This window comes from Haliotis rubra, unplaced genomic scaffold, assembly GCF_003918875.1.
Source record: "Haliotis rubra isolate DU_JTF1 unplaced genomic scaffold, ASM391887v1 Scf213, whole genome shotgun sequence".
Lineage (NCBI taxonomy): Eukaryota > Metazoa > Mollusca > Gastropoda > Lepetellida > Haliotidae > Haliotis > Haliotis rubra.
In genome coordinates this window covers 820,876-886,520 of record NW_025766148.1, presented here as the reverse complement: position 1 = coordinate 886,520, position 65,645 = coordinate 820,876, and the positions used below count along the sequence as shown (strand labels likewise).

At 41.9% G+C, this 65,645-nt stretch overlaps 2 protein-coding genes across 4 annotated transcripts in view; both read right to left on the bottom strand.

The window, feature by feature from the left end:
- The window catches only part of LOC124276797 (solute carrier family 28 member 3-like), a 20,958-nt gene extending 19,955 nt beyond the window's left edge, over window positions 1–1,003 (bottom strand). For both annotated transcript variants that reach the window (XM_046712449.1, XM_046712450.1), the window contains exon 1: window positions 868–1,003. The gene's annotated coding sequence lies outside the window, so the exon portion shown is untranslated. The remainder of the gene's footprint in view (window positions 1–867) is intronic.
- Window positions 1,004–9,202: 8,199 nt separating this feature from the next.
- LOC124276796 (solute carrier family 28 member 3-like) lies at window positions 9,203–49,341 on the bottom strand. Of its 2 annotated transcripts, XM_046712448.1 has the most exons (14): window positions 49,296–49,319; window positions 40,887–40,975; window positions 39,267–39,445; window positions 25,023–25,196; window positions 23,109–23,253; window positions 22,792–22,983; window positions 20,375–20,536; window positions 18,511–18,636; window positions 17,879–18,009; window positions 17,312–17,480; window positions 16,015–16,278; window positions 14,891–15,071; window positions 11,568–11,629; window positions 9,203–10,569 (listed from the first exon to the last, which is right to left on the bottom strand). In XM_046712448.1, the coding sequence occupies exons 2-13, from the start codon at window positions 40,962–40,964 to the stop codon at window positions 11,604–11,606; spliced, it is 1,827 nt and encodes a 608-aa protein (XP_046568404.1). In that variant the 5' UTR covers window positions 40,965–40,975; window positions 49,296–49,319; the 3' UTR covers window positions 9,203–10,569; window positions 11,568–11,603. The 2 variants fall into 2 exon arrangements, with proteins under 2 accessions (XP_046568404.1, XP_046568403.1); XM_046712447.1 differs by lacking the exon at window positions 11,568–11,629 and having other exon boundaries at window positions 49,296–49,341.
- Between the last annotated feature and the right edge of the window lie 16,304 nt (window positions 49,342–65,645).

Sequence of the window (65,645 nt, the reverse complement as noted above, 5' to 3'; positions counted from 1 at the left end):
ACAATCTACATCATAAGCTTAATATCTAAATACTGTTACCAAGAAAACCCCAGTGAAGATAGAATTGGTCTTCAGTAACCCATGCTGGTCGTTAGAGGCGACTAACGGGATCGGGTTGTCAACTTTGTGTACTGGTGATTCGGTTTTTTTTTGTTATTGTGAGAGCGTCGGTTCGTGGCCCGCATGAGACTGAACCCATGAAACTACTAAAACTTGAACATCACTGAGGAAGGTGAATCACAAATATAACATTTGTTACTTAATTTATCTTGCATATGCTACAGTCACCGTAGAACCAGTCAGTCTGTAAAATTAGGAACAACAGAGAGAATGAACTCAGTCAATATGGATAACATGATAGCGTGACAACCTGAAACTTCTGTTTTCGTAATATTATCTTGAAAACTAACTTTAAATCTTTCAAACATTTATCTTCATATTTCAGTCAGTTGGCACAATCACGGTCTTCTTTAATAAATAAATTTAGAAATTGTGTAAATCAGTTATTTCAGAAATAGTCTTAATTAGTCATATTACAAAAGGACAGACGTTACACATTGTCTGTTACACATCAAGAGATTTGCGTCACACATCCATTATTTCATGACAAGGTTAAAGGGACACTACCTACTGGGGCCGGTTGACTATTTGGAGTCGAGGATTAGTTCGCTATGTTCAACTGAGAATAATCTTCCGTAGAATAATCATCATATGGTATATTCATCTGCGCCATGACATGTGATGTGGCGGTAGAAATGGTTCTGGAATAATATAAATTTAACATTCCGGACCGGCCAACTGACTCGAGCCATGCATCCCTTTCCTCATAGTTAACGTGGACATATTATTAGCAGGAAACACACTTACCGTTCTCAGCTGAATTCCGTGAATGGTATTAACTGTAAAACCACCCGAGATCGGCCTTGTGTTCAGGGTTGAACATGGCCGCCTGATAACATCCTTGAGGTCAGGGAGACTAAGTCGGTCAATGATAAGTATGTATGTCCTACCCCCAACACACCCCACGATCCTCTGTAGCCAGGGAGGGTATTGCCAGACAACACCAGTCGCAGTATAACCTGTCAACTCTATAATTCAGGGATGGTGGGTAGCTTAGTGGTTAACGTGTTGGTTAGACACGGCAAAGACCGGGTTCTATTCCCTAAAACTCCACTCAGCTAATAGCCCAGCGGATAAGTGATCAAATTGTGAAAAATATATAAAAATCTGGGAGGCCTCTCTATCTTTATTTAATAAGAAGGTTATAAGCTACAATCATGCCAAATTTCATGCTTGTAACACAAAGTGCACAATTCAGTGAAAAGAACTGGACTTATCCGCTGGGCTATAATTGGTATAGGCTCACTAACAAACTGTATTGCAATATATTGCGATTCAGGTATCCGTATTGTCATATATTGGGAACTTAAGTGTTAGACAGGGAGTGACCCTAATTGTGCATGTCAATCCTATTTCCTACACTATAAGTCCCTACACATATATATGTTATGGTTCTGATAACAGCAGTCTCAAAATCAGGTTGCATAATCATGGATTCTATTTTCTTTTCATACAATGTATAGTATTACAGCATGCCGTTTTGTCTTCGAATAACGAAGGAAGACACTTGTAGTGAATGGAAGTATGCGTAGATTTTAAATTAAACCATAAAGATAATCACGAAAACTTCATATATGTTCTTTACCTAATATACCGGTTCTCAGAAGAAAATATTGCAATACATATCGTTTGAAAGGCTTATTGCGATATACCGATATACCGGTAAAACCGTGCAGTCCTATAGCAAACAAACGTCAACACTTGAGGACCATTCGTTATTCGTGGATAAAGAGTCTTGAGATATCTTTTGATATCTTACTGCCAAAATATTTTAGCCTCAGATTTTTACACAACACATATATATTTGTTAGCTGGGCATGATAGATGTTTATGACATATCAAATGTTCCAGTTCGTGTTTCAGGGAAAACATGGTGTTTTGTTTTGTTCCCATAGCTGGAAATGTCCCTTCGGGTCGAATGGAAAAATGTCGCTATTGGGGATGGTCGGAAACACCCTTGAGTCGGCGGGGCGTTTTTGTTGGTGTTGTGCAACAGATAGCGATGGACACGTTAATGTCCAAGACCACATACTGCGTCATCGGTTACGTGTGACCTTAATCTCGAGGGTATACACTGACATATCTTAGGTCATAACATGTATCGTTGGTTATCGAATATATGAATTTGGTGGACAGATTACGATATCAGTTTTAAAGTTGTAAGGTTCTCTGATGTGTGTAACATGATGTGTTCACAGTACCGAGTTAGCCAATCCCCGTCAGGTCACTGTAATGGGTGTTGTCAGGTTGGCTGTTTAACGCCGAAATCAGCAATATTCCAGCTATATAGTGGCGGTCTGTAAATAATCGAATCTGGACCGGACAATCTTGTGATCAACAACATGTGCCTCGATCTAAGCTATTAGGATACGATGGCATGTGTCAACCAAGTCAGCGAGCCTGACCACCAGACCCCTTTAGTCGCCTCTTACGACAAGCATGGGTTTCTAAAGATCTATTCTAACCTCGATCATCACGCGTCACTTTAATGGAAGTTAACACTAAGGATTGATACTGCATGTAGCTTGAAACATTTATCAGCCAGATATTAGGACGATGAGATAACAAGAGATTGACACTAGGGGTATCATACTGAGGCTTGTACAAGGAAGTGAGCCGTGTTATTATATAACTTTAGTATATATCAGGTCGTATCAGTGAAACACAGTAGCAGGTGTACGGTGCTGGCAAACCTACAATCATAACTGAATCCTGGTACAGCTAAGGGACGTAACTATATATCATTGCTAATAAGGAGTTTCAAACAAATTATTGTGAAATCAAATAAAACTTTGCATAACACAATTTGAAACTGCAACAATTTGTAGATTGTTGAAATTTGAGTACATGTACATCTTTCTCAACTAGGTTACAATTGGTCTCACCTTCTGAAATGTAAGGGGCGGTGGGGTAGCCTAATGGTTAAAGCGTTGGCTCGTCACGCCAAAGACCCGGGTTCGAATCCCCACATGGGTACAATGCGTGAAGCCCATTTCCGGTGTCCCCCGCCGTGATGTTGCTGGAATATTGCTAAAAGCGGCGTAAAACCAAACTCAGTCAGTCAGTGTTAAATCTAAATGTGTAAGCATAGAAGCTTAAACTTAATGTGTTCAGTACTAAGATTGACTCTTCCTTCTGTATAATTTCGAAGCAAATAGAAATTTGACATATTGTATGTTGTTATTCTGAATATAAGTGGATATTGATAGTTTTTATACTTAACAGGTCAACTAGTATTTTATTACTAATTCATCAAAGTGTCCCTGTGTAATGAATTAGATCATTTATATATGCAATGTCATTTTGATTCCACTCTTTAAAGAAAATAGGCTTACCATCATTGCACCAGACTGATTTTGGTCATCACGCGGCCTAACTAATGGATTAACATTATTAAAACAATTTAAGCTTACTGACCACCATAATATCCTTTTAACAGTTATGAATTTTTGAATGTGTTTAGTGAAATATATGCAGCAGCATACATGTAAATTAGATTATTTTATATTCACTGAATTTTCGAAAAATATACAGATATGCACATGTTATACCATTTACACTCACCACCAGGTGAGGCGAGGTGAAATTGGGTTTAACGTCGTGCTTGAGAATATTTCGCTCATATGACGACGTGCATGCGTGTGTATGTGTATGTGCGGCTGCTTGTACTAGCCCAGACTTAAGCTGGTTTTATAGTTCTAGCCCACTGAGATACCATGCCGCACTGAAGCATGAATACCCCACTCAGATACATTATACTGACTTCGAGCCGACCAGTCCCTGTTGTACCCATTAATGCCGAGCGCCTGACAGGGACCAACAAGTACCATATTTTAACGTCTTTTGGTATGACGCGGTCGGGGATCGAACCCGCGACCTTCCGCTCTCCGGGCGGACGCTCTAACCACTAAACCACGGAGGCGGTCTCACCACCAGGAGACTAAACATATTTGGACGGAATGACAATTGATTCCTTGTGTTGTCAGGTTTAGATCTCCAGATGAAGGGTACAGATGTTGACATTTTCTTTTACAGTTTTCGATGGGCTTGGTATCCTACAAAGGGGTAGCCTAGTGGTTAAAGCGTTCGCTCGTCACGCCGAAAACCCGGGTTCGATTCTCCACATGGGTACAATGTGTAAAGCCCATTTCTGGTGTCCCTCGCCGTGATCTTGCTGGAATATTGCTAAACGCGGCGTAAAACCATACTCGCTCACCGATATACTACAATACAAAAGATTAAGCTTCCGTAGCAACAATGATTTTAGTTCATCATCACCACACAAACGTCGGGGGTCTCCTTGCCCAGATTTTCCCTATTTTCATCTTATCAAACTAGGTTTTTAAATCAACCATGTCAGTCATAATTGTAATCTTCCATTAACGTATGGTTTTTACGTCATCAATATCAACTTAGCTTTTTCAGTATCAACAACGCTGTACTTACAGACGTTATCTTCGGATCCTTTATGTAAAGGATCCTTTCTGTACATTACTGATGCAGATATTTTATCATATCCAACTTGCCACCCCACCCCCAACCCCTCCAACACACACACGCACACACACACACAAACACACACATGCACGTACACGCGGGGACCTCTTGCAACTTTGAAAAGCGCAGGCGCAACCTTGAAGACTTGATACTACTTAAAACAGAAAAAAGACGTTGCCACATTAACATTATACATTACATCACTGAATTAGTTCTTACACTGCTGGACGCTTGTTGACGTAGCTCTGTTTATATCACCTGAATCAGAGATAACATATGGTACGCACTTCAACTACGACACTGACGTATGATATAGGTTACACGAGTGCAGGAACACGCTACGGTCGCGATGAAGACGACGATGAAGATTGTATTAGCGCTTCAGGTTGATGACATTTCGCGCTATTTCGTAAAGGCGAATTGAATTTCACTGGGATGCCCATTGGAAACAGATCCAGATGCAGCCTTGTCATACAACCATGATATCAAGCCTTGTATGTATTTAACAACATTATGTGTTAATACACTCTTCAAAATAAGAAAAGCATAGGTGATTTTCAGAATATTTGACTCATGAAGCTGCGGCAAAAACAATACAAATATACTGTTTCTTTCAAAAACGTCATCTTTGTGTGATTGAAAACAGCTTCAGCGCCAAAAAACGCGGCAATTTTAGCTTTCCCCTTGTTTCAGAAACGTTTGAAGAAATATTGGCCAAAACGTCACCAAGAAAACATGCAAAGTTAAATGCACGTGCAAGTAAGACAAGCATGCGGTATAGATCACTGTGAAAAGGCAAACAATGTGTGTAATTTTGTCATTCTTTTTTTGCCTGGAAAAGAGGAAGTCATCATGCCACGATTGAGTGCCGTCAATCGAAACATTGCTATAGGTCGCCTTGAAGCTGGGGAGTCGCAGTCTGCAGTTGTCCGACATTTCATCAGAGCACCATATGTCGTTTCCTGCAGACCAATTCCGCCCAAGATCGCCCGTAAAAGCGGCGGTCCAAGAGTTACCACCCAAGTCCAGGACCGCTACACCCGGGTTGCTCACTTGCATCATCGTCCTGCCACAGCCGCGGAGACTGCACAACGCATACCTGGTTTGAGAAGAATGTCCGACCAAACTGTCAGGAATCGATTGCGTGATGTGAGCATTCGACCAAGAAGGCCAATTGTCGCCCCTGTTTTGAGAGACTTCCATCGGTGCAGTCGCTTTCGGTGGTGTCGTAGATTCCGGAACAGGGACCTTAGAAACTGGAGGCGAGTCTAGTTCAGTGATGAATCATGATTTCTTCTTCACCGGCGAGATGGAAGACATCGTGTTTATCGTCGGAGAAATGAACGTCTTGCCCCTACTTGCATTCGACAGGTCCGCAGATTCGGTGGAGACAGTGTCATGGTGTGGAATGGGATATCCAGCACACAAAGATCTGATTAATTGGTGGTTCAGGTGAAATCGACAGAAAATCGGTACATCAGGTCCTTGCACGTCACCTGCTTCCGATTATGGACCGACTGAGGGAGTTGTGCCAGCACGACAACGCTACTTCACCTACAGCACGCATCACAGTCCGCTACCTTGCCAATTCTTACGTCAATGTCTTGGCATGACCTTCCCGATCACCAAATCTAAACCGGATAGAACACCTATGGGATGAACTAGAACGACTTTACGGCAACGTCAAAACGTGCCTTAGACACTTCCATAACTGGCCATCTCATTGCAGGAGAAGCGGAGAAGCGTCTGTGCCAAGACGGCGCCGAGCACCACACTAGTCATTCTGAGATCGTTCGCGAGTTATTCGCAATTTATCTAAAAAATTATTGAAATTCCGATAACAATTTGTTTCGTTACATATTCACGTATGTCACTTACACAAACGTATTTTCATACATGTTCTGAACTTGGACATTGAAAACATCATATCTCACACCTCGGATTATCTGATAAACATGCGTCAACGACGGACAGCAACCAGTTTCAGTTATGATGAAGTAGAACTCGTTGGGCAAAACGAAGAAAAGACATAATAACAGTTAATACTAGGTAAGAGGACCTCAGAAAAACAGTGACACCAGGTGTCTGAGTCGTGCACTTACCATACCTTGACCATCGGTTTCTGTAAATGACGTCAAGTTAAAGGCAACAGTGCGAGAACAGAAGTGATTTCATTGGTCCAGTGATGTGCTGACCATGGTCACACGGTGACATTAAAAGAGGGACTAACATCACGAGGGTCAGATAACTCCTGATAACAAACCACAGATTCATGACTCCCTAACGTTCCACGATCTCTGGGAGTAAGGGGCTCCAAGTACACGTCCTTAATCATTATCAGCCAGCACCAAGTAGTGTTGTGAGTCGACCACACACATACTAAAGGGAGTAGGCAGTGCTATACCTACATTGGAATGTACTCGAGTCTCCCACACAGTGAGGATTCTGTGCTACAACAGGTTCATTGTGATCATCGTGCAATACGATTTAAAGGCACTGTATCACACCACACTTCTCTAAAAAGAAATAATGCATTTCTGTCAGTAATACTATCAGCCATCAGGCAAGCTACCATATAATCTCCCCAAAAAAAAAATATTTAGATTACAATAATAAAGTTACAAGTTCGAATGAATTAATGCAATGTTTTAATCTACTCTCGCAGCCCTCTACCGACCGAACATTATTTCAAGAGAACCCCATAGAGTTATGTCCCTTGGAGCGCTCTTCACGAATATCCTATGCACAAATAGTCATTGAAACCAGTTCGGCAAACACCGACAACACCGCAAGCGACAGTTTTCGATGTACGGAGCAATTGTTTACATTCCATATATGGCAAGTGTTCTCTGTTTGGAAGCTGTTCGCCTCGAAGTTTGAATTATCGATTTCAGGCAGGTCGTACGGGATAATGCGTTATTTCTTGTATGAATAGGAAGCTAAAGTTAGTGCATATGCCCCAATATATATGTCAAAAATGTGTGACATTGTGTCTTTAATGGATCGCACCAACAGGCAAGGTGACCTGGTAGATGTTTGTGTCATCGCAGGATGCTGATTGTGATTGGTGATCTAGGTTGTTGCTCATTATATCAGGAAGTGGTATATTTGGTCCAGACGTAATTTACATCCTGCTTTCATGTAGCTGAAAAAACAAGTGTGAAAACAAACACAAAACATCCACCAAGCGATCAATGTTATGAACAAAAACACAAAAGACAAGCTGGATTGCGAGATGATTATATCGGTACACCAATCAGATTGCAATCATGATTAGATCGCTACACCAAGCAGATTGCAATCACGAGCAGAGCATGAGTAGATCGCTACACCAATCAGATTGCAAGCATGAGTAGATCCCTACACCAATCAGATTGCGAGCATGAGCAGATCGCTACACCAATGAAATTGCGAGCATGAGTAGATCGCTACACCAATCAGATTGCAAGCATGAGTAGATCGCTACACCAATCAGATTGCCAGCATGAGTAGATCGCTACACCAATCAGATTGCGAGCATGAGTAGATCGCTACACCAAGCAGATTGCAAGCATGAGCAGATCGCTACACCAATCAGATTGCAAGCATGAGCAGATCGCTACACCAATCAGATTGCAAGCATGAGCAGATCGCTACACCAATCAGATTGCAATCATGAGCAGATTGCTACACCAAGCAGATTGCAAGCATGAGCAGATCGCTACACCAACGAGATTGCAAGCATAAGTAGATCGGTACACCGATCAGATTGCGAGCATAAGTAGATCGGTACACCAATCAGATTGCGAGCATGATTAGATCGGTACACCAATCAGATTGCGAGCATGGTGATAACATTGTATTCTAAACTCTCCTACGAATAGTTCTATGTAGCATTTCCTTTTGATATTATAGGTCCGTTTTGGGTGATTGTAAGTAACAGCAGATTGAGGCGCTCGTGACATCCCAAGTCTCCTTCTCCTACTGGCAATCAAGCATCGAAGTTTCAACATAGGAATTTTCCGCTATTTCTCATGGTGTGCCTGCGGCAATTCTTGCAGATTTAGAAGAAACCTTTGCTAGAACCTTTCGTCCAACGATTATCCAGAAAATCGTCAAAGGAGATCATGTCGTGTCTCCTTGTGACCCGTGGTAATGTTTTGACAGAGTTGTTTTGCTAATTGACGAAGGTGGGTGAGAAGAATGGATGAGGCCATCCATGAATATCGACCGACCGGCAAGGGGATGGTTATCAACATGTGGCACGACGGCGATAGAGAGTACTTAGTGTTTGCAAAGTTGACCATTAAGTGTTCCGGGGACTGGAGTAAAATCCAAAACGCCATCACTGAGCCCCCACCAAAGGGTTCAGCTGCATCCATAATCCCCTGGTGATATGCCTCTTTACGACGCTTCATACGCGACAACGGCTATTGGTAACGTGTAGAAGATAGCGACGTTCATCAGACCAATGAACCCTACGCCATGCGGTTTTCACGACAGTGGCAACGATTGTTATAATACAAGGTAGCCATTAGGTTTTCAAGTATAGTCTCAGGTGTTAATACAATTTACAAAATGATTTTCCTACAGTGATAAGACAAGATGCTATGTGTGGTCCTTGTGATCAGAACAACATTCTGGTTTGAAGGACATTTATACAACGTTTCGATATAAATATACATGGTGAAATCACACATTTCACAATGTTTTCAGATTTGTTTATTTATAAAATCATAGCATACAATACAGAAAGCTAATATCAGTGTATACATGATATGCATCAAGTTTTGTATAAGGATTAAGATCTGGATTTCATACACTTTCGGTTTAACCAGCGAAAGCTTTAACCACTAAGCTACACCGCCTTCAGGCAATTTCCCTGAGATATGTTAATACATCCAGATTACTAATATACAATTGGTGTTGTAATACAATCCCTCGCCATTATAGAGTCACACTATGATGTAATAGTGTTAAAAATATGTGATCCCTTGGGTTACATTCTATAACTTACTCACGAATCCCCACTGTAACTGAAATGGTGTTGATTTTGAAATTATCTAATAATTTATTTAACTAAGATTTTCGTCTGAATTCCTGCTCTAAAAGTCTTTAAAACTGATCTTCCTGCATCGGTCCAGTAATTGAACTAAATACGAAATACGTTTCCTCTAGAGCAGTTTCGGTTTTGGAATTTTCTGGACTGGTGACAATGTCAACATACAAAATATATTGCTTCACAAAAACACCTGATTCTGTCATCAACGTTTAAATGTGATCCTACTTCTGGAGGAGCTGTCGGGTTCTAATCTCGTAATTGTTTCTACTTTGTGGTGGTTTTGTAGTATAATATATATAATACCATTCTTTTAACCCACGAAGTAATGTGTCATACATCACCGGAATAAAGACGGTATTGCAGGTGCAGCAAGGTCTCGTTTTAAGCCCTGCTGGATCTTTACTGATTTTAATTCATAGAGTTCAAAGTTGAAGGAAACTTCATACAAGTGTCACGTTGGGTCGACCCATCAGCTTAAGGCGCCGAAATTCGCTGTGTGTGTGAAATTCGAGTTGCTTCCCCTAGACCTGCCAAACTTCTACGATCTGGAGTTCTAATCCCGATCTGCCTTTATCATGTTTCCAAATATTTCTTCATACGTCGTGATCTAACTGAAATACTCATCAATATACATAAAACATACAGCCTGTCCAGGACACTAACATGAAAATATCTGTTGAAATGTGTCATAAAGAGTATATACATGGATCACTGACCTGTGCTAACTTGAACATGACAGCAAGTGTTAAACATCTCCTCCTTTCTTATACCTCATTAACCTGTACAGTTCTTATCCGTTTATCCCTTTGCAAACTCTCTGGCTTCAATCAACTTATTGCCAAGTTAGTTGTGGTAGTTCTGCTGTTACTGTATTTTCTTTGTTGCACGCTGTAGACATACATCTGCCTCTCCTACAACGTAAATATTTTGTAAAGTGTTTTGACTGTGCCTTACAAGTCATAAACTTTGTGTACTTAATTGTAAAATAATAAAATAGAAAATAAACGAGGGAAATTTCATCTAACTCGTCTGCAAATCGAATCTGTAATGAATTTCCTTATTGTCGGTTTTCAAACCGTTTTCAACATTATCTCCATTATACAGATAAGGTGAGTGAGTGAGTTAAGACTTAACGTCACATCGACAATATTTCAGCCATATATACGGAAAGATCTAAATATGATCAGTTTATTTGTAACCACATTCTTTTCAGAAATCCAAATGACACTTCTTTCAATAGTTTCAGTGTAAAATCCTGCATCGCATTTTCAGATTAAGACATTTAATATGAATATATTTATAGTTTCTGAATAAATGTAGAAGAAGCTGCATCTCATATACTGATTGTCAACAAGGCGCTCACCATTGGTTTAAGACCAAGGCATAATGCACCTACAACTTGCAGGACTAACATGCACGTAAATATAGGGTTTAAAAAAGTAATTTAATACACCGAAATTCTTCTCCTTCATATTTCTTCATACAAAGTAATTCTTATTTATTGTGACAATATTCCACGTTAATTAATTGACAATATATCGAGACAGAGTTTACAAATATCGATCATCCTGCCAGGTAATATATTGCACACTACTAATGACTGATAGAATGAATAAATAAGGACGTGCAGCTGTATATACAAATATATATAATAGTCAAGATTTTCACGATAAAAAGATATGGTGAAGGAGCGGCACCTTGTATAACGGCCAAGACTTAGTGGCTTCAGAAATCTTGTTGTGACAGGAAACAATGCAGAGTAAACCTTTCGCAAAGATTCGTTATCGTTAGATCATTCGTTTTCAAATATATGTAACAGATATTGCAGTTACGGTTTCATACAAAGTGAAACTTTTGATTAACAAGTTAAGCTTTCAAAACTTCGTTCATATATCCCCATCCGCAATACCATGTTCTTAGCTTAAGTCATCACAGTATCGCTTGTTCACAGGTCTCCAGTGTAGAAAAGACCTGCAACAGACAGACACGATACGTCAAAGAATACCATTGGAATATACACTGGTAGGTTGTGAAGTACTACCAGGACGTACGGAAACATGATAAGACCACATCATTCAAAGAATGTTTCTCATTGCCAGGGTTTTAATCGTAGATTTTTTGCTGTTTTAGGTTTGGCTAAATTTGCTGATAATCGCCAGTTGCAAATAGAATGATGTAAATCCTGCTGGGCCCATGCAGATAGCACAGGCCCTGTAAGTCCCCATGTTATTATTAATGTTTTACAGATTAAAGATGAAAATGCAGCAGAGAGGGTTCGGGTGATCCTGGCACAGTCATCCTGGTAAGGCTCACCATCAGCTCAGGGCCCTTGCCCCCCTCTACACGCAGCCCAGACAGCGAATGGGACTTCTCCCAGGAAACACCCACCAAGAACTTTCCGGAGAATATGAAGGCTCCCCAACACTGCAGCCTTCTGCATTACCCAGCGTGTCAGAAGGGCTGTGCACCCGGTGGAGAACCCGGGCACTCTTGCGGCCCAAACCAAGGGCACCGAGAACAATGGGGAGCCTGACGACAGTGTATTATTATTATTATATGATATTTATATAGCGCACATATCCAGGCAACTAGTGCATGCTCAAGGCGCTGGTAGTTTTCCCTCAATCATTGGATGTCAATCTCAACGGCACATCGTATTATCAATCTCAACTCCCTGGGGAGTATACAACTCTTGCAGCCACTAGGCGCACCGAGTTCTTGAGGCTCTCTCATCCTTACGAGGTACCCATTCACAGCTGGGTGGACTGGGACGCATAGTCACAGTACTTTGTCCAAGTTCACTGCACGTTGCTGTACCCGCTTGTTCCTTAGCATGGTGATGTCCCTTTAGCTGTTGGCGATCTACTGCCTGTTTTTATATTGTACTGTTACATATAATGATATATACTGAGTCAAAAAAAAAACTTCACAAAATGTAATTTGAAAAATAATGAATAATCTTTCTCTGATGATACATCTATGTATCCGAAATGGGATCCCTATCTTTCGACTCTAGAAAAACGTTAGCAAAACCCACTCAAACCCATCCATTCGTCGTGCAAATGACGTTAGTGCCAAATCAGGTTTTGCACGTGCAGTCGATCACGTGATCTTCGCATCGAAGTTTTCTTCATATGCACGTGTTTGCATTGGCCTCAAGAATTGAAAAAACACTTTTAAACCACAGTTCTAACGGTACTTGAAATGCCACGATTGTCAAATGGGCAACGTGAACGTGCCGTTGGCATGTTGCAAGCGGGAAGATCAGTTATTGACGTCGCAAGAGCAATGGGATGCAACCGTCGTACTGTGTATGACTTGCGAGGTCGTCTACAACAAACTGGCACCACTTCTGATCGCCCAAGGTCGGGTCGTCAACGTGTGACGTCACGAGCAGAAGACCGTCAAATCGTCCTACGTCACCTACGTGACAGATTTCTGCCGGCTACACGAACCAGGGCTGAGATGTTTAGAGGTCGACTGTCCTCACAGACCATTCGAAATCGATTGCGGGCTGCCAATCTCCATTCTCGACGTCCATATCGTGGGCCAATATTGACGCCGTTTCATCAACGTCAACGTCTGCTGTGGGCCCAACGTCACCTCCGATGGACCCAGAGAGACTGGAATCGAGTCGTCTTTAGCGATGAATCCAGGTTTACCCTCAGATTCGCGGACGGCAGGCATAGAGTCTGGAGATGACGTCGTGAACGGTATGCCCAATGTTGTGTACAGGAAGTCGACAGATTCGGGGGCGGAAGTTGCATGGTGTGGGGTGCTTTCTGTGGAAACAACCGTTCCCGACTTCTGGTCATCCGTGGAAACCTCACAGCTGCTGCTTACCGCGACCAGGTGCTCACCCCTGAACACGTTCCATTCATGGCGGCTCATGGCCCAGGTCTACAGTTCCAGCATGATAATGGTCGGCCGCATACCGCGATGTTGACACGAATTTCCTTCAAAACGCCGGAATCAACGTCATGGACTGGCCATCGAGGTCCCCTGACCTTAATCCAATAGAGCACGTTTGAGATGCACTTGGGAGATGGTTTCGTGGTCTTAGGAACCAACCTCAGAATTTGCAAGAACTTGGCGCTGCCTTGCAAGAGCAATGGCGCAGAATCTCCAACCACGTGTTCACAAGCATCAGGCAGTCGATGAGGAGACGGTGATTGGCAGTGGTGAATGCGCGGGGCGGCCATACACGATACTGAACTGAGAAATTTCGCATTTTTATTCTTGTGACTTGACATTCTGTATACCCATGTTTTGGAACGGCGGCGTAGCCTAATGGAACTGATTATGGCACTGTCAGTGTATCGAGTACATCACACAGATCTCAGCAATGAAATAACAATTTAACCATCTTACCATCTCTTGTTCTTTTATAGTGCCCTGAAGAAAGAATGTGAAGTTTCATTTTTGACTCAGTATTATGGTTACATACTGGACTTAAAACAACCTCTCCGAGAGTCTTCTTATTTAATAGACCTTTGATGACCTTTTATAATACCAACATGCATTTACTGGGCATACAAAGCTTTTGTAGTCACAGTGTGGCTGAAATACTTCCAAAGTGACTCTAAATTTTACTCACTCACTCACTCACTCTTGGAACTTGAAAAAACGAGGAAAATAAGCTGTCAATGAATACAGACAAGAAAGGTAACAGAAAATAGCAATTAAGGCCAGTATATGTAGACAAAAAGGTCAACTAGAATCGAGGAAACGGTTACTGATGATAGAGAATATATATAGTAAAATTAGCCCAGAAGCACAAAGAAACAACGAAAGAGTACACGAGAACAAGTTTGTAGATTGTGTTTTAATGTAAACCGTATCTTCTGATAGCGTGGGGCGGTGGGGTAGCCTAGTGGTAAAAGCGTTTACTCGTCACGCCGAAGATCCGGGTTCGATTCCCCACATGGGTACAATATGTGAAGCCCATTTCTGGTGTTTCCCGCCGTGATATTGCTGGAATATTGTTAGAAGGAGCGTAAAACTAAATTCACTCACTCACTCAGATAGCGTAACTGCTTGATTTATAACTCCCCCGAAACCCAAACAATGTGTAAATTTATACTTATCCCAAATTGCTTGTTAGGGGTAATAGGCTTAGCAATGATACAGATTTTCGCGAATCCAGTGGTAACCATCACAAACACATGCAAAGACAAGTAAATTATCCACCTTAAAAAACACTGGATCATATAGTTACAGTGATGTACCCACCTGCAATGCACGCTGTCAAAAAGCAGGCCACGTTGCCTGCGATCATGGCTCTCAAAGCTAATTGCGTCAGGTCCCCGCTCCTAGATGGAGCCATGGCTCCTAATCCTCCAATCTGGATCCCCATGGAGCCGAGATTGCTAAACCCACACAAGGCATAAGTTGCGATAACCTGTGACCGTTTCTGTAAGAATGAAAATGTTTATCTTCTTTTAGTGTTTTCCTTAGACATATGATCTAAACCACCTGTATCGCTTCAGACTTCCTCTCACACTAAATAAGAGGCGGCGTGGTAGCCTAGTGGTTAAAGCGTTCGCTTATCACACCGAAGACTCGGGTTCGACTCCTCACATGGGTACAATGTGTCAAGCCCATTTCTGGTGTCCCCTGCCGTGCTATTGCTGAAATATTGCTAAAATCGGCGTAAAATTATACTCACTCACTCACACTAAACTAACACGTCTTGTTATAACTGGAACACTGTCCACAAGGGCGAAAAACAACATTCACGAGTTGTAACGGATCGAGCATGGACCAGACAAACCAGCTTCGCCGTAGGCCGTCAGTGTAGGCTGACACGAAATCAACAGTGTAACCGAGCCAGTGTGAGTGAGTGAAGTTTACACCGCTTGGTGTACTCCAGTTATATATCACAGCCAGACAGCCAGGAAAGTCTGAAATGATGGAGATCTCGGACGTTTACCGCTTTGTTGAAACCCACGTCTGTGGGTGTGGAAAAAACTGAAAAGAAAATCAGGGCACCCTGCAGGGATTTGCGCGATCATAGGTTCCTGGCGTGACAAAGGGAGACAAATTTGCACAGCGAACTACGACCGCTCGTTCTCCAACCGAGTCAGAGTGAGAGCAGACCACCGAGTGTGTGTGCGCGCGCGTGCATGCGTGCGTGCGTGCGTGCGTGCGTGCGTGCGTGCGTGTGTGCGTGTGTCTCAATGGGCTAAACTTGTGGTTAAAACTTTCCCTTGTCACGCCGAGGACACGGGGCTGGAATCCCACATTGGTACAATTTCTTGTGTCCTCTGCCGTGATATTGCTATACTATTGACAAAAGCTGCGCACACTCACTCACTCACTCACTCACTCTTGGACAAAAACAAATCGTTACTTACCAGCATAATTCCACCAACTAAGGTTTGGCCCCAGTCCGTCAAGAAGATGTCGTCATTAGGTTGAGTTACCCACGTGGCGTTAGGTAACGTTGTTGTATAGTTGTCAAATATGTGACCGTTATCTATCAGTTTCCCCATCTCAATGTACGCCACGAACTCATTTGTAAATGTCTTGAAGCCAATCAGCCTGGCCATTCGCCGACAGTCGACAGGATCAATACCCATCACATAACTGATTGGGTAGAACACATAGGAGCAGATCAACTGTGGATGAAGAAAACACACACAATCATTCTTTTATATCCAGGACATGAGGTCTCATGATTGCTCATGATTGCTACAGATGATAGAATATTTATCCACCCACAGGGTACAATAATAGTTTAAATACCTACAGGGCCCGTAAGTAGGTCACGGCACTTCGCGAGACTTTACGTTGATTATTACTTCCGGTGACAAACAACATTTCATACCTTTTCGAATGGTCTCATGGTTGTCAATTGACAGTAAGGAACCGATAATCCTTGCAGGAATAACAAATTGCCGATCTAACCATCCCCAAAATAGCCAACTATTACGACTGTCAACGGGTATGACAGGGAAGCATGGTTGTACACTTGGTCCGGTCTAGTAAAGTCATGTTATGCAGTCGCGCAGTTTGGAACCAGAACTGGTTCTTGAATATACGCTTGTCACCGGGAGTATCTTATACCGTCTCGCATGTCGCAAGTTGGCGCGCGCAAAGGAGCCGGGAACCTAAGAAAGAAAGTTAACTTCCAAATCAGTACTGCCTTAGTTTTATCATTTATTATTATTATTTAGTATTGGCCACAGTCGGTTTACACATGACTATCTGCTGAAAACGGATGGGGATGGACCCCCAATGTGTGTCTCTTGCGATGAGTTTTTCACCATCAAGCATATTCTGCCTGACTGTGTGGACTTATCGTCTGCAAGGGACTCACTCTATGATGCAACAAATCTGAAAGATTGTTCTCCCGCGTGAGCGCTCATCTGATAGTGAACTACCTGAGGGAAGTTGATCTGTATCATAAATTGTAACTGTGTAATGTGACTAACAAATTGCCTGCCTTTAAATTTAGTGCTATGCCTTTTTCTGTCTTTAAATGACAATGTAATGAATATATGTTTTTGAAATAAAACTCATTTTGACTCTGTACTTACAATGTTTATTAATGCAGACTTGTTCTCGTCACTATATTACGGAAATAATGGCGATGTGACGTAAAGCCCAACTCAACCCAACCCAACATTCAAGCATAAACATTTAACATACCGGGAAGGTCAGACCCACAATGCCGACCCTGTCTCCAAGAAACGTTAACGAGGCGTCGATGAGCTGCAGCAGCGCCAGGAACGCCATGACGTTGACAGCGACGTTGGCAACAAGACTTATGGCATCGGAAGCTCCTTTAGAAGCGGCCTCAATGACGTTGTTCTGTGAGCTGGAACAAAGTGTGACTACTGGGAAAAACGTCATAATTGCGGACGTTAACAAATCATACGCAGCAAAGTAGGTAGATGTAAACATAATGTCACAAAATCAATGTATATGAAATATAAACTTGACCAGGTTACTGTTATTCACATCTGTAGTGAAATGGGTTGGGGTGTCACGTGTTTGAGGGGAGGTCATTCAAAACACAGTTCTGTCCAACAAATATCTAACTACAAGTCCCTAATTAAAACACAATGATGAAACAAAAGTACATCACGAACAACGGAATGAGACAGACATGAGAAAAAACCCACTGACAGAAAAAACATGTGCTAAAGTTGAAAATAATGTGTTGAAAGAAAAGATTTATAGCGAAAAGAAATAAATGGCCTGTGAAGAACCTACTCCATCTTTAACTTGTAAACGTCTTTCTGATTATCTTTGGTGATCTCCGTCTCTGGATAGGTCAGTTTGGAGATGGCCAGAGCTGCTGGAGCGGACATCACGGACGCCGCTAGCAGATGGTTAGCCTTCACCTTTGTGAAAGATAATGTCCTTGATTCTCAATGTGAACTCATAGCCGTTATTCTGGAAAATTCTTTACAAAGGTCAATCCCCTGGCTATTAAGCATGTCGGACATGTTTGTTCGTGCTTTCGAATACTAGATGATCCTCAGATTGGCAGCACCTCATCTGTGCTAAACGTCTAAAGCATGCATCACTTCGGGCATCTGTGACGTAACTGGAATACTTTTGGAAATGGTGTTAATCTCAAATGATAGAAGTAAGCACTACGAGGTCTCGTTTTATTAATCAGCCCTTATTCTCGAAACGTTCGTAACCCTAAGAATTCTTAACTTTGATCGTAGCCAATGTGTTAAGAATGGGCTTAAGAAGTTCGTAGGGCTACGGACGTTTCGAGAATAGCTAGCCTGATCCAGAATTAATATAGACTTCTCCACAATCGCATCCGTCCTGAACGTGAAGGAGTCTGTTTATAAAACAACTGTGTACGTTACTTGTTTACGTCAGCTCACCCCGTACGTGACATACGCGCCGAGGACGCTGCCGGATACGGTGGCGAACCCCCCGGTCATGACGGCGTGCAACTCCGACTTCGTCATTGTCTTCATAAAGGGACGTATCATTAGAGGAGCCTCAGTCTGAAATACAACCACGAGAGATATCAGTAGAGCTGTACATAGGGGTTCCACACCAGCAGGGTGAACTATGCAATGCCTTTGACTTACAACCCTTTGCACGAAATATGCCCTCATTTCTTGTCTTCTCAAACGTACATTCAGTTAACTTATCACCATCTGTCCATCATACCTGGCCAGTGAAGACTTCAATCCGCATCTGGTTGCAGTCAGCTGACAGCTGACCACCATTTTGTCCGACAGCAGAAGTCTGGCTGACTTTTCAGAAACGTTTACATTCCATTTTCCAATCATGGTGAAAAGGAATGAAGCTGGGCTACAAGCCAAATCACGTTGTTTTTGACGTACAGTTGGTTCATAAGGCAAATAATTCGGGCCACTGTCATCGGAAATGTCCCGAAACAATATCATGACTGCCATTTTCACAGCTGGTTTTGACAGACGTTTTGAGAGTTACCTCCCTTACTTTGTTAATAACTCTCCACTGGCGAGCCGTTACTTCCCATTCTCTGTTCGCTCACATTTGTTCCTGGTACAGTTCTTCGGATTCTTTACGTTATGTTCACGTTAGATACAGTCACAGTTTGCTCTCGTAACGCAACGAAACGGCAGACCACCAGAGCAGATAATGTTGAAATGTATTTATGCATTAGTGTTTGTTTTAATCAGATTAAAGATTGTAATTCTGTCCAATGAAATTACATTAGACAGCCATTGTTCTGTACTTGTGTCCTAAAAAGCAGTAACATATGAAACACAAACTATCTTTCTTAACAAAGAATACATAAATAAGGTAGGTTATTTACCGTTGACATGGTGTCCAGGTAGATATGGTTTTCTTGTTGGTTTTATGGTGGGGTGGTTAAAGCGTTCGTCCGTCACACTGAAGACCTAAGTTCGATTCCCCACATGGGTATAATGTGTGATGCCCATTTCTGGTGTCCCCCGCCGTGATATTGCTAGAATATTGCTAAAAGCGGTTTAAAAGCATACTCACTTACTCTTATAGGAACACAAGGTCAAGTGCAGCGCATGGTGATCTGATTATTTGAGGGAATCAAAGGAAGTGGTGATTCTATGGTGTATTTAGTCCGATAGGACGTACGCAGAAAGCAGGATAGGGGTATAGGGCCCGTATGTAGGTCACGGCATTTCTGGTGACAAACAATGTTTTATACCTTTCCGAATGCTTTCATGGTTGTCAGTTGACAGTAAGCTACCGATAATACTTGCAGGAATAACAAATTTTCGATCTAACCATCACCAAATTAGCCAACTATTACGACTGTCAACAACTTTGTCAGCCAAGCATGATGGCACATTTGGTCTGGTGTAGTAAATCATATTTGGCAGTCGCGCAATTTGTAATCAGAACTGGGTCTTTAATGTACGCTTGTCACCGGAAATCTGCTACCGGAAGTAAGCTTGACCCCGTCTCGTATCCGCAGGCGCAACAGACCCAGGGAACCAGGCTGGTCTCGTATATTGCAAGCTGTCGCGCGCAAAGGCAGCCGGGAACCGTCTTAGTAACGGAAGTAGCGGAAACTGCCATTTTTCCGAACATCCCATATAGATAAAACAGAGACCATATAAAACTTGTGGACAGATTGATTTAGCCAAACATTTTTAGAACATTTTCATTCACATACCCTCCAATCAAGAACAAAGAATCTGATTGGTAATTTGGAGGAATGGAGCGAGTCCATATACACGTGAAAGTGATGAACTGTTTAATCGTCACCTGTCCAGCGAAGATGTTGCCGGCGGCGTTCAGTGACTCCGTTGCCGTCGTGTCCAGACAGAATGATAGGAACCTTCCAAGTACCCGGATGATGGCCTGCATAGCTCCGAGATAGTATAGCACAGAGATGAGGGAGCTGAAGTACACGATGACAGGCAATACCTGTGGAAGAAAAGAGACTGGAACGATTTTTTGCCTCTCGGGATGTCGACCTCCAAGAGTCAAAGAAAGAAATGTATATTATCTTAAAGCAGGTACCGAAAGTACATTCTGTTACTACCTAAAGCCATTATATGCAAATTTAAGTAAATTTATCATTTAAGTAAGAATGAGATTCTATTCGTTCACCGAAATAGTTTTCCTATTCCAAACTAGGATATTTATCTTAAAAGAATCGATGGTGTCTACTCGTAGTTACGGAACAACATATTATTTCTTGAGCGTTATTCTTTCAAAACATGGTATTTTCATTCGTCATTAGAATCCTTCACAGATTTTTGTAACAATACAAGTGTCGGAGAGAGGACAGCAAACTGTCACAAGAATGTCTTACATAGACATACAAACACATAGATATGGTGCTGACGTTACATCCACGATGCATTACGTGTTTGCCTGCTGTACTTTCCCTTCATAAACTTCACCCATTACATATAGTATGACCAGAAATTATTGAGAATTTTAGGAATATGTTTAATTGGATTTCTAGTATAAACAATCATGACCAGCTATCAAGTGCTTGGTTTCATTCAAGAGAGACAACTCCGTTAATCCTTTTTCATTAGTTTGTGAAGAGTTATCCCCCTTGTTTACTTGCTAGCAGACGACATTTTCAGTTATCCTCAGTAGGGATGATTTAGAGAAGAGAAAGTTGAATTTAGAGTATTAAACCAAGGACATCAGATCAGCTAAAGTGATTTCAAGTAGAACAGGCATCCCTTTTGTCCACTGTTTATCATGTTTTGAAAAATATTGCAAATGGATATGGCATTGAGCACCAGGGAGGCGCAGGTAGGCCCAAAAAATTGACTGTCGGTGACAGGAGGCGGCTTGGTATTCTTGTTTCTAAAAACAAACGAAGGAGTTCAGAAATCTTAAGGCTGGATATGATTGATAGAGGAACTGTGGCTGTCTGTAAGGAGACAATTAAAACTGAGCTGCATGCAATGGGTTGGCAGAAAAGTCGAGGAATTCCATCACCGATCATGAAACCTGACCAAAAGGAGCGAAAATTGAACTGGTGCTTACAGCATAGAAATTTTAACTGGGACAGTGTGATTTTCTCAGATGAAAGTTCTGTGTGGCTGCTTCCTAATACACTGAAATTCTGGACCAAACAAACTGAAAAACCTTTGTATCAGCGCCCAAAGTACAGTCCGAAATTTAACGTGTGGGGTAGCATATCTGTGTTTGGGGCAACGCCCCTCTGTGTATTTGAAGGGAATATGAACAGTGAGCGGTACACAGATATTCTCGAGGGACATTTACTTCCATCTGCTCACGTGTTCTATGGACATTTTTGGATTTTCCAGCAGGACAACGACCCAAAACATCGTTCAAAGCATTCACAGGCCTGGTTTCGGACCCAAAATTTGACATTATTAGATCGGCCAAGCTATATCCCTGACCTAAATCCAATAGAAAATGTTTGGGGACTTATGAAGGAAAGTGTCAAGAAGAAAAATCTGACAAATATTGCTGAAATGAAAGAAGAGGTGGTCCGATATTGGGACAGCATGGACCACGACTTTCTAACTTCTTTGATCAGTAGTATGCCCCGCCGCATTGAAGCCTGCATTGCTGCCCATGGTGACTTGAGAAAATACTAACTGTTCACCTGTCTTTGAATCTGGAGTTATGTTCTGATAATATTCACATTTAATACGTGAGTAATGAGTGAAAAAAATAAAAATATTTACAATCTTAAATTCTCAATAATTTCTGGTTGTAGTGCATATGCCAGAGCGTTAACATGAGCATAAAGAATCGTAAGCCAAACATGAATGAACAGACTAAGACCAAATCATTCTGATTTATGACTGGCTGATCGCGCTGCAGATATATTCTATATTTTACGAAGCGTTAGTTACCTTAAAGGCAAACAAACTTGTGGTGAGGTTCTACATCTGTTATTTAATTTGATCTTTGCCGTTGACATTGGAATAGGCGGCCATAGTTGGGATTATGGGTATCAGAATAACACGAGGAAGAGAGTTTTATGGATGTCAACTTCTTTATCATGGGGAACACAACATTTCGGAGTGTAGTTTTATTCCTTCGTCCTTATGTATCCTTCATAATACCACGGCAACACTGTTGATATTTTACTGCTGAGATCACCCCTATTGCAGTATTGGCATATCCTAAAGGTGCAGTTTATGGGGGACTGTATGGGGTTATGAGGAAGTGTTTCTTACCTTGAAGGCAAACAAATGGTCTTGATATCTGTCCCCGAACACAAACTGGGCGCCTGTGTTAGAGTAATCCAGGATCTCCGTCATCCTGTTCCCAAGCCACTCAAAGGCACCGTACCCCCACGTGGTCTTCAGTATCAGACAGGCGAAGACGTACTGGATCGTCATCCCCCAAAACACAGGGTGCCAGTTCACCTGCCGAGATCAAAGTGAGGTTCTTCATGTTTAAAGAGATTTTCCTCCAAGCTTAAATTCCATATGTAACGCACTGACACACACACGTCATATGGCATGAGAACGCCAAGGTACTATATATTTACCCTGGCTGGGTTGACGCTTGTGATGTACATGACCACGATAAAGGCCGCGATGCCAATCAGGGACATGAGGTTCCTGGGTTGGGTTACCCCGATCTCCACCCCCGTGTATACACCGACAAACACAGCCGCACACACGTACAGGAACCTGGAACACAAACAGTGAGTGAGGGAAGGAAGGAAGGAGGAACCTGGAACACAGACAGTGAGTGAGTGAGGGAAGGAAGGATGGGATGAGGGACAGAACCTGGAACACAAACAGTGAGTGAGTGAGGGAAGCAAGGAAGGAGGGACAGATGAAGCTCGAACACAAGCAGTGAGTGAGTGAGGAAGGAAGGATGGACGAACGTGTGAATCTCGAACACAAACAGTGAGTGAGTGAGTGAGTGAGGAAAGGATGGACGGACGTGTGAATCTAGAACACAAACAGTGAGTGAGGGAAGGATGGAAGGAGGAACCTGGAACACAGACAGTGAGTGAGTGAGGGAAGGAAGGATGGGATGAGGGACAGAACCTGGAACACAAACAGTGAGTGAGTGAGGGAAGCAAGGAAGGAGGGACGGATGAAGCTCGAACACAAGCAGTGAGTGAGTGAGGAAGGAAGGATGGACGGACGTGTGAATCTCGAACACAAACAGTGAGTGAGGGAAGGATGGACGGACGTGTGAATCTCGAACACAAACAGTGAGTGAGGGAAGGATGGACGGACGGATGAATCTCGTACACAAACAGTGAGTGAGGGAAGGATGGACGGACGGAAGAATCTAGAACACAAACAGTGTGTGAGTGAGGGGAGGAATAACTTAGGTCAAGACTACACATCGTATAATCGATAACTTGATCATTCGATCACCCAGCTTACAACCGAGAGTCTCCTTAAGACAAAACCTGTAGCTATTATAGCCTCCACATTGCCACGCTACCACTTAATACGAACTTGATATTTACGTATAACGTATATTTACGTATAACCGTTTGGACGACACAGGACCAGTATGCTATGGAGGATCTGTACTGATATTTTATACACTCGACCATCTCTTTGCTCAAACTATACAGTGTCTTCGACAGAGGTCGGCGGTTCGATCCCAGTGTCTTTACAAATGACATAACAAAGTTGGCGCCTGGTATAAAAGGAGTGGATCAAGGACTGGTCGGCAGTCATTATGCCGTGCCTGTCTGGGCACGTCCATGTTACGACAACATTGTGGCCATCGCCATAACACCCCGCATAGTCAGGACAAGTTTATGCAAACACCTTTCATGTCCCCTTGCCAGCTGTCTTTATGGTGTCCGCCGGGGAAAACCACATTTGAAACTACCAATTGCCGCTAAAGCCACATTTCCAGTACAAACCTCGGTGCCGCGAATCGCCGAGAAAGCAACAACGAGTAAGGGAATCAATACCGTCTTTCAAATAAGCGTCACCAATTGATCACAATGGATTAAAATTGTTTTAGTGACTTGGCTTTTGTTTGTTTAGTTAATTAATCTTTTGATGTTTATTTTGTTCTTTAATCTTGCATTCTCTGATTTTATTGTAGATTGTATTATCTTAATTTCTATGTATAGAATCTGTTCTGAGATAAAATGATAAATGCTAATGGGTCATTCTATGGAAAAGGGCAATTTCAGCTTTTGCTCTTCAGAAATTCTATTTGTATTTTTTGTATTTTTTATGTGATCATGTAAACTACTTTGGTTTGTATGACTGGTATATTGCATCAGCAGAGAAGGTGGGGTGAAATTGGTTTAACGTCGTGCTTGAGAATATTTCGCTCATATGACGACGTGCATGCGTCATAAATTGGACGATTTTGGTATTCGAACCTGTGCCAGCATATCATCTTAGAAATGTAATGTACTGGATGTTCAGTATCATTCACTGAACAGAGATGTGTTTAAATGTGGACTGACCATCGGAGGGAGAGGTGAAATGTCCGGCATCTGTTACTGCCGTAGTATCGCAAGCAGCCCCCGTAGATGTTCTTCATGCCGTTCACGACGTAGCCTCCCCCTATACCCCACAGAATGATGAAGGCACCCAGGACCGTGACCACCATCAGTCGGTAGGATCCCTCGTCACCGAATCTGGAATATTACAGGGTGATAGTGTACGCACATGTGTATCACCGTCAAACCTACACTATACTCAGCAAAAAAATAAACGCAAAGGTACACAGTTTTGAATTATCTGACGGAGTTTTGCTGATATTCAAACTCAATGAATATAAATATGAATACCTCGTGTCTACATACATCGGGAGGGATTTGTTCAGGTAGAATATAGTACGGCTACAAATATCGAAAAAGTGGGGGAAAGCTGAAACGCAACCGCGTGGGTGCGTGGTATAAAACACACCAGCATGGAATGAACGTGCAACATGAGGTGAGGTGAGGTGAAATTGGGTTTAACGTCGTGCTTGAGAATATTTCGCTCATATGACGACGTGCATGCGTGTGTGTGTATGTGTATGTGTATGTGCGGCTGATTGTACTAGCTCAGACTGAAGCTGGTTTTATAGTGCTAGCTCACTGAGATACCATGCCGCAATGAAGCATGAATACCCCACTCAGAGACATTATACTGACTCCGAGCCGACCAGTCCTTGTTGTACCCATTAATGCCGAGCGCCAGGCATGGACCAACAAGTACCATATTTTAACGTCTTTTGGTATGACGCGGTCGGGGATCGAACCCGCCATCTTCCGCTCTCCGGGCGGACGACGTGCAACATGAATTGATTTGGGTTTGTATAAGTCTGTCGTTACAACTGTACAGCAAGCGTAAGTAGAAACATTCCACGACTGACGTAACGTTAACGCAACGCAACGTAACAACGCCATCGTCCGACTGCAGACATGCGAATCGGCTTCGGCCGTAGCCAGGTTTTTCCACATTTTAAGACTTTGGAACCGTTATCAGAAGCAGATCCGCGGACCTGTCACAACTGCAGGGTGGGATTTGTTCATACGGGATCGCTAATTATGCGATAGATACAGCAGAGCCATCTCTACAGCGACAACAATACCAAGATTGCGTGGGATTTCAACCCCAGACAGTGAGGAATCGGTTGTATGTCTCACAGTCTCTGGACCGCATTATGTCCCCTACTTCCTAGCCCTCCCTGCAATGATAAATACTTGCAGCAAATTATAATAAACTTGACGTAAATTGTAATAAAAACGTAAATTGTAATAAAAATTGACGTAAATTGTAATACGCAAATTGTAATAAAAATTGACGTAAATTGTAATAATTTTCGTTGCGGTAAAATGTAATAAATATTTATGTAAATTGTAATAACAGTTTTAATCACTCGTAAATACGCGGGTGTTTGTTTTTCGTTGCATTTCATACATCAAATAAGCTTTATAGGGCGATAACTCAAGAAAGAAATGATGGATTTTGTTCAAATTTGGTACCACGGTATATTGGCGAGATTCACCGACACAAGTGAAATGGAGTGACCTTGAGATAATTTTCAAGGTCACAGCAAAAATCTGAGGCTTTTGCCAATATGATGATTGTTAGCGCGTTAACCCAAGACTGAATTGACAAATATTAGCTAAATGACGAAAATGATATTCGTCCTGATATATAATCGATATAAACTGTCCTCTGTATCATGTCTTTTCGCAAACATCTTTTGAGGTTTTGATATGTATACATATAAAGTGGGGGTGGGGTAGGGGTGGGTTTCTAACGGGTATATCTAACACACTTGCATGCATGTAGAGTCGGAGAGGTGGGTGGGTGTTCTAACGGGTATAACTACGAGGGACGTTCAAATAGTAGCCAGCCTCACCTAGAATATGATACAAATGCAGCTGTTTTTATGTTTTATTTTTCTACATATTATCTGTCAGCCTTAAGCAAATTGGTTTTGCTATGTTGCAGCCTCACGATCCCCATTTAGTGAGACTTTGTATCTTGGCTTGGTACTCCCAAAAAACGTAAAATCTGCAATAAAATGCATCACAAACTTCAGGAAACAAATATGCTATGTTTGAGATTGGTAGAAGTCGGATAGAATCAACCTTAGATATTAAACTGCACAAAAAAGCAATTTCAAAACTACAATCGCTTGTTCAAATGACTCCCCATTCTGTTTACTAAAAGAACTCGAGAAAGAAATGATGGATTTTGTTCAAATTTGGTACCAAGGTTTATTGACTGGAGATTGGAGATTTACCGACACCGCTTGAATTAAGTGACCTTGAGGTCATTTTAAAGGTCACAGCGAAGGTGTAACAATTTTGCACATGCCAAGCTTGGTAGCCGCGAACTCAGGAAAGCATTAATAGATTTTGATCCAATTTTATATCAAGGTGTATTGGCGGGATTCCCCCTACACCAATTGATTGGGAAACTTGTGCTCATTTTAAGTTCACAGTGAAAAGTGTTTTGCACATGTCTAACTTTTTAGTGCGAAAATACAAGACAGCATAAATATGTTTTGCTTAAAGGTAGTACTAAGATGCGTTGTGAGTATCGTTTAACGCCAGTCGAATCCAGTGACCTTCGGATTATTTTCAAGGTCACAGCGAGTATTCTTGCGATATCTCCAAACCTAATGGATGGAATTTGTTCGCATTTTGTATCAAGGCATCACATGACAGTTTCGGTAACGTTTACATAATTTTCAGGGTCAGACAGAGGATAATTGCGACATTCAGATATCGACATGTGACGGGGGTAATAGCTATGTTTGTGACAAACGCTTTGTCATTACTAATTTTCAAATTTTTGTTAGCATATGGTTTCTATAATTTCATGTTAATTCTACCAGCTGTGAAATTATTCGTGACACGTCTTAAAAAAGCCAGAGATTATTTGTGCATGTTTCGAAAATTAAAGTTATTTGTTTTTCATTATGGAGTTATTCTCGATGACGCAAGGACATATTTTACGAGCAATAGCTTTCAATAATTTAATGTTATTTCTATTACATTTTGAAGTTCCTCATAGCATATCCCAAAATAACAGGATATTGTTTGTTTACGCTTTGAAATGTACGTTTCTTCTTCTTCATTTTCGAATTATTTTCAATGTTGACGCAAGGATATATTTGAAGTCAATTTTATGTTTTGATCATATGTGATTTATTATGATTTATGTTTCGATCATACATTCATATATTGCGTTGTCATAGTTTAACCTGGTTCGTATTGTTTTCTTCATCATATTACTACATATTATTGTATTTTTATGAGAGGGAATTTTAAGTTACATTTGCTAAGGATATCATAAATCTCTGGCGCCTGGTTATTCCTTGCCACATAGCAGTCAATCTGTCTACTCATTTGTTGTATTTGATTGATGCTTTAAAATAAAATGTAAAAATGATATTGAATTGTATCATTTGCTTCAAGGAATCGATCAGATGTGCTCGTTATCAAAGTAAAGTCAAAACTTCTTTCTGTAAGGTATACAGTGGAAGTTGACACCTTAATTGTTATGGGTAGACCAAAGAAATCATTTATTTAGTTTCACCGCTCAAATACAACAAAGAATTCAACGGGTGGCATTAACCTCAAAGAATGATAATAACAATGCTTATAGTATACGAGGGCAAACATATCGGGAATAATTTGTTTTCATGCGATATGCACCGGGTAAAATATCACTTTGTCATGGTCACATAACATCATGAACAATGTTATGACGCCACGTTGCTTCTAAGAAGCCGCCTTCTAAATACAACGATGACGGGGAGCCTGCCTTTGTTGGGAAGTAGATTATCGCGTAATTTCCGCAATTAAAGACTTCGGTAATAAATAGAAAATTATATTCGTGACCATAATCATTCTCTTCCCACAGAGGTTACTCCTGTCATATCTTCCTACATAACCTCTGTTCTAATACGACCCTTTCTTGGTGTCAGCGTTCAAGGCTCGTGATTGGAGACAAGCCGATTTAGTTGTGCAATCAGCGACGTTGTTTCAAAAGTGATCATTCGCAAGGCCTCGGTAATTTCCGTATGCTTCGGGAAAACTAGAACCTCTTCCCGAGCGCGATGCGCAAACGTTTCTTCTAGACAGAACTCAGTCATGTAATGGCGTATCAATGGCGTCTCCATCGCCCTCGTTGACAACGGACAAGCTAGCCATTAAACGTCTTGTGTGTAACATCAACACTATTCCCCGACAGATGGGGGATATTTGTGGCCCCGCATTTGCTTGTGTTAGTCAAATTGAATCTAAGTCGATGTAACACGTGTTCTGATTGGATAGAAAGAAGGGAGATAATTCGTGTTGCGATCTTTTGCCGCTAGGGGATTTTACGAGGACCGGGAAATATGGCCGTATTAGAACAGAGGTTATGTAGGAAGATATGACAGGAGTAACCTCTGTGGGAAGAGAATGGACCATAATATGCTAGGTTAACGACCTAAATATCGGCATATCCCTTCTCTGGTTCCGAAAATACCAAGATTTAGGCAGTTGTGTTGTAAACTGATATTTATCTTCTATAAAGTCGGCTATATTCAAACCATGAGAAATGTCGTCAAAAAATTATGTCTGATGACAGTTACCAACGTCCCAATAGTGTCCATATAGTTTAGAAATCTATAACAATAAAGCACAACCTCACTATTTTTTTTGATAAATGACAAAGGATTAATAAACCATATTAAAAGGTTTTCAGGCTTGAAGGACGAAGCTCATTAAAATCTAACATCGGCCAACATTATTGTGATATTTTGTAAATTTCCAGGTAAATCATTAATATATACAAGGAAGACAAATTAACCAAGGGCAGATCCTTGAGGAACCCCTGCAGTAACATTTAGTTTTTCATAATGTTCCATTAACAGAGACACACTGTCGTCTATTAGGGCCCGGTTGTTCAAAACTCGGTTATCTTTTAACCAGCCGTTAAGTACATTTAACCGACCGTTAACTAATAACAGAGGGTTATCTTGTTGTTCAAAACTCTGTTAACTTTTAACAGGCTGTTAACGTGACGTTAAGTTAACACACCTAAGGACCGCCGCTAACTTTTTAACAGTGTGGTTAACTCGCAAATGGCGTTCATGGCTAACACTGCTTTCATGAGGCCAGTTCAGCAAAGAAAGGATAGGGTGTATCGTGGACTGGACTTCGATATTGGAAATTATTCTGACGAAGAGTTACATACGAAACTGTATCTATGCACATCATAGAAACTAAAATACATGTTGTACAAGTACATGATGCCTACGTTTCATCTTTTAACACTTGTGGAAAGGTTTATATATGCTTTACTACACTAAATGTGTGAATTTCTTCTGTAAATATTATTCAACAAACACTTTCAAAGAATCGAACACATACACCCTATACCCACGTATGATATGATATTGAACAAGACTAAATGTAGATAATTAAATTAGTTTCATGAAAAAATATCCGAACGATTACATTATGATACTGAGTGTAATCGGCGGGATATGGTGATTGTGTATACTCTTATTCTACCGACCTTCACCCCAGAGAAATTGCCAAATACACTCCCATTTTAAGAAAGAGAAGAAGCCAGAAATGCCGATTATTACCGTTGTCGTTCTGCGTGATTTTGCGTCAGTCATGGCGTCACGCAGCACAGAAACTTGACAGTTTCGTGTAAACACATCACATTCCTGTATTGTATCTATTTTTAATTTCCTATTTCTTGCTACTATGCTCTTTCCATGCAAATGGGTGTCTGAAAATTTGAGAAAATGCTACACAGTGTAAAGTCTGAAATGTTCTTTGTTTACATTTCAAACAGGTGTTGTCTTTCGAGCACAGCAGTTGTTTCCACCCCCAATATCTTTCGTTTTACTTTATCTAGACACTTGGTACTGGTGCCAAAAAGACCAGGTGTAATTAGATACTAAAATGTATGAGAAATTCCCTTTGGGACTGGTACGAGTAGGAAACAATGGAATCGAGTACCCGCATGTACGTACCCGAATCGAGTACCCGGAAATGTAATTAAGAAATACATTCGGGTCAACTTTCTGAATATTCAATCACGATTTGACAGATTATTATAGAAAACCTGAACAGTTGGTAATAAGACATTAAAACTGACCTCAAGCTATTTAATTTACATCTGTTTAACTAATATAGAGAGTAACACAATTGCTTACATTCCTCGTTATAACAACGAACGTTTTGTTCCTGCTGCTACTGTAACTTAACTACTCACTGCTGATGCACAGATAAATTACAGTCATTAAAACTATGTTCCATTAATCGGACAATACCAATGATGTAAAAAGCCGTGAATTTCCGGGTTAAAATATGGATCTTCAGTAACCCATGCTTGTCGTAAGAGGCGACTAACGGGATCGGGTGGTCAGACTCGCTGACTTGGTTGACATATGTCATTGGTTCCCAATTGCGCACATCGATGCTCATGTTGTTGATCACCGGATTGTCTGGTCCAGGCTCGATTATTAACAGACCGCCGCCATATAGCTGGAATATTGCTGAGTGCGGCGTAAAACTAAACTCACTCACTCACTCACTCAATGATGTAAATGTGTGTTACGTCAAAAATGAAAAAGACAAGCTATTGTCTGCCCTTGTCATTACAGAGCTCTCTCTCCCTTCGGATACTCGATTCCTAGAAATAGGACTCGATTCCAGCTGTACCCGACCCGGATTCGAGTACCCGTCCCAGCCTTAGAATGCAGTGATTCATTTGTCGTCGCTGAATATGAAATACAAGTGATGTAATTGGCGTTTCAATACCGGCCTTCGCGAAACGTGATTTTGTAAACACTATCCAATAGGGCGCAAAGTGCACTTGGGCGTTCGTGTGAGTGTATTTATGAAAACATCTGAACACGATTCCAGGTTTATCGGCAACGTTTCAGAATTATTAGTGATTTTATTAAAAACTTAATTAATATGCTATTTTTGAAAGTCTATACTCCAAGTAATTATCCGATTTTGTTTTGATATGTCCGTCTGGCATCCCTTCCCATAGATGGATTTTAATTATATTCATTTCAGCAATAGGCCTAATTTCTTTTTCATTCTTCGAATGTTTTAATTGAAGCAAATCATCTTTTAAAATGCTGTATCAATTGATAAAAACTTAGTTAGCATAAACATTGCTCTCGCAACTGATGTGTAGGAAAATAAACATAACATTATGATGTATCTATTTCTGTTGTGAGTGATATGCAGGCCTACTTCGTAGTCACTTCGATTAAATGTTATATTTGAATATCGAAACCTTTTTGTCACAGCGAACACAACACTATCTCTTGTCATATTACACGATAATATTTGGAATTTTTAACTTATTTTATAACAATATCTGAATGCTAATGTTATACACTGATAGGTTCATATAAGGAATACTATGGCACAATAGTATTTATCTGCCGAATCGTAGCAGCGTTCTATAATACACTTATGAAATATAATACATGTTTTCCGTCCTTGAAGACATTGAAAAGAACTATCTATGCATTAAATGGAGGTTCACCTGATTAATGAGTATCGAGGAAATTATGTTTATCTACTACAGCGTTCTTTAATACACTTATGAAATATAATATATGTTTTCCGACCGTGAAGTCATTAACAAGAATTATGCATTTTCTGCAGTCACTTGTGAATTGAACTAAATGAAGGTTCATCTGATTAATGAGTATCGAGGAAATTATGTTCATCTATAAATTAGACGCAGCTTCATGTTTTTCAAGACATCTTTCCGGAATATGCGTCTGTGAAGGCGTTCAGATAATGACTATATTGCACAGTATTATTCATGAGATTCTTGTCAAAAGTAAGGTCCGATAATAGATCGATTTTATTCAGCAGTGTTGGCCCTGGGGCCTATAGTACGATTACAGTTTGGTTACTTGCACGTGGTGCTAGTAACATATTAAGTTTCTATTGGTATTGAATGCATATTTCAGATAAAAGCTATGGTTTTAATTACACAACATCTATATTGTTTGATGTTAAAAGATTTGGCAATGTGTGTTCATACATTACAATTTTTTACAGACTTGGCAAATAAATAATAAATGATATTGATAGCATCTTCACGACTTGGCCATACAGTCATGACAATTTAAGGAGTGAAAAGAGAGCGATAGGTCTTGTGGGAATTCAAAGATTCATTAAGACTGTAGCCGTCTAAGCGTAACTCTGTGTGTAATATTTATACATTTTCTATCCACGGACAACATGTTTCTAATATTAATATTATTTTCATGGATTTATCATATTTTATCTATAGCTGTGCTATAGTTTTTCATTAAAATGTCTTTTCTGTTGTTGGAATTGAAGTAAGTCCCACACAGAGCTGGGATCATATGTCTTTGAAATATAAATTATGCAAACGGCTGGAACCTTGTGTTCCAATACAAAACGTTCGTAACTCTACGACATTCGCATGCCTATGATAAACTATAGAGTTGGCCTCAGCCATTGACTGGATGACATTCTCTTCGTCAGCAGAGAAATTTCGACTTCTTTTTTTCCTTGGGGTGCAGGCGACATTTTGCGTTTCCATTATTGGTAAACCGGAAGTAAACAGAAAACCGAACTATGGGATATATGGAAGCTAACCAGTGACGTTAACCACACTGTTAAACTCTGACGGCGACGTTAGCTAACGGCATGACTAACCATGTTTTGAACAACGCATATTTAACGTTCGGTTACCTAACGGCCGGTTAAGGATTTAACCGGCCGTTAGGAGTTAACCGACGGTTAAGATAACTGAGTATTGAACAATGGGGCCCAGATAGATAGTTAGTTAACCAACCAAGTACGTTTCCACGAACACCATCATTTTCTAATTTGTGCAATAAACCTTTATGCCCTGCCCTGTAAAATATCACAAAACAGCATACAGTAAAAGTGGTGATTATCTAGGACTGAGCATATATTATGATAAATGTCTATGTTGAGATGTAGTAGAATGACTAGCAGTAAAACCTGACTGGAATTTACTTAAAATGTTATGTTCATGGAAATGGTCGTGCACATGCTTTACCATTATTCTTTCAAGGATTTTCCAAAGGATAGGTATTAAACTAATAGGTCTGTAATTAGTTGGGAGGGATGCATTTCCTTCTTTCAAAATAGGAGTAACATTACCCGTTTTCCACAATGTTGGAAATACAGTACTTTAGTCACTCAGTGATATATTATACAACAAACAAAGAGGTTCAGCTATAGATGTACAAATTCGTTTTAACACACTCATGTTAATGCCATCAGGTCCACTAGATTTGTTTGCTGGTAAGGTCTTATCAGATACCTCCTTTTTTGTTGTCGCATACTTTTGCGATATTGAAACAAATGTGGACAACTTAAAGCTGATATATGGCGTTATTACAGCAAAGGCTGAGCGGAAGGAGAAATAACATGGTTCCGGCACTGTGAGACTATTAAGGAAGGTCACATGCAGCGCAATAATATTCCAATTATGTACTGCCAAAAAATATTTTACAGTAGTGAGCTGAATAGACTTAAGAATTACAAGTTGGTACGTGTGGCATATTTGGCTGTGCTCTAAGAGAGACATCCTCGATAATCTCCAGGGTATACGTTACGATAACCCTCCACTATACCCTGGATGCATCCACGGCTTAGGGCGATGATTTTATTACCTCCCTTGGCTGGATCCGCATTCTCACAGTAGCCAATCAGCTAAGCCGCCGTTACAACCGAGCTTCCCACTGTCAACAAGGATAGCGGTCGCAGTCGCGAAGGTTTGTTCGCAGTGCCACTCAGATTTTTGGGGAAATAATATAGACAAATTAACAGATCTGAAACTTTAAAAAATATATGACAGAACTCCTTCTACTTCTTTCAGAGTACCTCTGCATCAATTGTGTTGCCAAGTTTTAATGGTTAGATAATTTAAGAAGCGAAAGTGAGTTGTGATTGGTACGCTCAACTTCCCAGCGAAGGCACCTGATTGGATAAAAAGCCAGCCAATTGAGGTAATAAAATCATCGCCCTAAGCCGTGGATGCATCCAGGGCATAGTGGAGAGTGATCGTAACGTATACCCTGGAGATTATCGAGGATGTAAGAGAGATAAAGTGCTATTCTATTGGGACAGCTAGGGACACTTGAGAGGACAAAGAGGCACCTCATCGCCCTTTGTTCACCACTGAACCTTTTAATCCCTCGAAACAAGCACCTCACAAGATCTGCCAACACCGCAGACAAGACGTATTTAGTGCAGCTAAATAAGGCGTGTTAGCTTGCGTAATACTGCTTTCTTTGTCAGGCTCTTTTGGTGATAAGAATAATGAGTTCACGTGGACGTGCAGCACATTGAATACTAGGATGATATACTCCAGTAGAAAAATCATATAACTATATAACTATATATACATATATATATATAACTATATATATATATCTGCGGATATATATATATGTCTGCGGATCTAAGTCGACCATATCATATTAATGTATATTAATATATCGCTCATCTCCTACGTATGTACGAGATATTAAGTACTACGTAGGGGATAATTTGTCCTACGTAGGAGAAAATATGCCTTACGTAGGAGATATCAAGTCCTACGTAGGAGATAGTGAGACCAAACATTTTTTTCACCGTGGCCCTACTACGCTTCCGTAGTACTAAACCCTAACTTGAGACTCTACATATTACTGTAAGAGACAGTTATCATGAAGATAGAACCGTTCATTGAGAACCGTTCTCTGTCAAGTTTGTACAGGAGGTGGTGCGTGTGTAAACGTATGAAGTAATATCCGTTACATTTTCAACACGAATGGCGTTATGAATTAGCTTCACAATATCATCTGCGATTGAATATCTTCGATATTCACTGCGCGATCAAAGGTAACAAGAGTTTTTAAAACTCCCAGCGTTGTTGAGTGAGTGACTCAACATGGAGTTATATAAACACCATACAGGGCATTGATTAGATTCATGTTCCCAAATGAAGACCCGCACGAACAAACACAGGCGTTCACTACACGCTCTCGCTTTATGAGATATACGACGACAGATGGTTGTTGTCACAACATGTACTCAGTGAGTGTTCAATAGCAAAAAACAGTCAGTAGTTTACAAACGAAATTAAAAAAGCAAGCTTTCTTTTTATCCACTATTATGTATCATTTAGCATGTGTTAAGTTGTAGAAACGCTACACTTCAAAGAGTAAATAAGCACAAGAACTTCCATTTGTTTTCCGTTGTCAGATCACATAATGCCAATGTCATCGCTGGGCGTGGGACGGGAAGTGACTGAAAAGCAAATCAGCTCGGAATACTTTCTGTGTTTCAAAGACAGCTATTTAACATTAATGGCTGGTGTAAATCACATAATGCCAATGTCATCGCTGGGCGTGGGACGGGAAGTGACTGAAAAGCAAATCAGCTCGGAATAGAAGCTGTGTTTCAAAGACAGGTATTTAACATGAAAGACTAGTGTAAATTTTGCAGTAATGACTTTTTAATAACGATCGAAATGGGTTGACCATATATCTCTCCATATTTGCCTATGAGTATGAAGTCAAGTACATGTAATGCCTTGCAAATGGTATTATTGATAAATATAACTTGACAAACGTTCAGCCATTATTTGGGCTGTGGGGTAGCCAAGTGGCTAAAGCGTTCACTCGTCACGCCGACTGGTTTAAAAACGTCGATTATTTCCCGAATGAATAATCAATTAGAATGATATTGTAAAATACGCTGGATCATTCTTCCTAAAGAACGGGGTGGTGGGGTAGCCTAGAGGTTAAAACGTTCGCTCATCACGCTGAAGACCCGGGTTCGATTCTCAACATGGTTACTATGTGTGAAGCCCATTTTAGGTGTCCCCCGCCGTGATATTGCCGGAATATTGCTAAAAGCGGGTAAAACTAAACTCACCCACTCACTTCATTATAACCGACACTGTCCATGTATTTCATGCAGCCCCGACTATTTTGCCGTCGCCCATGTCCGTGTATGAACCATACAGAGACACATACAAATTGCATGTGACAATAATGTCAGTAAAAGCTGATATCATCTAAATGCGTTTTCATGCAAGATTAATGAGTTACAATGCCTTTAAGGAGATATGCAAATAAACGATAAGAAGGAATCTCGTAACATGCTGTTACTCTGTAATCAACGAGTGAGCGAGTGAGTGTGGTTTGCGCCGTTTTTTGTAATATTCCAGCAATATCTCGGGGGTGGCCTCACACATTATGCAAATATGGGAAATTGAACCCGGATCCACGAGCGAACGCTTTAACCACTAGCCAAGCAAACCGACCCTCCATGATCAACGAGGACACGTGACCAGAACATAATTTGTTAAACATCAAGCACATTCCTATGGTTGTTTTCATATATGGACACAGCAGATAATTTCATATATAGATTGTCAACAACTGAAGGTAAATCACCATAGTAGGGACCACGGAGACTTACAGTACATTTGCTTCCTGCATGGACCCTAGTTTGATTTACACCATCCCTTCAGCCGTTAACAATTTAGACAAATCTAGCCATACATTAAAAACACAACTATTAGGCGATTAAAAAGAGTGGATAGATTAAACTGACTTTGAATGTTTTGGGACTTTTGTATTCGCGACATTCTGACTGATGAGCATCGTCGACTCAATAGTAATAAAGACACAGAGCATGGCCACAACCGCGAGGTGGACGTTTGGTTTAGTGACGAGTCATGTTTAGTGACGAGTCATGTTTAGTGACGAGTCATGTTTTGCTCCTGCTTACGGAAGGAAGACGTCGTGGGGAACCTTATTCTTGAAAGTGCTTACAGGAAGTTGACAAGTTTAATTGTGGAAGTGTAAAGATGTGGACTGCCCTCTCCCATACCGGTATAACGCAACTGGTAATCTCGTTGATTCCATTTGGCTCTGGGCCATACACGATATTAGGAACAGATGACCTTCACGTTGTCTTTCGACTGTTTCATGTATGTCATAATGATTCTCGCTCAGCGACAATGAAATGTCTCAATTTGGAACAATTTAATATGATCTGTCGATTATTTATATAATAATAAACATAAACATTTGAAAACCACTTTTGCGGGTTTTTTTTAGGTGTGTGTGCACAATATACAGCATTAAAGCACCTGTAAGATACCACTGACACATATGTATTGCATCCCCCACACACCTGTCAGACCTCACAGGCACACCTGTAATACATCACTGACACACCTGTAATATATCCCTGACACACATGCAATACATTACTGACACACATGGAACACACATGTGGCACACCTGTAATACATCCCTGACAGACCTGCAAGACATCACTGACACATGAAACACACATGTGGCACACCTGTAATACATCCCTGACACACCTGCAATACATCACTGACACACATGAAACACACATGTGATACACCTGTAATACATCCCTGACACACCTGCAATACATCACTGACACACATGCAATACATCACTGACACACCTGTAATAATCCTGATGCACCTATTATACGCCTGTAATACATCCCTGATACACCTATTATACACCTGTAATACATCACCGATGCACCTGTGACACACCTGTAATACATCCCTGATACACCTATTATACACCTGTCACACACCTGTAATACATCCCTGATACACATGTGACACACCTGTAATACATCCCTGATACACATGTGACACACCTGTAATACATCCCTGATACACATGTGACACACCTGTAATACATCCCTGACACACCTGTGACACACCTGTGACATACCTGTAATACATCCCTGATACCCTTGTGACACACCTGTAATATATCCCTGACACACCTATTATACACCTGTGACATACCTGTAATACACCCCTGATACCCTTGTGACACACCTGTAATACATCCCTGATACATCTGTGACACACCTGTAATACATCCCTGATGCACATGTGACACACCTGTAATGCATCCCTGATACAACTATTATACCCCTGTGACATACCTGCAATACATCCCTGATACATCTGTGACACACCTGTAATACATCCCTGATGCACATGTGACACACCTGTAATGCATCCCATACCTATTATACCCCTGTGACATACCTGCAATACATCCCTGATACATCTGTGACACACCTGTAATACATCCCTGATGCACATGTGACACACCTGTAATACATCCCTGACACACCTATTATACACCTGTGACATACCTGTAATACATCGCATATCCGAAGTAGCCGATGTATCCCACCATGAGGAGGATCTTGATCACCATCCACACCGCCTTCTCATGTTTGGTGTAGGCTGACGTCACAGCTGTCTGTAGAGTCCCCACCCCCCGGGAACACCGGTTACCCCGGTCTTCAGGTTCCTCGGGGGGAGATGGTACCTATGGTCATATACAGAGATATTATTACCTCAATCGAACATGAGACAGATATTTTGTACAGCTGCAGCAGGGAGATAATGTTTGCGCTGTAATTCTGAATGTCCCCGTATCGTCGACTGGATGTTGTTTGTCGACCATCTCAGGTCCTTGACTTCCTTCCCCAAAGAAATCTTAGCTCTTCGACTATCAAAAGCCTTTGTTAAAGTACGTGACTTACGACTAAGGCAGATTTGTGCTGCCGGGCCGTCAACCAACCAACCCCCACCACCACCACCACCACCCAAAAAAAAAAAAAGAAAAGAAAAGAAAAAGATATTTACGAAAGGACTATCGGTTCATTCATGCGATCGTAAGATGTTTCCACTACACGTGATCCGGAATCTAGTCCTGATGATGAGGCTCAAGCCTACAGACAGGACCGTTGTGTTCAACACAGAGGTACACGTCTACAGACATCTAGACTTCATTTCGTGACACACCGTGACCACCCCTGGTCACCCGGGCAGGGTCACATACAATCTACCGACCCGTCACCAGGACAGGGTCACATACAATCTACCGACCCGTCACCAGGACAGGGTCACATACAATCTATGTACCCGTCACCCGGGCAGGGTCACATACAATCTATGACCCGTCACCTGGGCGGGTCACCCGGGGCAGGGTCACATACAATCTACCCGTCACCACATACAATCTACTGTCACCCGGGCAGGGTCACATACATGTACCCGTCACCCGGGCAGGGTCACATACAATCTATGTACCCGTCATCAATCTACCGACCCGTCACCAGGGCAGGGTCACATACAATCTACCGACCCGTCACCCGGGCAGGGTCACATACAATCTACCCGTCACCCGGGCAGGGTCACATACCCGACCCGTCACCCGGGCAGGGTCACACATACAATCTACCGACCCGTCACCAGGACAGGGTCACATACAATCTATGTACCCGTCACCCGGGCAGGGTCACATACAATCTACCGACCCGTCACCCGGGCAGGGTCACATACAATCTACCGACCCGTCACCCGGGCAGGGTCACATACAATCTACCGACCCGTCACCCGGGCAGGGTCACATACAATCTACCGACCCGTCACCCGGGCAGGGTCACATACAATCTACCGACCCGTCACCCGGGCAGGGTCACATACAATCTACCGACCCGTCACCCGGGCAGGGTCACATACAATCTACCAACCCGTCACCAGGGCAGGGTCACACAATCTACAATCTACCCGGGCAGGGTCGTCAATCTACCGACCCGTCAGCAGGACAGGGTCGCATACAATCTACTGACCAACCAACCCTGACCCCAAATCTTGAATCTCAGAAAGAACAGTCCCGACATCAACATATTCAGAAAATCGATTTTTTTAAAAGTAGTAACAGAGAACCCCGTTGTTCCAAGTCCAGACTGTTGTGTACCTACATCTCCATTTTGGGCTCTGTCTGAACTGTCATTCTCGAACGCCGGGTTATCCGGGGCCGCCAATTCTGATGTCGGCATGCTGAGGAAAACTGAAACGATATGTGGCAGTGTTATTTGTTGTGAAACAATGTTCCTTGTGTAATACTTTGTATATCGGACATTCAGTGAGGGACAGAGGTGTGCTATAATTAGACTTGTACTAGAATTTAACAGAAAGATCTGGAGAGTGCCACGAGGAGCTGATTCCACAACCATCGACCTGAGAGAGTAAAGCCCAGGGCCTAGATTTTCGAAACTCCATTAGCGCTTTGATAACGTAAGTTAATGTTGATGTAAAGCACTTGCGACTATCTTAGCGCTAAGAGAGCTTCAAAAAATCTGGGCCCAGCATCTTATGCTTATATTTAAGGGGAGCTAACTCTTGCATCTCATCTCATATTACACCTCAAGACCAGCATAGAGTGTGATGGTCATTATAACCAACAGGTTATGAGTCCTGATTCTTTATTATATCTTCTTTTTTGTTCTTAGTACATTGGTACAAGTGTACAGATGTATGCACTCAGTTGATACAGGTTGCGTACATATTGGATACAGGTAGGATACAGGTTCGGTACAGGTAAACAATATTCAGGACGTTCTTCTCTCTTTGGCTGCCAACTTTCATCTGGGACCATGTTGTTGTTGTGTTTGGTGCTTTTGAGGTCGCCTTCGCCGGTTGGCATGTCGGCAGACCTATGCGGTCGCGTTCCCATAAATAAGACTATTAATTACCTCCCTTTTTGGTATATACAGAAGTCGGACTCACATCCGAAACTCGGAGCCGTATTTACAAACAAAACAGCAAAACAAACGGAATAAGATTTAAGATAACATTGTTTGGTCTTTGACCACTACAGTCATTCTATCCTGGGTACTCTGCCCAGATGCAAGTTGGATTACTGCTGTTGAGGTACATATTACCATCAGTGTCTTCATTGCTTTAATCACTGCTCTTGTATTATATCACCTTGGAATTCGTACTGCTTCCTTTGTGATGCCATAATGATACCGCTGTAACTTCTATTGATTGATGACCTCAGTCCAACTTACAATACAATTGTTAATTGCATCACATTCTTGAAGTTCTCTATCGGACTGATTCCAGGTCAAGTTTCTAGTTTCACGTCTCACAATATGTTTGGACACTGAAATATCAGATTATTTGTTTGCTTGTTTCAATATTCCAGGTATGTGATAATCGAGTCTGCACAAGACAACCGAGTGGTTAATATCATGAGCATCGATCTGTGCAAATGGCGTACGATGACATGCATAAACCCGATTCCGTCAGTCACCTCTTACGGCAAGCATGGCCTGGCGATGGCCAATTCTAATCCGATTCTTTTCAAATGTAAACATGTTGAAATATAGGTTAACAGATCGATAACCATGATGAGAATATCAAAAGCAATTCATTCACCAAAATGTGTACACACACACACACACACATACACATGAGTGATATATGCAGGGATATATGTATTATATGCATGTCAATACGTAATAAATGCATAACACTGTAATACATGCAAAGATATGTATGTAAATGAGCGACATATGTATAAAAGTGCGAGATATGTGCACGTACACATTTAGTAATAATGCATATACATTGTCCTGTGTCTATGTACATAAGTACATCTTTCCACAACGTTGTACGCCCATGGGCGAGATTTTTCAATATCGCCCTAAGTTAGTCGAATTAACATACACTCATTCATTTACAACCTCCAAAACATGAATTCTGATCGAAATTAAACATTCTCGCCCATGGGCAGGCCCATGGGCGAGCGAGTTTAAATTTAAAGTTTTCGAAAAAAAATTGTTTAATTTTTTCATCCTTGGCATATATTCATAACAACTGCATGTTTAATTTGGTCAACTCCCTTGTCTGAAAGTGCCCACAGTGCGGAGAGTTTCTGGACTTTTGTGAGTCCAGAATTAAATTGTGACGTGTTATGAGTATAAGTGCGAGATATGTGCACGTACACATTTAGTAATAATGCATATACATTGTCCTGTGTCTATGTACATAAGTACATATTTCCACAACGTTGTACGCCTTGTGTACAGTACCTTCACCCTGTGCACTCAAGAGAACACACCCATCCGATAATAGATGACTTGACGGTGGAAACACGAATACGTACACACACCCGAAAAACGAGTGTCAAAATTGGTGGTGGTCACCTGGGCAAGTGACTTAGTTCAAATATGCCCCTTTTCCGACAGCAAGGAATGGGTACCCGATAGGTGAGGTGGATGTTGAAACTTTCTATTGCAACCCTGGGCAGATGGGTTGTATACTCTCCAGGGAGTTGAGAATGGTAATTTGGAAAGCAGTCGGATCTACTGGTCGGGGAATGAAAGAGACGCCGTTATCTGGATACATGGTTGGTTGGTTGTTTAACGCCGCACTCAGCAATATTCCAGCTATATGGCGGCGGTCTGTAAATAATCAAGTCTGGACCAGACAATCCAGTGATCAACACTATGCCTATCAATCTACACAATTGGCATACGATGACGTGTCAACCAAGGCAGCGATCAGGACCACCCGATCCCGTTAATCGCCCCTTACGACAAGCATGGGTTACTGAGACCAACTCTAACCCGGATCTTCACGGGTTATTGATACATAGCGGTATATAGACGTATAACGATAACAATAATAATAAATATATGGATATACTCAGCACTGTATGCATTAGTCTGTCGTACAGACCCTGAAGCAAATATATCCAAGAAAGCCCAGGCAAGTCTACAAAATGTGGCAAGTCTCTGAAAATGAAGAAAATCTCAGGGCTCCTTTTCATTATATCATATTTTCTTTTACTATGAACTTTTTTCAGTAAAATATGTTCATTTCAGAGACTAGTTGTTAGTCTATGTATGCATGTACATAAGTAAACATGCACCAGTATATTCACCATTAGCATCTAAAATCTTCCGTTCTTTAGATAGAGCATGACACTGCACATATATACTCATGCCAATAATGGTTGTCACCCCTCCACACCCCAACCCCACACACACCGCACCCCACCCCCACCCCTCCTCTCCAATTAATAAAATTGAAGGGGTGACAACCATTATTGGCATGAGTATATTTAGATATCAGACCTGTCTGTTTCTGCCACTAAAATCAATCGGAAACAAATCTTGACAATCTGGGTCAGGTGTTGAACACGTTTACTAGCAAACATTCCTCTGGCAACTAACAAGTGACAGGAGCTTCTGTCCACGTTTAAGTCAAATATTAATCATATCGTGATCTATAGCGTGCCGTCACCACCAGGAGAACGGGAACACGTTAAGTCCAGCGTCTGCTACGATCTACTATCACACAACCCTTTAAATCAAGTCTGTTATTAGAAACTATTGATCTAAACGATGCATACCGAAGCGCCTATCTCGTTACTATGAAGTTAGGGATATATCGGGTATATCGTTTAAATCTGTCGTACCGGGGTGGTTGAGGTGTACCACCAATAAATGTTGAGTTATAGATAGAGGGTTATGCAAAACGTCATCAGACAACAAAGGAAGTTACACTGTGGCAGGCATGCCATACTTTAGGTGGTTATGCTAGGTTCACGCTGTCGTGCGGTCCGTTACGAACACCACGATTGGCGATTCGTAGCTGATCGTGGAACTTCTCTGAAATTTCAGATTTGGATACGAGGTGATGCGAGTCGATACGTTCTGAGACGATTTGTTGCGCTTGGATGCGATATCGTCACGAATGGTTAATTTAAGGTGACGATCTGTCACGATTTGGTGTCCCGTTGAAATACGATCACATACGTTCTGATAGGCTCGTCCCGATCGAGTCCACGATTGGGTCGCGATCTGACACGATCATCACGATCGGGGTCACCGATTTGGGACGATCTGGTACGTGCAGGTATGTACCGATACGTTCATCGCGAACCGATGCACCCTGTTGCGATAGGATGCGATTGTGGTCGCGATGTCTTTAATGATCACGATCGAGGATGATCACGATTTGAGCGACGATTGGACCCCGACTGTCCATGGACCATTGATGATGGCAGGAGTTGAGGAAGATGACAACGTGACATTTGCAGTATTACCGTATGCTTACATTATCGCCAGAGAGGAAGAAGACGAGCACCAGCCAGACCAGCTACAACTCCAGCCACAAAGGGCCAGGAGAGTTGCAGTCTGGCTCTTCTGGGTGCGACCATTGCTCACAGAGGAGAGGACACAACAGTTTGGTCAGTTGTCCAGCCTCCTACACACCCATTTGAAGTTGAAGGACCCAGTAGCGTTCCAAAACTATATACACGGTTAACACCACAGCTCTTTGATGGCAAACACATTACCATCAAGAAATGAACCCAAACTGGCAGCCTGTATTTTAATTACAAGGGCTTCTTTTCGATACCCCTTCTAGCTCTGGTGGATGCAGATAACAAGTTTGTGTGGATCGAGCTTGGTGGAAAAGGACACATGTCAGACTCGGAGCTGTTCAACGGCCTGGAAGAGGAAGACCTAGGACTCCACCCCACCCTGCCCTCTGACTGCAAACCCTGATGACCACCAGATGCCCTTCTTCATCATGAGGGATGACTCCTTCGCAGTCAGGAACTACCTCATGAAGCCATACAGCAGAAGGATGTCGAGAAGGAGAGGATTTTCAACTGCAGACTCTCCAGGGAAGGAGAGTGGTGGAAAATGGCTTTTGGATCCTGGCCAATAGATCCAGGTGTCTCCTCAGGACTCAAGAGGGAGGGAGTGAGTGAGTTTAGTTTTACGCCGCACTCAATATTCCAGCTATATTGCGGCGGTCTGTAAATAATCGAGTCTGGACCAGACAATCCAGTGATCAACAGCATGAGCATCGATCTGCGCTATTGGGAACCGATGATATGTGTCAACCAAGTCAGCGAAACTGACCACCCGATCCCGTTAGTCGCCTCTTACGACAAGATAGTCGCTTTTTATGGCAGTCTCAGGACTCAAGAGCAGAAGCCCAACACTGTGAAGGATAAAATGGAGGCGGCAGTAACTCGTAATAGATCGTGTGCGTCCGTGACAAGGCGTCATTACCCGCATTAACTCGTATCAACTTGTATCTACTCGCATTTAGTCGTATCAACTCCTGTCTGCTAGTGAGTAATTCGTGTCAAGTCGTGAGCAATGGGACCCAACAGAGCGTCACAGATGTGAGAGATCGCAACACAGTATGGTGTTTGTCTTGTCCACGATTGATTCCGATCACCACGATTTGGAAACACGATTAGATGCGATATGTTGCGCTTTGTAACAATGGCAATACAATCTGATGCGATGATCACGATTGTCAATTAATCGTGTTGATCGTAGAAAGTTTTTGAACCGTCCAAATGTTTTCTACGATCAACACGATTGCCACGACTGACCTCAAGATCTGATCAGATCTGACAGGATCACCACGATTAGTCCACGATTAAGACTACGATTAGTCCACGATTAGTCCACGATTAAGACCACGGTTAGTCCACGATTAAGACCACGATTAGTCCACGATCAAGACCACGATAAGACCACGATAAGACCACGATTAGTCCACGATTAAGACCACGATTAGTCCACGATTAAGACCACGATTAGTCCACGATTAAGACCACGATTAGTCCACGATTAAGACCACGATTAGTCCACGATCAAGACCACGATAAGACCACGATTAGTCCACGATTAAGACCAGGATTAGTCCACGATTAGTCCACGATTAAGACCACGATTAGTCCACGATTAAGACCACGATTAAGACCACGATTAAGACCACGATTAGTCCACGATTAAGACCACGATTAGTCCACGGTTAAGACCACGATTAAGACCACGATTAAGACCACGATTAGTCCACGATTAAGACCACAATTTGTCCACGATTAAGACCACGATTAAGACCACGATTAGTCCACGATTAAGACCACGATTAGTCCACGATTAAGACCACGATTAGTCCACGATTAGTCCACTATTAAGACCAGGATTAGTCCACGATTAAGACCACGACTAAGACCACGATTAGTCCACGATTAAGACCACGACTGGTCCACGATTAAGACCACGATTAGTCCACGATTAGTCCACGATTAAGACCACGATTAGTCCAAGATTAAGACCACGATTTCAATCGTGGCGCGAATCGTGATGGTGTGAACATAGCATTAGATGTGACATGGCACATTGAAGCGTAGGTGCTCTGCTTGGGTGTGTCGGGGTGAAGGGAGGGGGTCGGGGTGAAGGGTTGGGTAAGGGGGTGGGTATGACGGGTATTAAAGGTGCAATTCGCACAGACAGGTGTTTGTGCCTCTATCTTGAAGGTATATCTGATATGGTATGATACAGCTAATGCATGTTTGATAACCCATGCCTGAGGTCAATATCGGATGATCTATCGGGGTATTAAAGGGGCATGTCTGTAGAACAGGTTTTTGAACACTCAAACTATAAATGACCATGCACATATGGTACCCATGCATAAGGTCAATATCTGATATATTGGGGGTATTAAAGCATGATAGCCTATGCATATATGATATTCTATGCATAAAATATCTGATGATCTATCATGAAGAGTGAATGAAAGAGTTGGGGTTAACGTCACGATATTTCAGTTCATCGCGACGTTACGTCAATCGGTTGGAGAAATCAACACAGTCGCGGCGGAACAGATCATGGATCGCCATAGCACCATACTGATACGACTAAAGATACGTTACTGGTTATGAAGCCGTATACGGGACAAGCCATCTCGCCACCCAATTTCAAAATTAAAGTCTTTCAGACACTGAAGCTTGATATAAGTTGTTGTGAGATGACGAGATTGGTAACCTTGTATACTGCCCAGCGTGTAGAAATGAATAGGAATGCACATTTTCCCGTTACTCGTTGTAAAATAATGCTCTATGGCATTTGGAAAGTGAAATCACCTAAAGATTATCATATTGTTTTATGCATATCTCACAATGTGTAGTTGGAAGAATAGGTTGTTAACTCAAAATTAAAATCCAGTGTACACTGCTAAATTGGCATTTGACATAAGCACGTGAGACAGGTGGTCTCACCTTTGGCAAGGGAGTTTGTTCAAAATTGCCTCTGTTCACCCAGCAGATAATGTGTACCGGGTACACGCTGGGATAAGGTATATAACCGCTAACCTTCTAGCGCCTCAAAGGCAGCTTGGCTTACCCTGGGGTAATAAAAATCAGATTGTTTAGGCGCTTCGAGAATGCACTGTGCATGGAGAAATGCTCACGGTAAATGGACTATTATTATTATAATAATGTAAAGTAGGCGCATACTGTAGGGACTGGATATTCCCAGAGGCCCAGATAAGCTGCGTATCCGGGTAAAATACGCATAGAAAATTTCCAATTACGCATTGAAAAATAATTGTTGCGTACCAATTACACATTTAAAATGTTAGATACGCAAAAAGTTTTAAACAAATGCATACGGAATATATTTATAAAAAATCGCTCGCGTAATGAAAAAGACATCGATTGCTATCAAGTTGTACTGTTAGTATAGGACTAGTGTTGTACTGTCAGTATAGGATGAGTGATTTTTTATGAAACCATTTCCAATATATTTAAGTTGATTTTGATTAGGTATGACATAAGGCAGAACACACCTGCTTAGTAAACGTACTCACTGACATAGTGCTTAGGTGAGTAAAATGACTGAAATACGCACATATTTGAAAGCAGTGGGTAACGGAAAATGAAATACCCACTCAACATTCATAATACCCACTCCGAAAAAATACAGTGGGTACAGCACTCACATGAGCTAAATCTTATCTGGAGCTCTGTATTCCGGTCTACAGGTAGGGAAGGGCACGGTGACATCAATGTGTTTCAGTGATCCTTTACTATAATTTTCACAGCTATGTTTCATTTCTGTCGATAGTCAAAACTGTGTATTCCTTTTCACTTACGTTCTATATATAAAATCCACTTATATACACTTAGACTATCATCGTTCTGTCACCTTCCCATGGGTATATACGCTGAATCATAATGAGGCATGGGCACAGTTCGATTCCATACACATTCCTCAAGTTTCCGCATTAAAGAGATCAGTTTAACGGTTTGTCCTTCGAATTCCTTTCAGAAAACCACCTCCACCTATTTAGTTCCAACTAATTCAATATATACTTTAAGTATCGATTGGCCTCTTTTGGGATAAGGATTATGTGCGTGTCATGTGTTCATTTGTACAGAAGCTTATTTCTTTGGTCACATTTCTGTAAATGTGTTACGAAGGAGTTGACCTGAAATGCTAACATCTAGATTAATGTGCCTTCGCTATATTTATCAATTACCAAACACAAACATGACTTACCTGTAAGTCAAACAGCCCAGTAGAAGCCCTACGTCCCTGGCTGAACACCCACACAATATATGGCACACCATACAGGTCATTTTCTTACTTCGCAAACACAAAACATATTGTAGTCGTTGTATAGATATATCTTGGGTTGGAGACATGTCGTGGGACTTACGTTTTAACTTCGAATGTCAGGCTCAATAGGCATGTGATACACATGAAGTGATGTCTGATGTACACAAGTCGTGCTTTCTTCTATCTGATGAAAATATACTGAGTCAAAAAAAGAAACTTCACAAAATGTAATTTGAAAAATAATGAATACTTTTTCTCTGATGATACATCTATGTATCCGAAATGGGATCCCATCTTTCGACTCTAGAAAAACGTTAGCAAAACCCACTCAAACCCATCCATTCGTCGTGCAAATGACGTTAGTACCAAATCAGGTTTTGCACGTGCAGTCGATCACGTGATCTTCGCATCGAAGTTTTCTTCATATGCACGTGTTTGCATTGGCCTCAAGAATTGAAAAAAACACTTTTAAACCACAGTTCTAACGGTACTTGAAATGCCACGATTGTCAAATGTGCAACGTGAACGTGCCGTTGGCATGTTGCAAGCGGGAAGATCAGTTATTGACATCGCAAGAGCAATGGGATGCAGCCGTCGTACTGTGTATGACTTGCGAGGTCGTCTACAACAAACTGGCACCACTTCTGATCGCCCAAGGTCGGGTCGTCAACGTGTGACGTCACGAGCAGAAGACCGTCAAATCGTCCTACGTCACCTACGTGACAGATTTCTGCCGGCTACACGAACCAGGGCTGAGATGTTTAGAGGTCGACTGTCCTCACAGACCATTCGAAATCGGTTGCGGGCTGCCAATCTCCATTCTCGACGTCCATATCGTGGGCCAATATTGACGCCGTTTCATCAACGTCAACGTCTGCTGTGGGCCCAACGTCACCTCCGATGGACCCAGAGAGACTGGAATCGAGTCGTCTTTAGCGATGAATCCAGGTTTACCCTCAGATTCGCGGACGGCAGGCATAGAGTCTGGAGACGACGTCGTGAACGGTATGTCCATTTTTAGTTTGTATTTTAGATTATCTCCTAATTCTCTCATAATTCTAAAAGAATGGCTAGGCTACTTTTACGCTTGTTAAACTCGCATGTTATGTATAGTGTACCCATGGTGAGACCTACATAACCTGTCTGGTACCCACCACGCGTGGGTCGGACAACACCCAGCCAATCACGTCACGTGTGTCACAGGAATTCTTGAGGATTTAGAACCCTCGAGTATATGTTTGTCCGCTTACCTTCAAGACGTAAATCTTCATGCGACATATGTGGAACCAATGTAGACAAAGTGTTCGCCTGTCTTGTGTCGCCTAATAATCTGGACCATTGTTTTGCTGGCAGGACTCCTATGATATCTAGAGATCCTAACAGCATCTTGGTCCACGGTGGCCATATAAGGTATAGGGTAAACTGTAACGAGAGGTCTAATAACAATCACGCTATGATTAAAACAATGTTTTGGCCTGTTTGGTATTCCATACACGACGAAGGTGTATGTATTGACAATGAAGGTGTCCAGGCGGGTTTGCACGGGATACTTTGATACAATGAACACAGGTTGATGCACTGGCTCCATGAAATATTGCAGGCTGATATGTCTGTGTTTACATACACAGGTGTAACTTTCTCCATATTGTTTTTCAGTTCAATCCCTTAACAGCTCCTGAGTTTCTCTATGGCTGAAATAACGCCGATGTTACCTTCAATCTTTTTTTAACGGAGTTTTTCAATCCAGATAGATGTCCATTTGCTTACAAGCGAAGTCATTGTGAGTAGTTCATGTTAAAGGTACATACAGGTACGAGTGCCGAAAGGCGGTGGGTTGGCAAACTGGTCAATGCGTTAACCTGTCACCTCAAGTAAGGCATACCTTGCTATGGTATGTCTGGAATAATTCTAAAAGCGGTGTAAGCTCAAAAATATTGCCTGTCAAAGCTATGGCATTGTAATCGCCTGAAAATATTTACAATGTAAATATGCTTGATCTGTGACCTATGCGTCACACTGACATCTACTGCGTGTTCTATATATGCTAGGGCGACGTGCCCTGAAATACACGGGCGGTAAATCAAGGAGTAGATAACGGTACACAGCAAACCGGCAACCTTTAGGGCCCTGCACATTACATAATGCCCCGGAGAGCAAGGTTATCATGAGGTATTCGGGTACAATTATCTGCAAGGGAGGGAGTTGTTTATTGTCGCTTTAAGACTATTCAGTAACTCCTCCGCTATGTCTACCAAAACATTTGCTTCTTCCTCCCAGCAAAATCAGGTAATCCTATATTCACTGATTGCATATCTTATGTGCGCCTTAATTATTCAACGACAAATGATCTGTATTTTGGACCAGTGGGGGGGGGTTGCACACTCCCTGTCTGAATCCGCCTATGTGTTAGGGTCAGGTACATTACACCCGTTCTCGAACAATATGCAGTAAATTTGTGAGTTCCGAAGTCCTTTTATGTTTTGACACTGTTAGCCGTAAAGTTGAAGCGTTTGTTATCCGATCATATGGCTTGATGCGGTGGTTTTGGACAAACCAATCACAGACCAAGTCTGATGGAACGACTGAACCATTGCTACGTGTTCCGACTGCGACTGAAATTGGTGGTTGTGCTCTTTTCCGGAGCAGAACTTTAAAACCGTTTACTATTTCTTCACCAAACTTGGCACATAGATAGATCTGGTGGTGTACTGGTGCCTTTGGGTATTTTTGGAATTATGAATAAAATTTCTTTTGTGTTTCCATGCCACCAACTTTGGCTTCGACTGAATTTGGTAGTAGTGCTCCTTTCTGGAGCAGAACTTAAAAACCTTTCACTACGTATACTCTCCTCCACTTTGCCATACACACCAAAGCATTTGACACAATCATAACTAGTAGACATATTCATGAAGAGTATTTTGCCAATGCGGTTTGTCTTCTTGTTACTTCAATATGTTGATGACATTCACTGAAGTCATACAAGCCGAACAATAAACAGTTCATACTACAAGTTTTACAAACGACATTGCAAATAAGACCAACTGCATTCTTCAGACAACAATACCCTACAGTGTGACTTGTTAATATCTGATGTGTTAAACACAGTGCTGTTGATACGGGTTGAAGTATATATGTCCGTAGTTGTTGGTTCATTTGTGATTCATGTCACCCTCTTGATCCAAATACCCAGAAATTGATACGTCAGGTCACACATCCTCCACACACTGACATGTTGATGTCGTCAAACAGCTATGTTTGAAATTCGAATTAATGTGAAGTCAGAGTCTAAACTAACAGGTTCTGAATGTATTGAATTAAACTCTCAACCCCTACTGCTGGGAACCGGGTGTTGGGTATGGTGGTAATCTCGTCTGTAATGCGCTATTTCGTAAAGGTGTACACTAGGGCTGCGCAATATAACCGGTTTACCGGTTCAGACATTAACACGATACGTATTGCGATATGCTGATCGAAAACCGGTATTTTGACATGCATTCGGAAAACTTCGAAACACTCGGAAATGTTCGGATATTTCCGTTTTTTAAATCGTTCCTTTCCTTGTTTCATTTTGTGCCAAATATTATTTTCATATTTATTTTGTCATCATTAAATTTTTTTATCAAAGCCTAGTCAAGCATAGTGATTTTGTTGCGTTTTTCCTTTATAAATCAAGCAATAACTCGATTATAAGTAGTTTTTGTTAAAAAGAACTTTTTGTATACAAATCAGGTCTGAACCAGACAATGCAGTGATTGTCACCAAAGTCACAGTCATGCAATGCACTTGGTGCCGGCGAGGGAACATAGGGCCCAGACATAGGTCAATTGCTGGTGGTACAGCACACCTTCAGCGAGTTCTTTCCAGGGACCTCTCGCACATATTTATACAGCTCTGATCTCTTACATGTGTACACTAGGGGTGGGTACTGCAAAGAATTTTCATATTGCAATATATTGCGATGCGAAAGCATATATTGCGATATGTATTGCAATATATTGCAAACAACTTCATACAGCTGTAATACTGCTGAAACAAATATCTGCTCATGATACAGTCACAATTGTACAATCGACTCTGCTTTTGGCAGAGATGTCTTATTAATGTCGAAAAGGTTTTGTCGCTTATACTAGTATAGTATAACCTGGTTATAATGCCACCGTTTGTCCAGAAGAAAACACGGCATTATATCCAGGTCGGCATTTTAACCAGATAGGACAGTTAGCAGCCCTGTCCATTTGTTTGGTTACAAGTTGTATACTTCCCAGGGAGTTGAGATTGATAATGCGATGTGCCGTTGAGATTGACATCCAATGATTGAGGGAAAAAATACCAGCGCCTTGAGCATGCACTAGTGCGTGGATATGTGCGATATATAAATATCCTATAATAATAATAATAATAATAATAATAATAACAAGGAGATTGTGGTGACCTCTCCTGCAATGAGCCTTGAATGACCGGATCATCCCAGCGTCTTGGCGCTGCAGGTGACCTGTTGTAGGTGGCAGGGTGTTAAAAAAGTATAATACTTTGTGGATAACAACTTCTTTATTTGAATTGGAACTCTTTTTATGGATAGACAACTTCTTTGTTGCAGTAGTAGTTGTGACGTTTCGGTGTAGATCCTGCCGCCGTTATCAAGCATCCATAAAGAGAGTTCCACTTCATCATACCAGCTTCTAAATGCCACTTAAGGAAGAAACTTCTTTATTTATTATGATGCGACGTTTCGGTACAGCTTCTTATACCGTTGTCAAGCAAGAGTAAAGTAATACAGCACTGGACCGACTTATATACACGTAACAGGTGTTAGGTGAGGTGAGGTGAGGTGAAATTGGGTTTAACGTCGCGCTTGAGAATATTTCGCGCATATGACGACGTGCATGCGGGTGTATGTGTAGGTGCGGCTGCTTGTACTAGCCCAGACTGGTTTATAGTGCTAGCCCAATCCGAGCTGACCAGTCCTTGTTGTACCCATTAATGCCGAGCGCCATGGAGGGACCAACAAGTACCATATTTTAACGTCTTTTGGTATGTCGCGGTCGGGGATCGAACCGGCGACCTTCCGCTCTCCGGGCGGACGCTCTAACCACTACACCACGGAGGCGGTCTGACAGGTATTAAGTAAGACAACATGAGGGAATACATCAAAAAGGATGCATGGAATAGGTAATAATGCAGTAGCAATCGGAGGAAGCCAATACTTGAGGGGACGGAACACGATATACATAGCAGATGGGATTAATTAGCAATGATGGCTTGAGTGCTTGTTTTTATCAGTCAGCACCTTCATAATACATGGTATCCATAAAGTAAAATACTTTTCTATTATCCATCAACTTCTGAAATGCCAATCAAGCAGATCGTGGCAGGATGTGTATTGTCACATGTGTTATCCCATCTGGGATTACATGACTACTTAAAGGATTAATGAGTTTGGTTAATTAATTTGGGTCATGTCAATTAACCAATTGAGGTGTGTATACTACATGCAGCCAGTGCAACTGGCATTGTAACCAGGGGAAAATGACTTTTTCTTCCAAAAACCATTGGCATATGGCATTATACCCAGTTTGGCATTATAACCAGGGTACTATATAGACAGGAAATCCGTTCAGGCAAAACCATGGCATTATATCCAGGGTGGCATTATAACCAGGGGCATTATATCCAGGGTGGTATTATAACCAGGTGGCATTATAACCAGGTGGCATTATAACCAGAGTGGCATTATAACCAGAGTGGCATTATAACCAAGCTGGCATTATAATCAGGGTCATTACAACCAGAGCGGCATTATAACCAGAGTTCCTTTATAACCAGAGGGGCATTATAACCAGGGTGGCATTATAACCAGGTGGCATTTTAACCAGGGACATTATAACCAGGGTGGCAGTATAACCAGGTTGGCAGTATAACCAGAGTAGCATTATAACCAGAGGGGCATTATAAGCAAGTACATTATAACCAGGGGCATTATAACCAGGTGGCATTATAACCACGTGGTATCATAACCAGAGGCATTATAAGCAAGTGCATTATAACCAGGGGCATTATAACCAGGGTGGCATAACCAGGGGCATTTTAACTGGGGTGGCATTATAACCAGGGTGGCATTATAAATAGGGGCATTATAACCAGGGTGGCAATATAAATAGGGGCAATATAACCAGGGGGCCATTATAACCAGGGTACAATTATAACCAGCGTGGCATTATAACCAGGGGCATTATAATCAGGGCGGCATAATAATCAGGGGCATTATAACAGGATGGCATTATAACAAGGGGCATTATTTCCAGGGTTGCATTATATCCAGGGTGGCATAACCAGGGTGGCATTATATCCAGGGAGACATTATATCCAGGGTGGCATTATATCCAGGGTGGCACTATAACCAGAGTGGAATTATTACCAGGGTGGCATTATATCCAGGGTGAGATTATAACCAGGGTGGCATTATAACCAGGGTGGCATTATAACCTGGGGCATTATAACCAGGGGGACATTATATCCTGGGGCATTATAACCAGGGTGGCATTATAACCAGGGTGGAGTTATAACAAGGTGTCATTATAACCAGGGGCATTATTACAAGGGTGGCATTATAACCAGGGGCATTATATCAGGGTGGCATTATAACCAGGCGCAGTATAACCAGGGTGGCAGTAAAACCAGGGTAGCATTATAACCAGAGGCATTATAACCGAGTGCATTATAACCAGGGTGGTATTATAACCAGGGGCTTTATAACTAGGGTGGCATTATTACCAGGGTGGCATTATAACCAAGTGCATTATAACTAGGGGCATTATATCCAGGGTGGCATTATATCCAGGGTGGCATTATAATCCGGATGGCATAACCAGGGGCATTTCAACAGGGTGGCATTATATCCTGGGGCATTATAACCAGGGGCATTATATCTAGGGTGGCATTATATCTAGGGTGGCATTATAACCTGGGTGGCATTATAATCCGGATGGCATAACCGGGGGCATTTCAACAGGGTGGCATTATAACCAGAGGCATTATAACCAGTGGGCCATTATAACCAAGGTACAATTATAACCAAATGGTATTATAACCAGGGGCACTATAACTATGGTGGCAGTATAACCAGTGCAGCATTATAACCAGTGTAGCATTATAACCAGTGTAGCATTATAACCAGTGTAGCATTAAAACCAGAGGCGTTATAACCAAGGTAGCATTATAACCAGAGGCATTATAACCAAGTGTATTATAACCAGGGGCATTTTAACCAGGGTGGCATTATAACCAGGGGCGTTATAACCAGGGTGGCAGTATAACCAGGGTGGCATTATAACCAGGGTAGCATTATGACCAGGGTAGCATTATAACCAGGGTAGCATTATAACCAGAGGCATTATAACCAGGTGGCATTATAACCACGTGGCATTATAAGCAAGTGCATTATAACCAGGGGCATTATAACCAGGGTGGCATTATAACCAGGGTGGCATTATAACCAGGGGCATTACAAGCAAGAGCATTATAACCAGGGGCATTATAACCACGTCGGCATTATAACCAGGGGCATTATAACCAGGGTGCCATTATAACCACGGGCATTATAATCAGGGTGGCATTATAACCAGGGTGGCATTATAACCAGGGTGGCATTATAACCAGGTTGACATTGTAACCAGGTGGCATTATAACCAGTGTGATATTATAACCAGGGTGGCAGTATAACCAGATGGTATTATAACCAGAGGCATTATAACCAGGGGCATTATAACCAGGGTAGCATTATCACAAGAGGCATTATAACTAAAATGCATTATAACTAGGGTGGCATTATAACCAGGTGGCATTATTACCATAGGCATTATAACCAAGTGCATTATAACCAGGGGCATTATAACCAGGGGCATTATAACCAGGGGCATTATAACCAGGTGGCATTATAACCAGAGGCATTATAACCAGAGGCATTATAACCTGAGGCATTATAACCAGGGGCATTATAAGCAAGTGCATTATAACCAGAGGTATTATAACCAGGGTGACATTATAACCAGGTGGCATTATAACCAGAGGCATTATAACCAAGTGCATTATAAGCAGAGGCATTATAAGCAAGTGCATTATAACCAGGGGCATTATAACCAGGTTAGCAGTATAACCAGATTGGCAGTATAACCAGGGTGGCAGTATAACCAAGAGCATTATAACCAGGGGCATTATAACCTGAGGCATTATAAGCAAGTGCATTATAACGAGGGGCATTATAACCAGGGTGGCATAACCAGGGTCATTTTAACTGGGGTGGCACTATAACCAGGGTGGCATTATAAATAGGGGCATTATAACCAGGGGCCCATTATAACCAGGCTACAATTATAACCAGCGTGGCATTATAACCAGAGGCATTATAATCAGGGCGGCATAATAATCAGGGGCATTATATCCAGGGTGGCATTATAACCAGGGTGGCATTATATCCAGGGTGACATTATATCCAGGGTGGCATTATAACCTGGGTGGCACTATAACCAGAGTTGAATTATAACCAGGGTGGCATTATATCCATGGTGAGATTATAACCAGGGTGGCATTATAACCAGGGTGACATTATATCGAGGGACATTATAACCAGGGGACATTATATCCTGGGGCATTATAACCAGGGGCATTATAACCAGGGTGGCATTATAACCAGGGTTGCATTATAACCAGGGTGGCATTATAACCAGGGTTGCATTATAACCAGGGTGGCATTATAACCGTGTGGCATTATAACCAGGGTAGCATTATAACCAGAGACATTATAACCAAGTGCATTAAAACCAGGGGCATTATAACCAGGGTGGCATTATAACCAAGCGCAGTATAACCAGGGTGGCAGTATAACCAGGGTAGCATTATAACCAGAGGCATTATAACCAGGGGCATTATAACCAGGGTGGCATTATAACCAGGGTGGCATTATAACCAGGGTGGCATTATAACCAAGTGCATTATAACTAGGGTGACATTATATCCTTGGGCATTATAACCAGGAGCACTATATCCAGGGTGGCATTATATCCAGGGTGGCATGATAACCAGGGTGTCATTATAATCCGGATGGTATAACCAGGGGCATTTCAACAGGGTGGCATCATAACTAGGGGCATTATAACCAGGGTGGCATTATAACCAGGGTGGCATAATAACCAAGTGGCATTATAACCAGGGGCAGCATAACCATGGTGGCAGTATAACCAGTGTAACATTATAACCAGGGTGGCATTATAACCAAGTGCATTATAACCAAGGTAGCATTATAACCAGAGGCATTATAACCAAGTGCATTATAACCAGGGGCATTATAACCAGGGGCATTATAACCAGGGTGGCATTATAACCAGAGGCATTTTAAGCAAATGCATTATAACCAGGGGCATTATAACCAGGGTGATATTATAACCAGGGACATTATAACCAGGGTGGCATTATAACCAGGGTAGCATTATAACCATGGTGGCAGTATAACCAGTGTAGCATTATAACCAGTGTAGCATTATAACCAGTGTAGCATTATAACTAGAGGCGTTATAACCAAGGTAGCATTATAACCAGAGGCATTATAACCAAGTGTATTATAACCAGGAGCATTATAACCAGGGTGGCATTATAACCAGGGGCGTTATAACCAGGGTGGCAGTATAACCAGGGTGGCATAACCAGGGTAGCATTATAACCAGAGGCATTATAACCAGGTGGCACTATAACCACGTGGCATTATAAGCAAGTGCATTATAACCAGGGGCATTATAACCAGGGTGGCATTATAACCAGGGGCATTATAAGCAAGTGCATTATAACCACGTCGGCATTATAACCAGGGTGGCATTATAACCAGGGTGGCATTATAACCAGGGGCATTCTAACTAGGGTGACATTATATCCCGGGGCATTATAATCAGGGTGGCAGTATAACCAGGTTCGCAGTATAACCAGAGTAGCATTATAACCAGAGGGGCATTATAAGCAAGTACATTATAACCAGGGGCATTATAACCAGGGTGGCATTATAACCACGTGGTATCATAACCAGAGGCATTATAAGCAAGTGCATTATAACCAGGGGCATTATAACCAGGGTGGCATAACCAGGGGCATTTTAACTGGGGTGGCATTATAACCAGGGTGGCATTATAAATAGGGGCATTATAACCAGGGTGGCAATATAAATAGGGGCAATATAACCAGGGGGCCATTATAACCAGGGTACAATTATAACCAGCGTGGCATTATAACCAGGGGCATTATAATCAGGGCGGCATAATAATCAGGGGCATTATAACAGGATGGCATTATAACAAGGGGCATTATTTCCAGGGTTGCATTATATCCAGGGTGGCATAACCAGGGTGGCATTATATCCAGGGTGACATTATATCCAGGGTGGCATTATATCCAGGGTGGCACTATAACCAGAGTTGAATTATTACCAGGGTGGCATTATATCCAGGGTGAGATTATAACCAGGGTGGGATTATAACCAGAGTGACATTATATCCTGGGGCATTATAACCAGGGGGACATTATATCCTGGGGCATTATAACCAGGGGCATTATAACCAGGGTGGCATTATAACCAGGGTGGAGTTATAACAAGGTGTCATTATAACCAGGGGCATTATTACAAGGGTGGCATTATAACCAGGGTTGCATTATAACCAGGGTGGCATTATAACCAGGTTGGCATTATAACCAGGGTAGCATTATCACCAGAGACATTAGAACCAAGTGCATTATAACCAGGGGCATTATAACCAGGGTGGCATAACCAGGCGCAGTATAACCAGGGTGGCAGTAAAACCAGGGTAGCACTATAACCAGAGGCATTATAACCGAGTGAATTATAACCAGGGCAATATAACTAGGGTGGCATTATTACCAGGGTGGCATTATAACCAAGTGCATTATAACTAGGGGCATTATATCCAGGGTGGCATTATATCCAGGGCGGCATTATAACCAGGGTGGCATTATAATCCGGATGGCATAACCAGGGGCATTTCAACAGGGTGGCATTATATCCTGGGGCATTATAACCAGGGGCATTATATCTAGGGTGGCATTATAACCTGGGTGGCATTATAATCCGGATGGCATAACTGGGGGCATTTCAACAGGGTGGCATTATAACCAGGGGCATTATAACCAGTGGGCCATTATAACCAAGGTACAATTATAACCAAATGGTATTATAACCTGGGGCAGTATAACCATGGTGGCAGTATAACCAGTGCAGCATTATAACCAGTGTAGCATTATAACCAGTGTAGCATTATAACCAGAGGCGTTATAACCAAGGTAGCATTATAACCAGAGGCATTATAACCAAGTGTATTATAACCAGGGGCATTATAACCAAGTGTATTATAACCAGGGGCATTATAACCAGGGTGGCATTATAACCAGGGGCGTTATAACCAGGGTGGCAGTATAACCAGGGTGGCATTATAACCAGGGTAGCATTATGACCAGGGTAGCATTATAACCAGGGTAGCATTATAACCAGAGGCATTATAACCAGGTGGCATTATAACCAGGTGGCATTATAACCACGTGGCATTATAAGCAAGTGCATTATAACCAGGGGCATTATAACCAGGGTGGCATTATAACCAGGGGCATTATAAGCAAGAGCATTATAACCAGGGGCATTATAACCAGGGTGGCATTATAACCAGGGGCATTATAACCAGGGTGGCATTATAACCAGGGTGGCATTATAACCAGTGTGGCATTATAACCAGGGTGGCATTATAACCAGGGTGGCATTATAACCAGGGTGGCATTATAACCAGGTTGACATTGTAACCAGGGTGGCATTATAACCAGGTGGCATTTTAACCAGGGACATTATAACCAGGGTGGCAGTATAACCAGGTTGGCAGTATAACCAGAGTAGCATTATAACCAGAGGGGCATTATAAGCAAGTACATTATAACCAGGGGCATTATAACCAGGGTGGCATTATAACCACGTGGTATCATAACCAGAAGCATTATAAGCAAGTGCATTATAACCAGGGGCATTATAACCAGGGTGGCATAACCAGGGGCATTTTAACTGGGGTGGCATTATAACCAGGGTGGCATTATAAATAGGGGCATTATAACCAGGGTGGCAATATAAATAGGGGCAATATAACCAGGGGGCCATTATAACCAGGGTACAATTATAACCAGCGTGGCATTATAACCAGGGGCATTATAATCAGGGCGGCATAATAATCAGGGGCATTATAACAGGATGGCATTATAACAAGGGGCATTATTTCCAGGGTTGCATTATATCCAGGGTGGCATAACCAGGGTGGCATCATATCCAGGGAGACATTATATCCAGGGTGGCATTATATCCAGGGTGGCACTATAACCAGAGAGGAATTATTACCAGGTTGGCATTATATCCAGGGTGAGATTATAACCAGGGTGGCATTATAACCAGGGTGAGATTATAACCTGGGGCATTATAACCAGGGGGACATTATATCCTGGAGCATTATAACCAGGGGCATTATAACCAGGGTGGCATTATAACCAGGGGCATTATTACAAGGGTGGCATTATAACCAGAGGCATTATAACAAGGGTGGCATTATAACCAGGTGGTATTATAACCAGGGTGGCATTATAACCAGTGTTGCATTATAACCAGGGTGGCATTATAACCAGGGTGGCATTATAACCAGGGTAGCATTATCACCAGAGACATTAGAACCAAGTGCATTATAACCAGGGGCATTATAACCAGGGTGGCATTATAACCAGGCGCATTATAACCAGGGTGGCAGTAAAACCAGGGTAGCATTATAACCAGAGGCATTATAACCGAGTGCATTATAACCAGGGTGGTATTATAACCAGGGGCTTTATAACTAGGGTGGCATTATTACCAGGGTGGCATTATAACGAAGTGCATTATAACTAGGGGCATTATATCCAGGGTGGCATTATATCCAGGGCGGCATTATAACCAGGGTGGCATTATAATCCGGATGGCATAACCAGGGGCATTTCAACAGGGTGGCATTATATCCTGGGGCATTATAACCAGGGGCATTATATCCAGGGTGGCATTATATCCAGGGTGGCATTATAACCTGGGTGGCATTATAATCCGGATGGCATAACCAGGGGCATTTCAACAGGGTGGCATTATAACCAGGGGCATTATAACCAGTGGGCCATTATAACCAAGGTACAATTATAACCAAATGGTATTATAACCAGGGGCAGTATAACCATGGTGGCAGTATAACCAGTGCAGCATTATAACCAGTGTAGCATTATAACCAGAGGCGTTATAACCAAGGTAGCATTATAACCAGAGGCATTATAACCAAGTGTATTATAACCAGGGGCATTATAACCAGGGTGGCATTATAACCAGGGGCGTTATAACCAGGGTGGCAGTATAACCATGGTGGCATTATAACCAGGGTAGCATTATGACCAGGGTAGCATTATAACCAGGTGGCATTATAACCACGTGGCATTATAAGCAAGTGCATTATAACCAGGGGCATTATAACCAGGGTGGCATTATAACCAGGGTGGCATTATAACCAGGGTGGCATTATAACCAGGGGCATTATAACCAGGGGCATTATAACCACGTCGGCATTATAACCAGGGGCATTATAACCAGGGTGGCATTATAACCACGGGCATTATAATCAGGGTGGCATTATAACCAGGGTGGCATTATAACCAGGTGGCATTATAACCAGGGTGGCATTATAACCAGGTTGACATTGTAACCAGGTGGCATTATAACCAGGGGCATTATAACCAGGGTAGCATTATCACAAGAGGCATTATAACTAAAATGCATTATAACCAGGGTGGCATTATAACCAGCTGGCATTATTACCATAGGCATTATAACCAGGGGCATTATAACCAGGGGCATTATAACCAGGGGCATTATAACCAGGGGCATTATAACCAGGGGCATTATAACCAGGGGCATTATAACCAGGGGCATTATAACCAGGTGGCATTATAACCAGAGGCATTATAACCAGAGGCATTATAACCAGAGGCATTATAACCAGGGGCATTATAAGCAAGAGCATTATAACCAGAGGTATTATAACCAGGGTGGCATTATAACCAGAGGCATTATAACCAAGTGCATTATAAGCAGAGGCATTATAAGCAAGTGCATTATAACCAGGGGCATTATAACCAGGTTAGCAGTATAACCAGATTGGCAGTATAACCAGGGTGGCAGTATAACCAAGAGCATTATAACCAGGGGCATTATAACCTGAGGCATTATAAGCAAGTGCATTATAACGAGGGGCATTATAACCAGGGTGGCATAACCAGGGTCATTTTAACTGGGGTGGCACTATAACCAGGGTGGCATTATAAATAGGGGCATTATAACCAGGGGCCCATTATAACCAGGCTACAATTATAACCAGCGTGGATTTATAACCAGAGGCATTATAATCAGGGCGGCATAATAATCAGGGGCATTATATCCAGGGTGGCATTATATCCAGGGTGGCATTATAACCAGGGTGGCATTATATCCAGGGTGACATTATATCCAGGGTGGCATTATAACCTGGGTGGCACTATAACCAGAGTTGAATTATAACCAGGGTGGCATTATATCCATGGTGAGATTATAACCAGGGTGGCATTATAACCAGGGTGACATTATATCGAGGGACATTATAACCAGGGGGACATTATATCCTGGGGCATTATAACCAGGGTGGCATTATAACCAGGGTTGCATTATAACCAGGGTGGCATTATAACCGTGTGGCATTATAACCAGGGTAGCATTATAACCAGAGACATTATAACCAAGTGCATTATAACCAGGGCATTATAACCAGGGTGGCATTATAACCAAGCGCAGTATAACCAGGGTGGCAGTATAACCAGGGTAGCATTATAACCAGAGGCATTATAACCAGGGGCATTATAACCAGGGTGGCATTATAACCAGGTGGCATTATAACCAGGGTGGCATTATAACCAGGGTGGCATTATAACCAGGGTGGCATTATAACCAAGTGCATTATAACTAGGGTGACATTATATCCTTGGGCATTTATAACCAGGAGCACTATATCCAGGGTGGCATGATAACCAGGGTGTCATTATAATCCGGATGGTATAACCAGGGGCATTTCAACAGGGTGGCATCATAACTAGGGGCATTATAACCAGGGTGGCATTATAACCAGGGTGGCATTATAACCAGGGAGGCATAATAACCAAGTGGCATTATAACCAAGTGCATTATAACCAAGGTAGCATTATAACCAGAGGCATTATAACCAAGTGCATTATAACCAGGGGCATTATAACCAGGGTGGCATTATAACCAGAGGCATTTTAAGCAAATGCATTATAACCAGGGGCATTATAACCAGGGTGATATTATAACCAGGAGCATTATAACCAGGGTGGCATTATAACCAGAGGCATTTTAAGCAAATGCATTATAACCAGAGGCATTATAACCAAGTGCATTATAACCAGGGGCATTATAACCAGGGTGGCATTATAACCAGAGGCATTTTAAGCAAATGCATTATAACCAGAGGCATTATAACCAAGTGTATTATAACCAGGAGCATTATAACCAGGGTGGCATTATAACCAGGGGCGTTATAACCAGGGTGGCAGTATAACCAGGGTGGCATAACCAGGGTAGCATTATGACCAGGGTAGCATTATAACCAGGGTAGCATTATAACCAGAGGCATTATAACCAGGTGGCACTATAACCACGTGGCATTATAAGCAAGTGCATTATAACCAGGGGCATTATAACCAGGGTGGCATTATAACCAGGGGCATTATAACCACGTCGGCATTATAACCAGGGTGGCATTATAACCATGGGCATTATAACTAGGGTGACATTATATCCCGGGGCATTATAATCAGGGTGGCAGTATAACCAGGTTGGCAGTATAACCAGAGTAGCATTATAACCAGAGGGGCATTATAAGCAAGTACATTATAACCAGGGGCATTATAACCAGGGTGGCATTATAACAACGTGGTATCATAACCAGAGGCATTATAAGCAAGTGCATTATAACCAGGGGCATTATAACCAGGGTGGCATAACCAGGGGCATTTTAACTGGGGTGGCATTATAACCAGGGTGGCATTATAAATAGGGGCATTATAACCAGGGTGGCAATATAAATAGGGGCAATATAACCAGGGGGCCATTATAACCAGGGTACAATTATAACCAGCGTGGCATTATAACCA

Coding starts and splice junctions, on each gene's coding strand:
- LOC124276796 (XM_046712447.1), bottom strand. CDS start 40,964: ATGCCGACATCAGAATTGGCGGCCCCGGATAACCCGGCGTTCGAGAAT. Junction 22,984..23,108: donor CAAGCGTCAACCCAGCCAGG/GTAAATATATAG, acceptor TGATCTCGGCAG/GTGAACTGGCACCCTGTGTT. Junction 18,010..18,510: donor GCGCGTATGTCACGTACGGG/GTGAGCTGACGT, acceptor TCTTTCACAAAG/GTGAAGGCTAACCATCTGCT.